General features: G+C 41.8%; 3 protein-coding genes across 6 annotated transcripts in view; 2 read left to right on the forward strand and 1 right to left on the reverse strand.

Moving 5' to 3' along the window:
• The window catches only part of LOC117485605 (storkhead-box protein 2-like), a 92,525-nt gene extending 71,923 nt beyond the window's left edge, over positions 1-20,602 (reverse strand). The window contains exon 1 of the mRNA XM_034134204.1: positions 19,574-20,602. Coding sequence (XP_033990095.1) covers positions 19,574-19,913 — 340 coding nt within the window. The 5' untranslated portion in view covers positions 19,914-20,602. The remainder of the gene's footprint in view (positions 1-19,573) is intronic.
• Positions 20,603-25,840: 5,238 nt separating this feature from the next.
• Positions 25,841-29,660, forward strand: LOC117485617 (serine protease inhibitor Kazal-type 1-like). The gene is made up of 4 exons (XM_034134225.1): positions 25,841-25,980; positions 27,406-27,473; positions 28,708-28,817; positions 29,510-29,660. Exons 1-4 carry the CDS (start codon positions 25,935-25,937, stop codon positions 29,559-29,561), a joined length of 276 nt encoding a protein of 91 aa, XP_033990116.1. The 5' UTR covers positions 25,841-25,934; the 3' UTR covers positions 29,562-29,660.
• Positions 29,661-33,953: 4,293 nt separating this feature from the next.
• On the forward strand, positions 33,954-59,881 carry csnk1a1 (casein kinase 1, alpha 1). Of its 4 annotated transcripts, none has more exons than XM_034134233.1 (11): positions 33,954-34,703; positions 34,912-35,018; positions 40,508-40,634; positions 41,155-41,253; positions 48,858-48,941; positions 51,411-51,550; positions 51,667-51,745; positions 53,893-53,967; positions 54,050-54,156; positions 54,541-54,689; positions 59,183-59,881. In XM_034134233.1, the coding sequence occupies exons 1-11, from the start codon at positions 34,581-34,583 to the stop codon at positions 59,188-59,190; spliced, it is 1,098 nt and encodes a 365-aa protein (XP_033990124.1). In that variant the 5' UTR covers positions 33,954-34,580; the 3' UTR covers positions 59,191-59,881. The 4 variants fall into 4 exon arrangements, with proteins under 4 accessions (XP_033990124.1, XP_033990136.1, XP_033990129.1 ...); XM_034134245.1 differs by having other exon boundaries at positions 54,541-54,653; XM_034134238.1 differs by lacking the exon at positions 59,183-59,881 and having other exon boundaries at positions 54,541-54,694.
• The last annotated feature ends 12,208 nt before the right edge of the window (positions 59,882-72,089 follow it).

Genomic DNA, 72,089 nt, shown 5'->3' on the forward strand with positions numbered 1-72,089 from the left:
CTACAGCTGCCTCCACCTCCATCTGTGCCTGCCACCAGGTCAAGATACACCTCGGCACAAAGGCCTCCACCACAGCCACCAGCATCAACTCAGCCAGCAAGGACAGTGTTTCCCCTACCATTGTCTTGGAGGGGCGCTGCGCCCCGCCAACGGAGCCCCGCGTCCCCCCTGAACTTCAAGATGTTTTTGTAATACATATATATATATAGCACCAAATTGCAACTAATCTATATCTACTGTCACTTTTCACATTGAACATGTGGTCTTTCATTTTAAGTTGTGAGTTTAGTGTGTTTGACCCTAAGAAACACTGATGCATCAATAACAATAATCCACAGCTCCTCTCTGCTCCAGAGGATTTAAAAAAAAATATCCCAATGCCAACATTGTGGCAAAGACAAACCTAGCGCGCGTGTGTGTGTGTGTGTGTGTGTGTGTGTGTGTGTGTGTGTGTATGTGTGTGTGTGTGTAAATGCCTGTGGTGATGGGGAGAAAAAGACTTTGATTTATATCACTCCTGCCTTTCTTCTCTTTAATCAGAGCAGAAAACCCCAACAAACACATGCACACTCTCTCACATGCACCAAGCTCTCACACGCACACGCTCTCACACGCACGCACATTCTCTCACATGCATGCACACCCATTGCTGCAGGATGATGATGGAATTGTTTGACTATAGTAAGTAGACAAACAGAAGCCTCTGTTTTCAATACATTGTAACGCAAGCATTGATGATCTTTTAGATCATTCAGAAAGTATTCAGACCCAGTGTTTCCCCTACCATTGTCTTGGAGGGGCGCTGCGCCCCGCCAACGGAGCCCCGCCAACGGAGCCCCGCCAACGGAGCCTCGCACCCCCCCTGAAATTCAAGGTGTTTAAAAAAAAAAAAAAAAGATTTTCTTTTAATTAAAAGGTGGGGTAGGTAAGTTTGAGAAACCGGCTCAAGATACACTTTTTGTTATATTCCATGGAATGCTCTTAACATCCCGATAGCAATGAATATCTTAAGTGCTTTGACAAAAAATCCATAAAAAAAATGTCATCTGTGGAAGCCGTAATACTGTAAAAAGCACGACCAATCATTTTAGCCGGCTCGGCCTACCTGCCTGTCAGCCTTCCATCTGTGCACAAACTTATCTCGTGCCCTCATTGGTCATGTGCGCGTTCGTGTGTGTTGGAGGAGGGGCTCTGTAAGGAAGTGGCATTTTCAAATTATTGCGCACTCGAGCTGGTTTCTCCAAAATTACCTACCATATATATATATATATATATATATATATATATATATATATATATATAAATAAATAAAAGGTGGGGCCACTTCCTTAAAAATAAATATATATATATATATATAGCACCAAATTGCAACTAATCTATATCTACTGTCACTTTTCACATTGAACATGTGCTCTTTTACTAAATAAACTAAACGCTTTCATTTTAAGTTGTGAGTTCAGTGTTTTTGACCCTAAGAAACACTGATGCATTAATCAATAACAATAATCCACAGCTCCTCTCTCTGCTCCAGAGGATTTAAAAAAATATATATCCCAATGCCAACATTTCAGTATCTTGGAATGGCCTGGGAAAAGCCCAGACCTTAATCTGATTAAGAATCTGTGGTATGACCTAAAGATTGCTGTACACCAGCAACACTCTTACAAGTTGAAGCAGCTGGAGCAGTTTTGGGAAGAAGAATAGGAATAAATATCATTTGTCTTTTAGAGACATTGCCCAAGAGACTAATAATAATAATAATAAGTCAGTTTGTTGTAATGAAAACAATTGTTTTCATTACAACAATATGGCTCGTGTGTTGACTGCATTCATAATTAATAAGAGCAAAAGGGCAAAATGCCACCTAAGTTAATATACAAACAGTTTTTGATAAACAATGTAGCATTTAAAAGGGCCAGCACAGTGATTACTTCACATATAATGCGACATTGGCGTGTCATTCATTTTCATCCCTCTGTTCAAGCGGTACGCTGCTGACAAAGTTACCACTCATTACAGGATGAACTGACTATAGCTGTTTAGGCCCCGGCTCCACGAGGACGAAAACGGGTTGAATCCGCATATTTCTCATGCGTATAGCCCTCTAAGCTCGACGACGCCGTAAGGGAAACGTAGAAACAGACCCCGCAAACGACAACGGGTCCAAAGGTGGATAGATCTGGGAACGGAGCGCTCTGGGGGGGTCCAACGGGGCCGTGGAGTCGCCTATACGGTCATTCGTTTTCATAGCCCCGCCTCTCCCCCACAGGGTTGCTATCGTGCTCCAGTCGCTACTGACCATGCTACAGTTCTTTGTGCAACATCTACAGGAGCTCCTCCTTGAATTCAGATTATTTATCTTTATCTCGATATGGACATAAACGCGAGTGAAGTCTAATCTGACAGGACGGAGACACGCAGCTCCTGCCGCTGTGATGCAGCGGGAGCAAAACACACACTTCAAGTCAGATCATCACCCTTAGCTATTTTAATTACCTCTCAAACTAAACTAGTTATAAATATGTTTATTTTTACTGTCGGGTCACTCATTACAGGATCAGCTGCTGCATGAGACAGACACTGACACTGTCAGAAGAGAGGAAAAAGAGACAGGCTCCGTGTTTATTTGATGATTATATATCATTATATCGTCGTTATTCATTTGTTTTAAAGCTCAATAAATAACAATGAAGACCTTTGACCGGCACTTTTATAATTTTGTCCGGAAGATTTAAACTTTAAAGGGCCCATGTCATGGCCATTTCCACTGATCATAATTACATTGTTGAGGTATACTAAAATAGATTTATACTGTGCAATTTTCCAAACTCACATTGGTTTCGCATACAGCATCTCTGTCAAGCATGTGTATTCAGCAGTATTCACTTTCTCCACTAAACGACTCGTTGGAGCTCTTGCCCCCCCCTCCCTGTGAGCCTAGTGTGCTCCGATTGGTCAGCTCGGCCACTCGTTCTGATTAGTCAACCACCAGAGAGGCTGCGCCCATGTCAGTGCTTTTCCCGGCTGCTCTCAGCGTAACATCAGTCTTATCATGGCGTCGGTACAGCGGTATATTTTATATACATATATATTTTTAACTGTTGTTATAGAAGAGTGTGACGGCCCCAGGGCCTTTGTCTTACGATGGGGTGGAGCTGAAGAAGCTAATCAGCACGATCACGGACACCTCCGGACACTACGGCCCCAGTCTCTCTCCAAAGCGGCTGCAGGAAGACTAACTCTGCGATCCTCTCAACCACCTATCTTTGCATTTACCACAATAAATGTGCCGTGGTTTTGTAAACTCGTGTATGTCTCCTTGTCTTTCCGTTGTGGCCTACGAGCTACTCTCATAACAAAGAGTAAGTTATTTTTACCCGTTATAAACTACTACTGTTTGATGAGAAATCAAATCATGGTTTGCTATATATGAATTCAGGGAAGAAAGGATAGGCCTACTAAGTATTTCCATTAAACTTTATTTTTAGAAATGTACAAAATGAACATAAATATACATATATACACGGTATATCATCCATTCCTCCTCCTCTTGCCTGCGCACAGCCGGTGCGGTGCGGTGCCTTTTAGCACCCTCAGTAGTAGTAGAATCCCTTCCCCGTCATGGATTGTCCGCCAGGATCTGGCTGGACGAAATCAAATGCAAATCACAAAATATTAGAGAAACTTAGTTGTTTTAGATTCGTTAGTAGTAGTTGTGTAATGAACAGCTTGCCTGCTAATATGCTAACCTAGCTTTGTTTACCTTGGTAGCTAACACGATATGAACGTTAGCTTGGAGGAAAGGCAACTATAATGCAGTGTAATAAAACTACTATGAACAAAAGCTAGTGGTTCATATTAGGCTAGCAATAACGTGTTTATAATTGCAATCGTATACGGGTATTCTGCTACCATACAATGTAACTTGCATGAATACATTGTTTTGCGCTAGCATACAGCTAGCCTCGTTAGCTACATGCAGTATATGTACGGTCACAATGTACGGTAAACCGGAGTATACTGTATGAGTATTCCGTGTGTGTGACTGCAGACATTCTCCTGCCATGACAAACATGTAAGGCCATCTGCTGACATTGTAGTTGATATATTTAAACGCTAGCAACGTAGCATCACAAAAATGTTTTTCTGACCAAAACTAGCTCAAGCTCCGTGTGTTAGATCGCTACGCCAGCTATAATGTAATTACGTTTCGCGACTGACCGGCAAATCACCCGCAGTATACTGTCAATAGGTATTTTGTGTGTGAATGCAGACATTCTCCTGCTATGAGATACATGTATGCAAGGCCATCTGCTGATATTAGAGTTGATATATGGAAACTCTAGCAACTTAGTTAGCACAGTTAGCACTGTGTCAATGGCTTAGCAGTCCAACACAGTTTACACATTTAAACAGTCTTGTTTGATAAATACACAAATAACAATGCAAACTTACAGGTTGTATACCCAGATCTTCCCCTGCTCCAAACGGTCCAAACAAGCTGTGCATATCCGGCCTCAAACTGGGCAATGTTTTTGGAAGCTTTCGTCTGTGAAATGCCGGTTCTTCGAACCTCTGGAGGAGGAACACGCCGCTGCTGGTGTGGCCATAGCTCTTCGGGATTGGTCCATTTCGTTCCGGGTACCGCATGACATCAGGCGGTACCCGGAACTAAATGGAAGACTCAAATGGGCAGTGACGTATCTCCAACGAGGCGTTTTGGGGAGGTATTTTCTGTGTTAGAGTTTTACTCGCTACAGGGTGTACTTTGAGGGTTTTGACTCTGCACACCGTTTACATGCATAAAAACCTTCATAACACACAAGGGGACGGGTAATAACCGGAAAAGCATGACATGGGAGCTTTAACACACGCTGACCGGCGAAAAACTCTGCCCGGTTCTGTCGGCCCCCACCGCGGAGAATACACAGAAGTGCAGCCATGACAACCATTCTTCTTCGCTGCTTTTGTGGAGGAAGTTGCTGCTTTTGTGGAGGAAGTTACAGCGCCACGTACAGGTTCGGCATATGTACTGCAGCTTTTCCAGCGTTTGGATGTAAACGGAGCCGTCTCGTGGAGCTTGACACAATCCGGTGTATATTGCGTGGGGACGGAAGGTTTTTTGCGGTTGCATTTGCGTTACTCCGATGCGTTTTGCCGTATTTGTCCTCGTGGAGCCGGGGCCTAAGATAAGAGACATTTAACTGTCCTGCTGTTTTTTCACTTTGTTTAACTTATAAGCATCTATATTGCATGTTAATTACTGTATTTGCTTGTTATTTAAAAAATATGTTTAGGGTGTGCATCTGTACAAGGACAACAGAGGAAAAATAGAGTGAAATTCCTCCAATTTACACAAAAGTTTATTAATGCGCACTGTCCCTGTTAAATAACCTCATCAAATTAAATACAATAAAAAATAGACCATATATTAAAAGTGGAAGTAATCACTGTGATGTCACTCATTGTTTAGTGGACTGAGGCTATTAAAGGTCACCTATCATGCTATTTTTAGGCAATAGCATAGGTCTCAGATATATACAAATACATAAAAAACATCTCTATGAAGTATTTTGCTTTTACATTGACGCTCCGACTTGGACTCGGACTCGAGCAAGTTTTCTCTGGAGTCTGATGTCCTCTGTCCTGGCGTGTGCACCTGCGAGGCGAGTTCACGTACTGGGCGCGCCCCCGCTATACAGGTCTAAAGATGTCCAGAGAGACACACCCTGCATCGTGCTCTTTGCTTTCAAAGATTTCGTTTCCACATTGGGAAAGAGCAGCGCAAAATGCACATTATGTGGAAAGAAGATTGAAGAGAAGACTGGGACAACATCGAATTTCAATCGACACCTTTCACGGCTGCACCCAGAAAAGTAAGTACAAATGCTATTGTTAGCTTGCTAACCCACGTTAACGTTAGCCACTAAAGTGACTCCACGAAGGTTTTAAGATGTCGGGTTAGGTGGAAGTAGGGGAGGATATCACATCCTAGGGACCAAGTGCAGTTTTATTGTCTAGATAGATACTGTTAAAAAGCTATACATGTCCTTGGTGATACTGCAGATGATGAGTAGCCTAGGCTACTGTGAAAATGAAAATGAGAGACTGAAAATGATCTCCGTCACGGAGGCTCCATAACACATTACTCTAAGGATGGAGTTCATACATATAGGTAGGCTGTATTGAACACTATCATCAGAGTAATGTGATCAAATCAATAAATAAAGATTCAGCTGATAACACGAAAGCACATGGCTACTTAACATGCAGAATGTCGTCATTGTGCATGCTAAGTAGCCATGTGCTTTCTGGGGCTTAATTTAGTGGGAATGCTGATACAGCATTCCCACTATATGTTCTTCTACGGACAAAATTATTATTATTCTGCCGGAACTTTGCACCTCTTCTCCTCCTGCATTCAACATCGCAGAAATTCCATTCAAACATCAAAACGTTCAACTCGGTCGGGAATCGATGGCTATTACTTTTATCATTCATAACTTTCATAATTCCAGAGATACATCCCATAATTCATCACATTTTTAACCATTGAAGTCAATGGAGAAAATCTTCAGACTTGAACAATCTTCATGCGACTTCAACTGCTAACTGTTCATTCATACTTTCACTCAGAAACCTCATTCCAACTTTAAAATGTTACACATCTTTCTGACATTATTCGTGTAACACAACTTTTAAATCTGATTCTTACTTTTAGAGATATTAAACATTGTTCAGACCTTGTTAAAGAGGTTTTCTTCAGATTTTAACATTAACTAGAGTGCGTGATGTCACAGCTAGAGTGTAGGAAATCTTGAAATTTGCCTTCATATTTTTTTTTTAAACTGCCATAATTCCCAAACCCTACATTCCTGAGACATAATCTTTCATGACAAACGTAGGAAAACATCTCGTAGCTTGAAAAATGATAAATAATTAAGCAAAATGCCTCTTGAGGGCATGAAGTGACAAAAACTTTCAACATGTCTCCATTAAAACCCATTGTAATTTCAGGCTGATATTTCCTCACGGTAGCAGCCGCACACCTTTAGTTAAACTGCCAAAAAGGCCACATTATTAACCCGAAAGTACACAAATTACACTTCAGATACTCAACTTCCTTGACATGCTTCACGTTTTGAAATGTCACAGATATCTGTTATGGTTCTTCCACAAAACGTTCATCTCTCATTCAGAACAATGCAAACCTTTGATCTCTACAGAGCTCGTTAGCTCAACTATAAACACAGTCAGTTAGTCAGTCTCTCTCTCTCTCTCTCTCTCTCGCTTTTCCAAGCCTTTTTACTTTCTTTTCTTCACTCATCACACATTCAAGCCCCCAGTGCCGCGGCACACTGGTGTGCCGTGAGGCAAGTCCGGGTGTGCCGTGGGATTTTGTGACAACCATACGTTATTATTGCAATATACAACTACACAAAAATAATAATTTTTTTATTTACTATATCAGTACTTTGTATGCACTCATTTCATAATACAGGAGGCAAACTCTATACCTAAAAACAATTCTTTAAAAAAAAAATCCTCACAGAACCCCATATTTCGCTGTTAACGCAGTTGCAGGTGGGAATTATAAGACCGTGACACATCGAAGGCTGAAGGACAACATTAAAACAGAGAAACACGCAAGAGGGAAAATGGAGCGCTTTCTTGTGCGGAGCAAACCACCAACCACCATTGCAGAGACTGCCGACAACCCACCACCGAAAGAAAAGAGGAAAAAAACTGTCAGCAGACAGTATCATGAAAGTTACCTGTCTTATGGCACTGCAGGCGAGCGGCAGATTTTCCCTACAAATAGACGAATCTACTGACATAAGTGGGGCTGCCCAACTTCTGGCAAACGTCAGATATGTTGATGCTGACTCTATCAAAGAGACGTTTTTCTGCTGCAAAGAAATGGAAAGCCATACTACGGGAGAAGATGGTGAATTACATCAAATCAAGGCCCCTGAAATCTCGCCTCTTCTCCCAGCTGTGCGCCGAGATGGGAGTCGACCACCAAAGCCTGATCCTCCACACAGAGGTACGTTGGCTGTCACGGGGGAAAGTCCTATCCCGTCTTTATGAGCTTCGGGAAGAGCTTTTGGAGTTTTCACGTGAACACGCTGTCCCACATAAAGACAAGCTCGCGGATGAGAGGTGGTGCGCCAGGCTGGCTTACCTCGCAGACATATTTGGGCATCTCAACGAGTTAAACGCCAAGCTTCAGGGCAGGAATGAAAACATTTTATCATCCACAGACAAGATTCGGGGGTTTATGGGCAAACTTATCCTGTGGCGCGAGGCTTTGGAACAGGGCTCCATGGACATGTTCCCGCTGGCATCAGCTGCGCCGCAGGCAGCTAGGGAGCGCGCTGTATATGCCAAACACCTTCAGACCTTAAAAGAGAGGTTTGACCGCTATTTTCCACGTGTGGCTGACATCGAGGACTATGACTGGATCCGAGACCCATTCCACCAGGAATTCCCAACAGAAAAGCTCACTATGAAAGAGAGAGAGGAGTGCGCAGAGCTCCGTGTGGACCGCACACTGAAACTCAAATTTAGTGAGCTCCCACTGGATCAGTTTTGGTTGGCTTCTGCATCGGAATACCCAAGCATCTCCCACCACGCGATTGAGCAACTTCTTCTTTTTCCCACTACCTACCTGTGTGAGTTGGCGTTCTCTACTCTGGTTTACATGAAGAACAACAGGCGGTCACGGCTCTCTGTTGAACAGGACTTGCGAGTGGCCCTGTCCTCAGTGCCACCAAGGATTTAAAAAATCTGCGCGCCCCGACAGGCACATGTATCTCACTAATTTGTAAGTCGGCAAAAATATTTACAATAGCACATGTTTCAATGCTGATTGCTGAAATGTTACATTTATAATTTGTAGTTCAGGCCCATGGACAGTGCAGCTTCCTTGCATTGACAGTTCTCTGTGCTGAATTTCTGCTGAGTCTTTGCCTCATTTTTTATTTTGTGACCCGTCTGGTTTAAATGAGTGTGTTGCTGCTTTGATGAAGCCTAATTTGATAAAAGTTTCAAATACATTTCTGAAATATTTCATTAATAAATATTTCATGAGTAATATAGTTGTCTTTGTCACATTTTATTTGGCATTAGTAAATAATTAGCACATTTACAGATATTTTACATGATATGAGTGACAACACGTGTTATAAGGGCTATTTTGCACAATAGGTGTGCCTTGAGATTTTTACTTGTCCTTTGGTGTGCCTTGGGCACAAAAAGTTTGGGAACCACTGCTCTAGTCTTTATTGATATCATTTAAACCAGGGGTCTCCAACACGTCGATCGCGAGCTACCGGTAGCTCGCAAGCCCTCAATAAGTAGCTCGCCAAGCAAATCCAAAATGTAAAAAATACACACACAAAAAAAGGAAATGTAATTAAAAGAATCTACCCTATGCATAAACGAAACCTCAATCATAGCGAACTCTATCTACTTACTACAGCTCTATATCTATCTAACACCCCTCCTCCCTCCACCCCCCACAATGAATATCGACCAATCACGTTCTTGTTGGATTTGCAGGACCAGCGTTGCAGTCGGGAAGAAAAGCAATGTGGAGCAGCACCTCACCGCACACTTCTTAAGGAGTTTGACCGTGATTTTACTTCTGGCAGAATCGACACAACACATCAGCCCCATTGAACACAGCCATAGTCATGCCAGCCTATACAACACATGAGGGGCAGAGTTTTACTCTGTGTGTTGCAACTTGCATATTATATTTATTGCACTTGACGCACACACACGCATGGCGTAATTTCCACTGGGGACAGGGGGGACATGTCCCACTTTTCGAAACCCCGTTTGTGTCCCCCCCACTTTACAAATATGTTTTTTTTTTTTTTTAAACGCAAGCCGTCATCGCCACGGAGGAGCACACAGCCTCTGTGAGCGAGCGAGACAGAGAGAGAGAGAGCACACCTTTATCCATTTAATATAGTTGTAAAAAATTAAGTAAGAAATCATTCCAATGTGTACTATAGGACAGTAAAAAAAAAAAAAAACGTTTAAAAGTGGAGTGATTAGTAAAATATGCATAAATAAAAAGAAAGAATGCTAACTAGGTAACATAAGATAAGAATAAACCAGTTTAAATGATTTGTTATTGGTTGTGATCATATTCTAAAGATGTTTGGATTATTGAAAAGTATACAGCTCCCTTTCATCTGAGTGTTGAGAGCTGTATCCATCAATTCATGTTGTGCTCAAAGTGCTCCAGATTGATGCATTTAAATTCAACATTTAAAAACAAATCTTCCCGGGGGTGCATGCCCCCGGACCCCCCTAGAGGAGGTGAGGACCCCCCTAGAGGATGTGAGGTCCACCCCCAAATAAAGCAGGTTAAAATAATTAAATTGAATACATGTTCTTTTAGTAAACACTGAAAACGGGTCCCACAGACCCAAACAGCACACAAAGGTTAAAGGTCAGCATATCATAATGTTAAAATGTGCTAAATATATACACTGCAAAAAATAAATAAAAAGAGGAGTTAAAGTAGCTCACGACTCGTTTTATTTTTTGAAAGTAGCCCTCATCCTGAAAAAGGTTGGAGACCCCTGATTTAAACGTTCACTTGTTGGTTGTTGGACATTGTGATAGAATATGTATTATATTCGCTTTGTGTTCGACGTTCATAAGTGATGTGATGTTTTGCCGACTGTGTTGAAATAAATTAACAAAATATTCGTTCATTCCAACAGATTTAGAATCATATCCCTTTTTACCATTAGTGTGTTAATAGGTGGCTTGCTTTGTTTGTGCTTGAACATTCTATTTGTGAAGGCTCAGGATTATGGTTTTGTATTTCACTGTTATAGCACACTGTTACTTTTAACATTGTTTTCTTAATGTAACTCAAACCATATTTGGATGGTCCAAAAATGTATTTAAATTATTATCATAAACATGCCACAACTAGTTTGCAATGGTTGAAACTAAGGATTAGTAGTTGGGGCAGCCCTATTTTTAACCATACCATTTATTTAGCAATAAGAAAGATTTTTGGAAATGATTTGGCATCAAGAAGCTAAAGTGTGTATCCTTTCTTCCCCTAGGCACCAACAATACCGTGCATCACTTTCCTCCGATGTGACATCGGCTGCTGGGTCTAGTAGTCAGAGTAATATAACATCATTTCTCAGTGAAGGACAGCGAAGGATCTATGACCCCAGTCATCCTTGTCAGAAATCCATAAGTGATGCTGTTGTGAAAGACCTCATCGTTAAATGTTTGTTTGTTTGTAGCCTTTATTTATCCAGGTTAAAATCCCATTGAGATCAACGATCTCTTTTACAAGGGAGACCTGCGGTACATTGAGTTACACATATAAAAACAAACAGAAAACAAAAAGGACATCACAACATAATTACAGGGGTATACATTAGCATCTATTTACATTTACAGGTATCCAATAATATTTCATCCAGCCGTGCTTTAAAATGATGCAAGGGAATCAAAATGCTGAGTTTCAATATTTTTTGCATAGTGTTCCAAGCTAGAGGAGCAGCGCACATAAAAGCTTTAGCACCTAAAACAGTCCTAGCACTTTGCACATGTAATAAAAACACATCCTGTGATCTCAGGCAATAGCTACTTGCCACTCTCCGTGAGATCAAGGAGCAGATATAAGAAGGTAGTTTACCCAGCATGGCTTTGTAGATGAACATGTACCAATGACTGAGCCTCCGAACAGTAAGTGAAGGCAGACCTGCCTTGGCATACAGGGTACAGTGATGAGTAAGTACTTTACAGTTAGTAACAAATCTCAGAGCACTGTGATAGGCTGCATCTAACCTTTCCAGGTAATGGGCAGGTGCATTCATGTAGATCAAATCACCATAGTCTAGCACAGGTAAAAAGGTCACAGTGACTAGCCTTTTCCTGGCTTCAAAAGAGAAACAGGACTTGTTTCTGAAAAAGAAACCTAATCTAACCCTCAGCTTTTTAAATGCTGTTTGCCTCTCTCCATTGTCGACAACGAGGACTTCAGGCACTTCCTCTATGTCTTAGACCCTCAATACAGGCCAATAGCAAGATCAACCATCTCCTCTGTGACCATTCCAGGAAAACACACAGGAGAGAAGATAGCCAATATGTTTGAAAGCTGTGCAGAAGAATATCTTATTAAGGACAAGATCAACTTTATTATAACTGACAATGCATCCAACATGCGAAAAGCATTCCAGGTCAGCTTTCCACCAGAGGAGGCTAAAGTGCTGTGTGAGGAAGAGACTCATGATCCAGGCACATTGGAGGAGGAGGAGGAGGAGGAGGAGGAGGAGGAGGAGGAAATATGGCAAGACCTGACGACAGAGGATCAACAGGCAGTTACTGCTGCTCTGGATCAGAACTGCAAGATGCAGAGACTTTCATGCTTCACACATACACTGCAGTTGGTGATAAAAGATGGTCTGAAAGAAGCCAGTGGGCTGTCAGGTACACTAGCCAAGCTATCCCGCACAGCCAGCCTCCTCCATAGTAGCACCTCATTTAAAGACCGCTATAGCTGCGTTCACACCGGAGTACTTTTCACCGTACTTTTCGCGTTTAGTTCCGTTAGTACCCCTTATGTCGCGTTCACACCAAAAAGAGCACTTAATCTCGGGAACTTTTACCCCCATTTTTAGTGCCAGCTGAGAGATGGTACTTTCCTGGGGGAAAAAAGTGCCCCAGTTCTGATTGGCTGGGCGAATTGCAAACCACGCCCCGTACAACTCTGAAATGTTTTGTTGAGCCGCCATTTTATTATCCTGTCATTAGCATTATTAGCATTAGCATTCGCCCAGTGCACAAATGCAGAGAGAATAACTTATGGCAACACAAAATAAAACATGGGAGCGGTGGAGTGATGAGGAGGTGTCGGCGTTCTGCCGATTTACTCGGAAGGCTTCAGTAGAAGCTGCTGGGAGTCCCAGCAGCTTCTACTGAAGCCAGTCCCCAACTCCGGGGACTTCCGGCCGGGGACTTCGGGTGGCAGTATACGCCGTGAAGTTGTTTGCGGCCTGCCAGTAAACCCAAAGCAGAAGAAGACGAAGTGACGTCAGCGGCTCATTTGCGTAATCTTCCCTCAGGGAAAAGTACTCCGGTGTGAACGCGATTGGTACTAAATGCCCTGGGGTAATAAGTGCCGGGGCACTGAGTGCCGGCACTAAATACGGCAAAGTACTTGGTGTGAACGCGCCTTTTGAGTCCTGCTTTGGGGATGCCACAATTCCATCAGCAAATGCCACACGATGGAATTCAACTTTAAAGCAGGTAAAGGCGTACGTTAAATTTGACATGCAAAATCTCTCCTATGTGTTGAACTCAGAGGGACACAAAGCCCTCATCTTATCCCAGCAAGATTATGCTCAGCTGAAAGAACTCATCGAAGTTCTTGACCTATTCCTGGAGGCAACCGACCTGACTCAGGGAGAGAAAACTGTCACAGTCAGTGTGGTTGTGCCTCTCTGTCCTTTTCACTGCCATCTGCAGGAAATAAGAGGAAGAGTCAGATACTGTGGGCCCCTGGTGAGAGCTCTGGCGAGCTCCTTGAAAACAAGGTTCACAGAGATCTTCCACACAGTGAAGATGCCAGGATGCGAGCCAGCTGAAGGAAGAGGTCCCACCAAATTTCCTTTCACGACTGCCTACTTCATAGCATCTGTGTTGGACCCATCATTTAGTTTCCAGTGGCTAAAACATGATGTGCAGCTGGACAGTGATGACAAAGATCAGCTAATGACTCAGATCATTGGTGAGACATGTTCACTTGTTATATATGTATGCAGGCTCTAACTTAAAGGGGACCTATCATGCAAAATGCACTTTTGTACGTCTTTTATACATGAATATGTGTCCCCGGTGTTCCAGGGAACTCACCAAGTGTCAGAAAACACAACCCTCTCTATTTTCCTCCATACCCAAATCTCTAAAAAAGGGGCTGCAACGGATCTGATAAAAACTGATCCAGATTTGAACACTGTCCTGACGTCAGGACGGTGGCGCTACGGCTATTGGGCCAACTCCACCAATCAGGAGGAGACAGCCACGGCCATTGCTGTTCGAAAGCGCTGGAGACACTGTAGTACATATGCCAGGCCTGTAGGTGGTGCTGTTCTCACAGAATCAGCCCTTGCAAAAACAGGGCAAATTGAGCGAAATGAGGCATGGCTAAAATGCATGATCTGTTTGGTATTTTGAAAAAAAAAAAGTATAAATATGCCTTATATAGGTATGGTCCTACACTATATTATTATAATATAGCATGATAGGTCCACTTTAAACTAGTTATTATTAATTATAGTTATATGTGTACATGAATGTCTAGAAGGGGTTGATCTGTTTGTAGATATTGGAGTGTGTGTAGCCAAAATAAGAATACTTAAAGGTGAGGTAGGTAATTTTGGAGAAACCAGCTCGAGATCGCTAGAATTTGAAAATATACAACCGGAAAAAATCTGCCACTTCCTTACAGAGCCCCTCCTCCAACACACACGAACGCGCACATGACCAATGAGGGCATGAGATAAGTTTGTGCACAGATGGAAGGCTGACAGGCAGGTAGGCCATCCAGTTATTTCAGCCGGGCCGGCTAAAATGATTGGTCGTGCTTTTTACAGCGCTACGGCTTCCACAGATGACATTTTTTTATGGATTTTTTGTCAAAGCACTTAAGATATTCATTGCTATCGGGATGTTAAGAGCATTCCATGGAATATAACAAAAAGTGTATCTCGAGCCGGTTTCTCAAACTTACCTACCCTACCTTTAATCCTTATGGAAAGAATTACCCATTATAAGGCCATTTTTACACATTAGCCTCTTCAAGTAAAACAAATTAACATCATCATCTATAATATGGTATCACAAACAAAAGAATAAGATCAGTAGCAGATTTATTCACAAAAGTATACTCTCTCATTTCAGAGTGTATCAAGGCAGAGGGTGAGAAGCAAATGATCTCAGTAGCAGACACAGCAGCAGGACCAGAACAAGGTGATGTTCCAGTGTCTCCTCCTGAAGCTCCTCAGAAGAAGCTGAGAATGTTCTTCCACCAACAGTCGGTCTGTCCAGGCTCAGCTGACTGCATACCTCGACTTGATCCACAACCAGGACTCAGACCCATGCTTCAAGTTTTGGCAGCAAAATAAATCCCAGTTCCCTGTCCTCTATCGGGTTGCCACACAGGTATTCTCCATCCCTGCTTCCAGTGCACCCATTGAAAGGGTATTCAGTCATGGAGGCATTTTTATGAGGCCTCACCGTGCAAGGTTGAGTTGTTCCATGTTGTCAAATCTGATGCTTTTAAAATGCAACATGCATGTTTAAGTGTGTGTGCCTGAGTGGGTGCTCACCTGCTCCTGACGTTAGCAGCTAAAAACATATTGTTATGCCAGACTAAAGTTCCCTGTGAGCTTTTATGTTTGTTATGTGGTCAAATACAGGATGGTTGTATTTAAATTTGGGGAAATATTTAGTTTGGATTGATTGGAGTTTTGTGTTTTGAGGTTGTGCTCAGGTAATCTGCCACACAGTACTGTCTGTTTAGGGCCAGATGGCACTGCATTTTGCTGTGTGAATTAGTTTGTGTATTCCAATTAGTGTTATAGTTTTGTTTCTGGTGATTTATAATTGTGTTGATTAATATAATGTCAGGCTGGTCCTGAGGCTGAACAGGGTCCAGAAATCTACTCAGCTGAGCTTAGCTCAGCTCTTAGCATTGCAGGGCTTTCTGGGGATATGAGAGTGGGTCACTGTTTTTAAGATGAGACCAACATTTATTTGCTCTTTTTATCTTATTTTAAGATGTAATACTCTATGGGAATTGGCCTCATTCGGCTCTGCTGGTAATGTTTGTACTTTTTCCGTGCACCTGTAAGATGCTTTTTAAGCATTCTAAATACATAATTTCAACTGGGTGTCTGTCCAATAGGGCCAAATTATGGTAGGAGAGGGGACCCCATCACTTCACTCATACCTCATTCACACCAACGGTGTTTCAGGGCCGGTTCGGAGCTGGAGCTTGAAAAGCACCGGGTTTTCCTGTTCACACCGCAGCAGAGCAGCCTCTTAGCTCCGCAATCCGGTTCGTTTCGAGCACCAAAAAATTGTACGGCTAGAGCAAAAGCACCGCATACGTCACGCTTACGTCGAGGCGGGGGCAGGGGCGGGATCAACTCCTGAACAACAACAAAAAGCCTGCGTTTTATCCAGTTTGTACACAACGATGGAGAAACTTAACAAGCAGCAGTGGTCCACTGAAGAGACCAGCTACCTACTGGGAATCTGGTCTTCCGAAGAGGTACAGAGGAAGCTGGAGGGGAGCACGCGGTCCAAAGCAATTCCCCAACAATTGCAGAAAACCAAAACGAGTAGCGCTTCAACACAATCGGCCATTATTGTTGTTGTCGGTGTGAGCTGTGAGGGGTTTCCGCGCGGTTTGGCTTTATGAAGCAGGCACGCAAATGGTTACGTCATGACGCAAACGATGACGCAATGACGCAGCACCAGTCGGACTCTGGGCGGTGTGAAAAGAGCCGGAGCTAAACCGAAGAACCGGTTCTGAACCTGAAAAGCTCTAGCACGGAGCTTGAACCGGAGTTGCGTTGGTGTGAATTCACACCAACGCAACTCCGGTTCAAGCTCCGCAAGTTGGTTGTTGTTTGTGGAAGCTCCAGTGAATGAGCCCCATTAACTGAGTTTTAAACATCACTTTAAATGGAAGATCCCCATAGGCCCCGCCCACTCGATCGGATCGGCGATCGGTATCGGCCGATACTGATAATTGGCGATCGGAGCATCCCTAATTGCCACTGTATGTACTGGCAGGGCCGATTTTTGGCATAGGCGACATAGGCGGTCGCCTAGGGCGCCAGATCTGGGGAGGCACTGCTCTGGGAGGGGAAAAAACATTTTTGACCGTTGGCGCTCATCCTAATTTTTGGCCTTGATGTAACAACATTCATAATTAAGTAAATGTAACACCCTTTTCACCCCGGTTACACTTTTCATTTGCCCTGTATGATGGGTGCTGTAAGTGATGAAAGTGGGAGATGTTGGCTTATCAGGCGCCCGCAGCTCACAGCCAAAGTGCGAGCGTGGGAGCGAGAGAGCGAGCGAGGGAGAGAGAGAGAGGGCGAGGGAGAGAGAGAGAGGGCGCACCGGTACCGACGCTGTTGTTATTAGAATCTGGTGCTAGCTGCGCTAACGGATATAAGAAGTAGATGTTTCTACAACCAGGGTGGAGGAGAGCTCTCCTGTCAGACTGAGAGGCTCAGGGAGGTAAAGGACTCTCTGAGGGTTTAGATAGTTCATTTTCATTCATTTTAGTCTAAGTCATCTCAGTGGGTCTCAAACAAATATGTGTTTACAAATTATGTAAACACATATTTCCAAGGCACTCCTTTATAATTATTAGGATGAATAAAAACAGGTTTGAAATCATTCCAATGTATACTATAGGACAGTAAACCAAAAATATCGTTTAAAGTTGGAGAGATACAAAAATATGCATAAATAAATAAATGTTAACTGGTAAAATAAGATATGAATGAACAACAAAAATAAAATAAGTTACATTTATTTGTTATTGGCTATGGTAGGTTATTGGTTATGTTCACATACTTATTTGATTATTAAAATAAATGTAAACCGATCTTTTTTATATGGGTGTTTTAGAGTTCTACCCCCTAGATCAGGTCTCTAGTAATTGTGTGCTCAAAGTGCACCAGATTGAGCATACCCCCGGACCCCCCCTAGAGGATGTGACGTCCACCGCCCAATTAAAACATGTTCATACAATACTGAATACATTTGAAGCCATTTTGACGTATATTACCTATGTCAATAAGTTTCTGTTTTTGTAGTGTATTTGTCTTTTGTAGAGATTTTTCATTTATTCTTTATATATAAAATCTCGCCTAACATCTCGCCTAGGGCAGCAAATTGGCTAGAACCGGCCCTGGTACTAGGACTCAAGAGCCTTTCTTGTGCTGGCAGACACATAGAAACAAATTGGCGGGGTGCACTTCGCACGCACTAAAAAATTCCACGCGCTCCGCGCTCACATTATGCTGGGCCCACGTGCCTTAGCACCGCTGCTATGACTCCATCCTAGGGGAAACAATGTAGATGGTTTGGTGAAACAAACCATCTGAGTCAGAAGTTTCATGTAAGTTTAGTTCTTTCACTCGTAGCTCGGGCTGCGGGGGTGCTAGAGACGGGAGCATGTTGATACGACCTTCCTAGCCGGAGATATGGCCGCATTTTACAATAAACTTCTGTTGGGTCGCATAAAAACAAATATCGCAAATCGAATCGCAATCGCAATATCTGTCAGAAAAATCGCCATTAGATTATTTCCCCAAATCGTGCAGCCCTATGCCCAGCCAAAAAAAAGTAACCACTTTGATTTCACTAGGCCAGTAGGTAAGGGCATTCCACTGGATAATAATACCCCTGCATTATAGCAACAACAACAATAATAATAATAATAATAATAATAATAATAATAATAATAATAATAATAATAATAATAGCAGCAATAATAATTGGGAGGGGGGGGCGCGGCTGTTCTTATGTTCTCTGAGGGGAGGCTCACCTTCCCACACTTTGAAAACCCCTTCCCTATAACACTATAAACGGACAAGAAGTTCCTGCTTTCTGGTAATTCAAAGTTTAAGGACAAAACATAATCTGCTTTTTTGGAGTTTCCCTTTCCTGTAGTGTGTTGTATAGGTTTTTATGCATGTAAATAGTCTGCAAAATTCCCTCCAGTTTCTCTCCCACACACTCCCCCCCCCTGCCTGAAACACCTCCACTGGACTCCTTTGTTTACTTCAGTAACAGAGTGACATCACTATGAAACACTCGCACTTCTATTGACTAGCTCTTCTCCAACACATTGTACGTGATAGTTTAAGGGGCGGGACATCTCTAAAGGGGTTGACCAATCACAACAGAGCCGGCCAGTTAACCAATTAGAGCAGACTGAGCTCTGGTTTCAGACAGAGGGTGAAAAGAGGTGCTGCAGCACAGGCAGTATGAGAACAATAAAGAGCTTTCTGAACATTAAAGCATGGAGACATGTCCCAGTATAGACACTAATTTACACCTGCAAATTAGCAGAACAGGGCCCCTTTAAGCTTAAATCTGAAGTAAACATCTTTGTTGGGGGTGTGTCAACTTTGAGTGCCCCCGTCTTCTGAATGATGGGTCTCGTATGGGGTGAGTTAAGTTGTGAGGGTGACTCATAACATATATCCTTGTTCAGAAATAAACAGGTATAAAACATTTACATATAAATTGTTGGAAAGGAGTTTACAAAAATCAATGTGGCTTATTCTTATACTGGAATTTGTGGCTAATCCGTTTTATAATGGAGTCTAAATGCAACAAACAACAGACGTGCTGTGGTGTTGGCGGTGTGCACAACCAATGGGTCGTGCTGAGTGGAGGTGGTCGTGTAGCGTAGCTTCAATGGAAACACAAACACACGAAAATGATTCGGCCTAAACCTAAGCAGGCAGGGTGGGTGTAGAGGCCTTACCCAGGTATTTGATGGTAAATCCTCGTGGCGGATTGAGGGACCTCCGCATCCATCCCTCCCTCAGCACCTCTAGGTGGTCCTCCTTCCCCTGGATCAGCAGCACATGCTCATCTATCCATCCCAGAAAGAAGGTCTCGGACACAGCCTCAGTAATCCTCTGGTTCCATACATGATGCTGGGTATTTTCTGCTTTAAAGTCGGCAAAAATCTCATAGCCGGTGTGGTGTCTCGGCAGCGCATCGCTCTCTGACACCCCGGCCGCCCCCCCCGCATCCCCAGCCCCAACCCTGGACAGTACTATAGCCAGTGAATGGGGGGCTATCTGCAGAAAAGACTCCATTTTCGCGTCGGCCTTCTAGCTGACTATCGAATGCCCTGTTATCATTGTATGCATGCATGTGACACCGTGAGGCTTCATGCGGAACATAGACTCCATGTTAGCTCGCAGGGTGTAGCTACAGGCTGCGGGCTGCAGCAGCCGCATAGCCTACCACTGTGTCCATGAAGCTAGCCTGCTAGCTCCCGTTAGCTCCCTATACTTACATGAAACCCATTCCTACACCTTTAGGTCCGTCCTTTCCTCTAAACATAATACATAGCCCCGTAACGGAAACCGGTTTTTACCAAAGACTCATGTCGAGCGCTGTCACCTAAAAACCAAAGATGACATTCGTGATTTTCGGTGTAACGGTGACTTACACCTCGTTGTGTTATGTACCTGCAAATTAGGCTAACTAGCTTGATGCTAACGTGTTAATGAATTCACCCAGGCAACAGATGCGGAGAGACCCCCCTTTCCTCGTCGCCAGGCAGCAACCGGGTCTCGTCGGACACCTGTATCTTTTTATCCAGCCTCCACGGTACCCGATGGTTCAGTATCTCCCCGGCCGCCCGGTCCTCCTTTCCTGTCCCCTGCCTGACACACGGCGGTACGGTGCGAGAAACCCAGCTGGATGCAGGAGCGTCTCATCCAGGTACAGTGATGGCAGGCATCTGTATGGAGCTGCGTCAAGGCAGCTATCACAACAGCCGACACACATCTTCCGGCCACATTTCAAATTAAGACCTCTAGCCCAACAGGTGTTTACAGTCAGCAGCTCGCCTATCTGCTGCCAACAAGCTGAGTTAATAAGATAATAGCTGTCGAAAATCATACAGTATCCCTGCAGCGAAGTATTTCCAAAGTATTTAACTGTAAGAAAATCATTTTATATTTATATTTATATATCTAGCTCATTAATCAGTTGTCTGATAACTACCTGAAATAAATACATTAATGTATCTTATATTTTGAGGATTTTCAATTTGTCTAATTGACATTATAAAAATAATATATGTTATAGCAATTCCAACTTTTATTCAGTATTATGATTTTTTTTATTTAGGAATAGAACACTAAAAACAAAACATTAGATAGCAAAAAATATGTTTGTCTTGTCTATTATGTTCTTCTTACATCAACCAAAAAAAAACACCGTCCCCACACTTAAATTAATAGATAATTAATTCTCAAAATTTGATCTGAAACCAGGTCCCTCTGCCGAACAGGGACTCAATAAATGACCCTCCTTTAGGTTGTTATCATATTTCGTTATATTTCACTTGTGTACAATTTCATTGCCCCATATTCCCACACATCCCTTGAAATACCACATGTCATAGTGCAATAAAAACTGAAAATGATAAGCTTTGTTAAAGTACATTTTATGTCAGGACTGTTTTATTGCATTATGTGGTACAGGTGTGCGATGCATCAGCCGTTGTGAGGAGGCTGAGTACAGGATGGAGGAGGGGAACTTTGTCACAATGTGAGCAGAACCACCTCGACCTGACAAACTGCTTGTATTCGGCCCTTAAATATTTACTTTTTTGTATTTATTTTTGTATCTATTTATTCTTGATTTACTATATTTAATATTTATTTTACCCTTCCCTTTTTGAAGATGTTTAGTTTGCTCTGGATATCGCCATTGCTTTTTTTGCTCTTTATTATATAAATGATTTGCATCTGGGTTGCAGGTGTTAGGGGGCAGGCAGACTTCAAATGTGGACCTTCTTGGTCTCGTTCCAGCCTCTGTATTTAACATACTTGTTAATCCAAGATTTCTAACTCCTGTTTCCAGTTTCAGTTACAGTTTCTACATCATTTCTGTTTCTTACTTAATTATTTATTTAACTATTCCATATAAGCGCTTTGAGCACCATGGAAAAGCGCTATATACATTTAATGTATTATTATTATTATTATTATTATTATAAATATATATCATTTATAACGCAATGATACACACACATTACCCCCCTTACCGGATCTTATGTCCTCTTGTGTGTTGTGACATGAAGCAGCTCTAACCCTGCCACAGTGTAAAGGGTGAACTGTTTGTATTCCCCAAACCTACAACAACAACACAAACAAATATAGATATATAAAATGAAATAAATACATTGTTAATACATTTAAAAAAGGGAAAATAAAGCGGGACACTCATTGAGCCAGTCGTATTATTTAGTGGGAATGCTGATACAGCATTCCAACTATATGTTCTTCTACGGACAAAATTACTATTATTCCGCCGGAACTTTGCACCTCTTCTCCTCCTGCATTCAACATCGCAGAAACTCCGTTCAAACATCAAAACGTTCAGCTCGGTCGGGAATCGATGGCTATTACTTTTATCATTCATAACTTTCATAATTCCAGAGATGCATCCCATAATTCATCACATTTTTAACCATTGAAGTCAATGTAGAAAATCTTCAGACTTGAACAATCTTCATGCGACTTCAACTGCTAACTGTTCATTCATACTTTCACTCAGAAACCTCATTCCAACTTTAAAATGTTACACATCTTTCTGACATTATTCGTGTAACACAACTTTTAAATCTGATTCTTACTTTTAGAGATATTAAACATTGTTCAGACCTTGGTAAAGAGGCTTTCTTCAGATTTTAACATTAACTAGAGTGCGTGATGTCACAGCTAGAGGGTAGGAAATCTTGAAATTTGCCTTCATATTCTTTTTTAAAACTGCCATAATTCCCAAACCCTACATTCCTGAGACATACTTTTTCATGACAAACGTAGGAAAACATCTCGTAGCTTGAAAAATGACAAATAATTAAGCAAAATAATTAAACAAAATGCCTCTTGAGGGCATGAAGTGACAAAAACTTTCAACATGTCTCCATTAAAACCCATTGTAATTTCAGGCTGATATTTCCTCACAGCAGCAGCCGCACACCTTTAGTTAAACTGCCAAAAAGGCCACATTATTAACCCAAAAGTACAAGTAAAAATTACACTTCAGATACTCAACTTCCTTGACATGCTTCACGTTTTGAAATTTCACAGATATCTGTTATGGTTCTTCCACAAAACGTTCACATGTAAGAGGTTTATCTGTCATTCAGAACAATGCAAACCTTTGATCTCTACAGAGCTCATTAGCTCAACTATAAACACCTGTGTAATGGAACACGATGATGTCATCACTCCAACTGACAGCAGTCAGTTCTAACTGTTCATTTCATACTCTCACACACACACACACACACTCTCTCTCTCTCTCTCTCTCTCTCACAAACACACAGACACACACTCTCTCTCTCTCTCTCACACAGTGTCTCTCTCTCTCTCTCTCTCTCTCTCTCTCTCTCTCTCTCTCTCACACACACACACACACACACACACACACACACACACACACACACACACACACACACACACTCTCTCTCTCTCTCTCTCTCTCTCTCTCTCTCTCTCTCTCTCTCTCTCTCTCTCTCTCTCTCTCTCTCTCTCTCTCTCTCTCTCTCTCTCTCACACACACACACTCTCTCTGGCTGCGTCTCAGGTCGACTATTTTCATTTCCTCGGTCGTCGGTCCTCGGTATCACCGGAAGTTGATTTGTCACACACACACACACACACACACACACACACACACACTCTCTCTCTCTCTCTCTCTCTCTCTCTCTCTCACAAACACACAGACACACACTCTCTCTCTCTCTCACACACAGTGTCTCTCTCTCTCTCTCTCTCTCTCTCACACACTCACACACACACACACACACACACACACACACACACACACACACACTCTCTCTCTCTCTCTCTCTCTCTCTCTCTCTCTCTCTCTCTCTCTCTCTCTCTCTCATTTTCATGATCGCTTTTTTCGTTTATACATTTTAAGAATGGCGTTTATCTTTTTTGAGAATGAGTTCTTATTTTATTTTTATTTTTATTTATTTGGGTCTACAACAGATGATACACATGTATATGTCAGTAAATGTGTACTAACAGAGGCGGGGGTGTGTGTGAAAACAACGGGGACAGAGCTGCTGTCAGACATCAGCTGTGCGGTGTCATCACAAACGGACGTCGCTTCACGTGACGCTCCGGAGGAAAGGACGTCCCATTGCTCTTAAAACTCATTTCCCTGCTTCTCGTGGTTTCCTTGCGTCTCTCCATGCTTCCCTGGTGGGAGGGACTAGTCGCAGGGAAACGACGCAAGTGAGGGACGCAAGGATTCCATTTAATCGACCTGAGATGCAGCCTCTCTCGCAAACACACAGACACACACTCTCTCTCTCTCTCTCTCTCTCTCTCTCTCTCTCTCTCTCTCTCTCCCTTTAACTCCTATGAAAATGTTCAAAAAGTGCTCAAACTTCACATGTGTGCTAACAGTCCAGACATCTACGAGACAGTTTTGAGATTTCTTCAAATGCCGTTGCCATGGCAACACAATGCTCGCCATGAAACACGGTTTTCTCATAACTTCAGTGAAAATGCTTCAAACGGCCCTAAGCGTATTATGGGGTGTCATCAAATGTCGTTGCCATGGCGACAGACAACTCGCCATGAAACACGATGTCGCTGTAAGTCCAATCGACACGGTCCAATCGTCCCCCAATCTTCACTTGTATATCACCGGTCCATGCCTCAACAGCTCTACGCCAAATCTGAGATCTCACCATATGCCGTTTCCATGGAAACGCATCCCTCGCCATAAAAGACGATGTCGCTATAACTCCTATGAAAATGTTCAAAAAGTGCTCAAACTTCACATGTGTGCTAACAGTCCAGCCATGAAGACATCTACGGTACAGTTTTGAGATTTCTTCAAATGTCGTTGCCATGGCAACACAAGGCTCGCCATGAAACACGGTTTTCTCATAACTTCAGTGAAAATGCTCCTAACGGCCCAAAACTTCACAGGTTTGGTAACGATGCAGCCATCAACGCATCTAAGCGTATTATGGGATGTCATCAAATGCTGTTGGCATGGCAACAGATCATTCGCCATCAAGTTAGTTCAAAAGTTTGCAGTTCAAATATTCTGCTGCTTTTCCAAGCCTTTTACTTTCTTTTCTTCTCTCATCACACATTCAAGCCCCCAGTGTTCATGTATCATTTCAATCTAAATTATTCACTTTCTTCTTACACATTACATTTCGGCATAGAAGTTTAGCGTCAGCTTTTCAGCATAAAGCATTCCCACTAGCAATTTCTTCAGGAATTGCATTCTCTAGTTTACTTTCTTATCTGCTTGGATATAGATGTGTTATTCATTATACTGACATTTAATCTCCAGGTACTGTTTTTATTTTTACCATTCAAGTAGACAGAAAGTTAAGTTTCTATTCCTGCCCCGCTACAGTAGCTTAAGCCGCTTCATTTAGCTGTCCTCTAATTGGTTGAAAGTTGAAAGGTCAGAGGCAATCGGGATCAGAGTTGAAATAATTAAAATCTGAGCGCAGCGCCTAGCGACAGCTTTAATACTGTAATTACAAGATTGTGTGTGTGTGTGTGTGTGTGTGTGTGTGTGTGTGGGGGGGGGGGGGTGGTATGTTATATTGTGAAATAAAACATAATGAGACTTAGTAGATTTGAGCTGTTGTGTTGATTTTGATGCACGTTTATAGGGCATGCTCAAACCAAAGTCGGACCATGCGGACCGGTTTTGTACAGAACTTCCATCATTATAAAACTACAATAACAAAGTCAAACTGTTCATTTCCAAAGACATCCATGCTCTACAGTATTTTCATACCCAGCTCCTAATGCAAAACAGTTTCACATGTTGACTGTGTTGGCTTACTCACACTAAATTGTTGAATATAGTTATCTTCAGACAGCAGCCTGCTGTCTACATCACAGTCTCATGTCTGGATATTTGTTCTTCCTGGCTGCTCTGATCCGGTTGTGTTATCTTGAGGCTTAGATGAGTCTTGTTTTTACAAAGCAACCAATCAGAGGGCGGCTACAGCCAGCTCAACAGGTTGTGCATGAAAGGAAAAACATAATGTGAGAATCACACACCTGCCTCCCACAGAGACACGTACACACACCGGAAACATGAAGACCCTGCTGCTCTGCTCTGCTCTGCTGCTCTCCTTCTCTGGTGAGTTCATTTCAGCAGAATATCATGATCTTAACAACTAGATAATAACATGTCGTTTAGCAGACTCAGATTCTGCTTCCTTTGAATCAGTAAACACCTGAAAGATTGTTAGTTTCCATCCTAGTTTTGATGTAAAGCCTTTTTTCCCAGAAATTTGACACAGAAATACAGCAGAACACTGCATTAGTGTCTAGAAAGAGGACAAAATAAGAAACAAAGTATTACAAATGTGAATTAATATCATCCTGAGGTGTATTGTTTTGTTAGTGGATTGTTTAGAAATGGTTACGTACAAAAAATTCTAATTGGTTGATCAAATATTATAAAGAGCTAACTATTTTTAATAGGTAAAAATCCCAATAAAGGAAAGTCTCAGGGAATAAATAATGATACTATATGTGTTCATGATCTAAAAGTGGTCAGTTAAATCATAATGACATCACTGACATCATGTATGTGAGCAGAAGGTTTCTGTTTCTTTATGTGTTTCTTTCTTTCATTGAAAAAATAAATTAGATTACAAATAATACATTGTGTTTTGGATATTTAGGATGACATAACACTTAGCTGGGTGGAACACGTTTTGTAAGCCTTGTTTTTTGACTAACTCTGTGGTTCAGATGTCCTCTTCTCATGGCTGTTCAAATCAGGTTACCAACATTGGTTTGTCCCTACGGAAAAAACAACAAACAAATGAGTTGAGGACATTGCTGAAACAGCAGCTCTAATTTCAACAGCAAGCCAAGAGCAGCCAAACAAGAGGAAGTACAGAGGAACTTAAGACTTGGCTGGGTTACATTCTTGCATACAAAAAGCTGGTGACGATATTACATTCTCTGTGAGGGTTGAAAAGAAGCCCATTACATCCTGAGGACTGTTTGTCCAGCTTCCTGTTCATCGAGCTCTCTGTGAGTCAGACTGGGTCTAAAGGTCACAGTCAGAAGGTTTATGTTAAGTTGAGGTCATGGTTAGTGTCAGAGTTGGATAGCAATACACCTCTGGGGACAAGGGGCTATATTTCTAGGTTGTTGTTGTAATAGATAGACTTGCTTTTTGTAATTTTACAGGCCAATAACAAACCCGAGATCTGAGAATGGAGTTGAAGTAAAAAGAAAAGCTAGTTTTAAAGTAATAACAAGCTAAATAGACATCAGACGTTGGCTGTTGGCTTCCAAGATTGTTGGACAGATGACATGCATTCAACCAAAGCCTTCTGAAATATATGACTAACAATATAAGTAACCGGAACACTTCCATTCCCCACTTAAGAGATGAGGGTTAGTGTGACGTGTAACATCAATGAGGACTATTACAAGAATAGAGGTACTGATGTGTGTGTGTGTGTGTGTGTGTGTGTGTGTGTGTGTGTGTGTGTGTGTGTGTGTGTGTGTGTGTGTGTGTGTGTGTGTGTGTGTGTGTACATAGTCCTGTCCGTGGAGAGTGAGGCGGTGACAGACGGCGATGGGGCGTTGATGACTGGAGCTCCAGAAGAGGTGAGAGTCCTCAGGAGGATCTGATTCTGGATTTTAATTTGAACTCCTGGTTTACACATTTATGATAAAGAATCTCTTTAGCAAAACAGAACTTGATCTCATTAGAATTTTAGAATAAATAAACCAATTAACTAAGTCGGCTTCAATGTTTTTTTATGGATAGCTCCAAAAGGTGACGGATCATTTTCAACCCTATTACCAGGGTTTGTACAAGAAGAAAAAAACATCTCTTCTTATTATTAGAGAGATTAACTTCAATAAGCTAGTTGATCTCTAAAGTTTAAAGGTGGGGTAGGTAAGTTTGAGAAACCGGCTCGAGATACACTTGTTGTTATATTCCATGGAATGCTCTTAACATCCCGATAGCAATGAATATCTTAAGTGCTTTGACAAAAAATCCTTAAAAAAATGTCATCTGTGGAAGCCGTAATACTGTAAAAAGCACGACCAATGATTGGATGGCCTACCTGCCTGTCAGCCTTCCATCTGTGCCCTCATTGGTCATGTGCGCATTCGTGTGTGTTAGAGGAGAGGCTCTGTAAGGAAGTGGCAGATTTTTTCCGGTTGTGTATTTTCACATTCTAGCGCACTCGAGCTGGTTTCTCCAAAATTACCTACCGCACCTTTAAGGCTTAAATGTAGGACTATTTCATAGATGTGCTTTTGGACTCCACAGAGAATCTGCCACTAACAAAAAACTAAGACAAAGGTCAAGGCACCATCAAACACCTGTCAATGACAAAATGCTAATATTTTGTTTTGTTTTCACAGTTTGAATACATTCATAATTGTTGGGGAAATATTTTCCAAGGCCCATAACTTTGACCCAGTTTATCAGTTCATACTGTCCTGACTGAGCACACGCACCTGTAACCTTGGCTGCTGTGCTCTCAGTGTTCTGTCTCCCTGTTCCTGCCTGTTGGCGTCAGCTGATAGAGGTGTTGTGATTCTATCTTGTTATGCACAATGTTGATTATTCTCTCTGAACTAGCTAAATACATGGGTCTGGGGTAGAGTTCTTCAGAATTGACGTGGCAACTCTACCGTGAAGTCAGAACGTCTGACTCTTTGACTTGTTTTGTGAATTCTCCGGCCGAAGCTCCTAAATAAACCCATCAGTGTTTGCCATCAAAGCTCCAGCTCTCTCCGTGTCTCCTTTTGTGTCGGTGACTCCTCCTGCATTGCTACACAGAAGTTTCCCCCACAATAATGATGAATACATTTGTCTTTACAGGCTGGCTGTGAGAAGTTTGAAGGGGAAACCTGCACCAGGGAGTATGATCCAGTATGTGGCAGCGATGGAAAGGTCTACAGCACCGAATGTGTCCTCTGCCAGGAAAACAGGCATGTAACATGTACTAATACACACTAAAACACATATGGAGATATCATTGTAGCATTATTATTTTCCAATGGGTGGGGTGAGTTTATAAACGATATCTTATAGGATCATGTGTGTGAGAGTTGACTCTGACAGCCTGCAACCTCTAAAGTGTCGTTTAAAGACTGAACAAGGGGAAAAAAATAAGCTTATGATTTTATATGACCCCCCTGTGAGGAGAAAATTAGGACCATATGAGTAGGCTACTAAGGACAACGTGTAAAGTGTATTTTATGCCAGTATCCAGTAGCTTGGGGTTTAGCCTGCAATTTAATTAATCGTGGTTATATGAGTCTTCACAAGTGGGAACAAGATTATTTGTCAACCAATTAAATGTCCTTTTACTCATTTAGTGTCAACGGTAGTTGATTTGTAAGAAACTAACACCAATCACTGCTCTCTGCCTCCACCTGGTGGTCAAAAACAACTCTGTCCCAGCTTTTATTTTGAAAGTAGAAGGAAGGGTGGTAACAGTATAACCACACACAGATTATGTAATGCATGACAACAGTGTGAACTTACTTTAAGATTGTTTCAGTCAAATCTGTGAAACTGAATACAGTTCATTCGATTTTTGTATAGCGTTCTGCTACACATGCAGACAGACATAAATTAATCCACAATGCTGTAACACACTTTTTTTTTTCTCCAACAGAAGAGAGAAGACGAATGTGAAAGTGGCAAAGAAAGGGACATGTTCTCCTTAACCGTATATGGAGCCCAGTCTCACACACACACACACACACACTGTGTAATGGGCATATTCTGTAACTGGCTTTCTCAATAAAGTTGTACACTGCAACATATCTCCTGTGTGCGTGAACAGAATTCATCCTGGGAAATGTAACACACAGTGAATGAACACCCTGACCACCACATGTGATCTCTCTTCCATCCTATACTCCAACACCAGATAACATACTGTGCTGTCCTTGTGATGGTGATCTGTGCAGACAGACTTACTGTACACGTTTTTTTAGGGAGGAGTTCTGCACAAAATGTGCAAAACTTTTCCAGAATTTCAAGTTTAACAGAAAGGAAGACACATTCAAGGTTAATCTATTGTCACAACACATGGTTACACAACGCAATGAAGTTGGAGACACTTTATGCTGCATAAAAAATACAAAAAATGTTAGATATTAAGAGGGGTATTTTGTGTTCAAATGTTCAAAACATTTGGAGGGTTGTGCAGAACTGTTTATTTATTTAAATGAAATAAATAAAAACAAGATATTCTTTGTACAGTGTGCATTAATGCATAGTGTCTCTGGAGTGGCTGAGGTAAAGTGTCAGTGGGGGGGCCGGGTCTTGTTGAGGAGGCCAGTAGCGGAGGGGAAGAAACTGTTCAGGTGGAGAGAGGTTTTGGTCCTGATGGAGCAGTTTGTGTCCAGGGTGGGAGGGGCTGGCCACTATCTTCCCTGCCCGCCTCAGGGTCCTGGATGTGCTACATGATCTAATTCGTCTCAAATATTTGTCACACCGCCTTGTTAAAAAGTTAACACAGATCCGATGGAAAGACCCAACACTATATTGGAATAAATACAGGACCCCTGATCTATATACACATAGAACATCTTTCACGTAGCATGTTAGAACATATTAGAACTGCTGTCATGTAAAAAAAAATATATTCTGTTGCATATTTTTGATTGCTCTATACCAGGGCTGTCCAAACTTTTTCCACCGAGGGCCACATACAGAAAGATATACGAAGGGCTGGGCCACTCACTGGAGGTATTGCCTCATAAGTTCAGTTATAAGTTAGCTAAATCAATCAAATGTAGGTCAATTATGCTTGATACTAGAAAAAACAGCCTACATCACAGCTCTCCATTTATTTTGTTACAAAAAGTGTTCAGCTTATCCCTTAAAAAAGAAGCCTCAGTTTGCTTATAATAAGGGGAAACAGGCAGGGTATATTTCAAGCTTGTTATGCAAATAAATTATTGGGCTTTTTTCTTATCAACTTAGATTTGTTAGAAAATGTTTCCAACTTTAATTGACTGAATTTATTTGAAAAGTGGACTTATTAACTCATGAATACTACTGTGTAATATATTTTTAAATATTGATTTAAGAAGTACAATATAAGACAAGCACAAGTTTCATTTGTGGGACATATTCCATTATACTTTTTTTAATTTGCTGAGGGCCGATTCCAAATGGCCCACGGGCCACATTTGGCCCCCAGGCCGTAGTTTGGACACCCCTGGACTGGCGGACTGGGACTAAAAATCAGCCCGGGCATCTCGACCGGCCCACTCCGGTACCACTATTACATTACCAAACAACATGTTGACTTTTGGTTTCACGTGGCACACCAACTCAAAAAGGGTAAAACAATGTTGTTGTGCTTTATACACATTTTTGGGATTCTCATATATTTTGTAATAGTATTACTGGAAGGAGCTTCCAGCAAGAATTTCATTGCCAAAGAATGCTCCACTGTGTGATTGTTGTCAATTGATCAAAGATTTGACTTTTAAATTCCTGATGTCTGCCTGATAGGTATCATAAACTAAAGACCCTCTGGTGATGCGATCCCAGGAGCTGCACCTGTTTGTTCTGTTTGTCACCAAGTCTTTTACATCATTGGAGACATTTAGATATGTACACCTGAACCAACTGCTAACTAAGCAAGTATGAAGAATATTACTTTATTTAATGTCCCCTCAATATCACAGTTTACAAAGGAAAAACAACAATAGGTTTTATTGTGCGGTTACAAATAATAAGGACCCCACTATATATCATTTATGATTTATTACATTACATTACATGTCATTTGTTAGACGCTTTTATCCAAAGCGACTTACATACATTCAGTACTGGGGACAATCCCCACAGGAGCAATTTGGGGTGAAGTGTCTTGCCCAGGGACTGACTGTAGTGGGACTCAAGTGCAGTGGGACTCAAACTTGCTATCCCCCGATTCGAAGTCCAGCACACTATCCACTCAGCCACAGCCTCCCTGGCTTTTATGATGAGATGACAGACTTCGTAACATTTACATTATTTGTTTTTGGTAATTGGCCCCTTTACTTGAACACTGACATAAAGTTATATACATACCTTGTAGTTTTTGTATTTACTATTCAATTTCTGGCTATAATCCATGTGTGTTTAAGTGTATATGTTACAAAGATGGGCATTTTTGCTGTATTGTATGGCTTCCTTTTTTCACCAAGGTGTTTGCAGGGCCAGTTCGGAGCAGGTGCCTGATTTTTAACCTGTTTTTCATGTTTCCAGTGGTATCGGCCCTGAGCACCGAAAACCTGATTTCAATGTAAAAGGGGTATCTGTGAACATAGTCAAGTAATGTGGTGACATTCCGATCATCACTTCCAGAGATAAATGTGATAATACGGACGCGCCAACCTTTAAAGCCTTAAAGGTGGGGTATGTCATTTATTTCAGAAACACTTTTTGTTATATTCCATGGAATGCTCTTAACATCCCGATAGCAATGAATTGAATATCTTAAATGCTTTGACAATAAATACATTTTAAAAAATCATCTGTGGAAGCCGTAGCGCTGTAAAAAGCACGACCAATCATTTTAGCCGGCCCGGCTAAAATAACTGGATGGCCTACCTGCCTGTCAGCCTTCCATCTATGCACAAACTTATCTCGTGCCCTCATTGGTCATGTGCGCGTTCGTGTGTGTTGGAGGAGGGGCTCTAAGGAAGTGGCAGATTTTTTCCGGTTGTGTATTTTCAAATTCTAGCTGGTTTCTCCAAAATTACCTACCCCACCTTTAATTGTTTCACTATTTGCATTAGTGGGAAATAACCAACCATCAACAAAAAAATGATTTTGCATTAAAATATTTAACACATATTAGATTAATGAAAAAACATGGTTGTGCTTTATTCTACCTCAGTTAGGGGTATCTCACAAACAAAATACTTGTTGGGGGATCTGTTGTGTTCGCACAATGGAGCTTTATAAGACTTCATCATATCCTTGAAGCAGGAATATGTGGCTGCTTCTTATCTGACGTTTTTGGAGAAAGAAAGTGTATGCCACTGCAACATCATACCACTAACCATGAGTTATCTCTTGCTGGATATATTGAAATAATCGGTTATCCATTATGGATAACCCCACCCCCCCCTCTCCACCTGCAGCTGGACAGACAGGAGCTCCTTCTCCAACAGACTGCTGCAGCTCCACTGTCACAAGGACAGATACAGGAAGTCATTCCTGCCAACTGCCATAACTCTTTACAACATCTCACCTCTGGCTGGCAGAGAACTATCTGTTCCATAGTTTTTCTTTTGATAACTGGACTTATAACTTATAACTGGACTTTTCTTCACACTGTAACTTTTAAATGATGTGGGCTGTAATTTGGCCCTTCATTGTGTTTATTTCACAGTCGTTCAAAAATTCTGCTCTTATAAACCCCTGAACTGTGTGGTTTGTAGCCATCCACCCTGCATATGCTAAAACCATAGCTAAAACTGGACTTTCTGGATTGTATTTGATGTTCTCACCTGTACCTGGAGCAACATGCCTACACCCATGTGGTCCCCACCCTTATGCTGCATTCATGTAACTTCAGCAGAATAGGAGAAATCGGAACAGCGATTTGGAAACGTTTACACCATAGAGGTTCACACCCCATGGTTCACACAACTAATCATACAGTAACTCCAGATGCTCGTCAGATTATTTAAATCACCATAAATTAGTTTTTGTTGTGTAAAATATCCATAGCTGTTTAATAACAAGTTAAACAAGATACAAAACAATGTATCATAGGCCACGCTAGTTCACTTTTCTCTTTCTATTGTATATCATAAAAATTGAATGTATAAGTGTCAATATAGGCTAGGTTTCTATTTTGACTGGCAGTGGTGGCTTTAAATCCATTGGTACTGGTTTGCGGAAACTAAAGTCACGTTTGTTGTTCAACTTTACAGATGTTGACTGGCTACATTGCAGGTATCATAGATGATATGTCCTTTTCCATTCACAATTATGAATCACTGTTCTGCGTTCATATAAAGTGTGTCATTATATGTCTTGATGGTATTATTTCCGATAGAACCTGAAGGGCTCATGAGATATCTAACCTTAGCTAATCGCCTCCAACGGAAAGCAGCTGAGAGAAAGGGTAGAGAAGACAAGATGGCGGAGTGAGTGGGTTGCGCTTTCTACAGACTGTTGCGACCCTTGATGTTTGCTGAAAACGCCCTTAAGTAACGGAAAAGATTGAAAAGGCAACAGCACCATCAGAGGTTTAATTAAAGGGGCTGTTTTTTGCTTCTCATCACGGAGGAGGTCCGGACATTTTTCCGCGACGGTCCTTGCGACAGCGTTAGCTTGATGCTAACGTGAGCTCACGTTAGAGCTCGCTAGCTGCTACTTCGAGGTAGCTGGGTGGCTGTTGAAGGCCGTAAGCTTTATCGGGTTTAGTTTTGGATGTATATACTTCGATACTGACACGGCATTCCGTGTTTTTGGAGGAGGTTTTATTTGGAAGAAGATCCATTGTAGACGGTAGCCTATGAAAAAAGCCAACAGAAGAAATCGGCTGGCTTTTTCCGTTTATTGTCGTCACGTCTTTTTGGAATACAGCTAACATTAGTTTCTACTTGGTTTCGTCAACGCCAACTGGACACGCAGGACTCTGTATGTACTGCTGACAATCGTGCTAGACTGCTACACAGATTTCCCCAAAGTGATCAGGTGGAGATTATCATCTGCTGGATATTATGGCGAGCAGCAGTGGCTCCAAAGCCGAGTTCATAGTCGGTGGGAAATACAAGCTTGTCAGAAAAATTGGATCAGGATCTTTCGGTGACATATATCTGGCCATCAACATCACAAATGGAGAGGTAATCTACTGCATCAACGTCTTCTTTACACTATATTAATTTAGTAAATGTGATAAACCATATTTATGTGGCTGAGTCAGAGTTGAAGCAGGTCTATACTATTAAACTGCTAACGTTCCTCACAATGCATTATACACCATGTGTCCTGCTGAAACTAACAGTGACAGAAGCTGTAGTATACATCTTTTTTTGTGCTTGTCATTTTCAGGAGGTAGCTGTAAAACTGGAGTCACAGAAAGCCAGACATCCACAGCTGTTGTACGAAAGCAAGCTGTACAAAATTCTACAAGGGGGGGTCGGGATCCCACACATCAGGTAACCGGTCCGGCTTTCACATCGTGGTTTCGCTGCTGGAAAAGTGACACATTGTTGTAAATGACACTGTTTAGCTGTATAAGTGTGGTAAAGCACACACGTTAAAGAGGCAGCAGCACTGCTGGCATTAGGCCTGCTAATCTGCCTCACATCACTCAGTCTATTCTAGGAACCATATATGTCTCGCGAACGCTTAACAACCCCGTCGGTTTTCCCCGTACATTTGACTTTGTATCAGTCTGTTCCATATGTGTGCTTTTTTGTGGTGAATATCAACTGATGGTAGTAAGGAAAACCAACTATGTGTTTGGAAATGGCCGCTCCTCTTTTGTTGTGTTAGCTCCCAACATGTCTTCCCTTCCCCTGTTAGAAAATGGCGGCCGAGCACAGACTCGAAAACAACAACGCAGCCCCGCGGTGGAGGTGTTCTCACTGCTAACTCCAGCCTCTACGTGTACTTGTCTTTCCATGGAATTTGTTTAGTTGTGCGGCAGTAACTGTTGAGAACGGGGTGTAGCCCAACGGATCGAGTGGTAAGGTTTTAGAGAGGAGCTGCGGCCCACAGTTCCTCACATTAACACGGCGCTAGAACACAAGCCCTACTTCAGGATACATTGTGGGTTTTGTTGTTGTAAATATCATAATCGTCGATGGATCAAAGTAGAGTGTTGTATATGAATGAGAATGACAGTATAGGTGGCCAATACTTGTACAAAAATAGAATTGAAATAAACATTTAAATATGGTTCTGTGCACACTAACATAGATAGTAAGTTTTCCCCCTCATAGTATAGAACCAATACAGGCCAAATTATGTTTTTGCTCTACCATGGCAGCAGGATTGTTTGGTTTATTAATGGTTCTTGTGAGTGAGATCCCCCAAGTGACTGTTTGATTATCTCTTAATTATGTTGACACTTAGGTTTTTTCGGCTTTAATAAATCATTTTCATGGTTCCTTTTATTCTGTGATTAATCCCATCGTGCATTTTATTTGACCTTTTCGGTATTGTAAGTAAAAGGAAATCTATTTGTACCTTTTTTGTTTCATATCTTTTAATACAATTTAAGAAAAAGTCAAGTAGTGCATACCTTCTAGGCTTGAAATTACTATCGACTTGTTCTTATTTTTGGCTAACAAGTAAGAGGTGCAAAAGTACAGTGTGGGGTGAAACGGGAGCAGGCACACTTGCTTAGCGTGTCGTCTGTGCAGCCGGTGATTTTGGCTGTGTGGATACCCCCACTGATGTATTGTTTTTTGCATCACAGGGACCATGGCAGACCCTCGGACACGGAAATAATGACCTTTTAGGCTTTCATTCTCCCCTGTGTACTTACTGCAAACCCCAATTTATAAATGGAATGGTCTGTTCAACGAGTATTGCGGCATTGTAAACAGCCATTTAAGATCTGTGTTAGGCTACAGTCTCCTGAAATGGTGCAAGTATGAGTATCTGAGGCTACAGAAGAGGAAGTCCATATCTAAGTGACTCCTGAAGCTCTAGAATGAAGAGCATGGAGGATGGCATATTTAAAGTAGTACTGCACATCATGGCCTGATTATCTACTTGTAGAAATTCCTGAGTCACTCAGTGTGAATTGTCCGTCTTCTACTAGTCAAGCTGGTCTGATTGTAGTTTTGGGAAACAAGAGAATCTACTTGTTGTGCAGCAACACCTTTTTTATTTTGTTCATATTATTTGGCTGATGTAAAAACGTTGCCATGGCTTTTTTTTTAACATTAATCGGCCCCTTGAGGTGCAGCTGTGGCTCAGGAGGTAGAGCAGGTTGGCCACCAATCAAATGATAGGAGTTTGAATCCCTTGCTCTTTAAGTCCGCATTTCAACATGTCCTTGGGCAACATACTACACCTGAAAGAGCACGGTTTAAATCATGAGCTATTTGAATTGTTTGAGATTGGCAGTCACGGAAAATCGGGAGCTGGGAATGGCCCAGTTTAATTTGGCCGGTGGCAACGTAATATTGCAAAATCAAAGCACCATTTTACTTAAGCTAACGTGTTTTGTTTTTTTCAAAATTAAGTTTTCGACTTAGTTAATGTACTGTTTTTGGAAAGTCACATTTTCATTCAGTAAAACGGCTTGTAGTTCAAAGTATCTGTCTGTGTGCCAGACAGAAAATACCAACATTTGACTGGTGTTGATTTTCCTATCCCTGTTCTATATCTGGCTAACTGCACTACCACGTACTGCCTTATACAGTATACAGTACAGCTGGCACATGGCTGGAAAGAGACAATGACTGTGAGGCTTCACTTAGTTGAAACCTGAGCTGGAACACACACACCTTCTTAACAAATTAGAACTGCTTTGTAAGGTAACCCCTGTCATAGATCTAAGCACACATGTGTTACATGCCAATCGTGCATTGTTGTTGAATCTCATGGCCATTGTAGAGTTACCAAATGCTGGTAACTTAAAATACTCTATGCAGGCCATTAAGTGAGTTGTAGTGACCGGTTGTAAAACTAGCACCAGCATCATAAATTAAGTATAAATCACTAACTACTGCAGGTCTTTTATTGTAATGTAAGCAGGGACTGCTCATTGAAATGGTGTGCTGGTAATGCTGGCTTAATGTTGCAGCAAAGACTTGTTAGAGCCTGTCCAACCTGCTGTTCCTGCTGCCCCTCCTCCATTCTTACTACATCCTTGCTTACATTTATACAGTCGTCACCTATCATAGTTTCAGTATTTTTGTCTGTCACTTTCTTTAAAAAACAATTGAGGCAACTCATATTTTCTCTCAAAATGCTGTGGTGATTACCCCACAATTATGAATAATACAACAAGAGAGTCTTATTGAAAAAATAATGAATATTTTCTGTCTCTACTTTGTATGTTTTTGATTATTTGCATACAACTATATTTTAGAACAAACTATAGATTTAAGTTGGGTTATTGTATTGGAATATGTATCTGATTTGAAGTAGAAATGCCCTGTTCAGGTTTTTGTGGCTGATACTGATTGATTATTGTCAAGAAGCACAATAGTAAATGCTATCCCGTACATGGCTGAAAACAATGTTTTTTTGTTGCAAAGCAGCTGGAATAAACGGCTCCAGACCATTTTCCCCCATTGTCCTGAAAAACATATTTAAACTGTCCCACGGTCAATTTAAATGTTATTTATTGAAGATTTAAAATGCCTTTTGCTGCTACATGTTTCCGTTGTCTTGTTTACCAGAGTTTTAGAGTGCAGCTTTTTACTGGAATATTGTTATTGGAATCGTTTTTCACAAGGTAGCATTATAAGTAGGGATGCTCCGATCGTTATCGGCCGCCGATCGTTATCGGCCAATATTCACTCTCTGCCGATCGATCGGTGCTCTCTATAAAGGCCGATCAGGAGAGCCGATCACATGACGTAAAATACACTACACTTTTCTCTGTGTGCGGCAAAACAAGCTCTGACAGGCTTTGTATTTCAGCTTTTTCACTGCTGAGCTGTATGTTTATTTTCCACAGTGGGCTAAAGTTGTGAGTCAAAGCCACCCGTAAGATGTCGCAAGCATTTTTTATTAAATGTGATATCCAATGACGGTGAAACTACATTTGCAACAAATAATTGATGACTACTTAAATTCTAGAAATTCTACAATATATTCTTGCTATTTAGAAAGTTTAGTTATTAGTTCTAAAGAGTTAATTATTGTTACTTGTATGATGTTCTGTAGTACTCGCTGGTGTACATAGCTGAGAATTGAGTTTATATGGTATAGTGATATTTGCTTAATGTGTTGTAAATGCAGTTTGTCTGGGAACTGCTCTGTAATACGTGTTGAGGCTTATGATATCCTTTTGATTGGCCAACCTCGGTTGAATGGATAGAATCATTGTTTAGTTGATTTTCCTTTTTCGTATTATTCAGATAAATGAAACTGTACACACGCAGTACTGCAGTTTTGTTTGAAATTCACAGCTATAGTGTTACTGCTAAATTCATACTTGTATGCAAGACACAAAGTGAGCCACATGGCTTGCAATACACTGACGGAAACCCAGGCAGAGTATACCAGTAATTGCAGCTAAAGTAATTGATGAACACAAGACAATCCATGCTGCCAATTGTCCTGCATACTCTCCCCTAGGGCTGTGCAATTAATCGTATTTTAATCTCGATTACGATTTTGTCTTGCAACGATTACGGAAACAACGTAATCGAAATGAAACGATTATTTTTCTGCATAGAATTATACTTAAAGTTCAGGGTAATCAACTGTTAACATACTGTCTATCCCTGGAAAAAGCTACATCGTGAACCACAAACTACTGTGAAAATCATCAGGAGTGCTAGTAACTTACTTACTGTCAGCAGTCATTTGAGCTGTTTTTGAGTTGCATTTAAACGTATTCCATGTCCATTCACTAAAAAATATTAGGTGTTCTTCTAATTTAATAATGTAAATGTAGTTTATTAGACACTAAAATCTAACCAATATCCATCCCTAAGCTGCAGCTGGTGGTAAATTATGAATTGTTTGTTAATCAGGTTGTCGTTGCTTCAGGGCAGCCTCGGACTTTAACTACAGCAGCACCGCTAAACTAATGTCAGCTAACGGTTAGTGGTCGGTTAACAGGGGTAGGCTAGTGGTCAAAATACAACATGGGGCCCCCTATTACAGTACCCACACGATGACCTACAATTGATTTAATTGAGAATCTATTGTAATTGCTATATCAACATTTGCAGTATACATATTGCAAAGATTGCTTGAACTGCAATACATGGTAGCCTATTGCATGTGCCATGCATTCATGCTCTGCATGTATATATTTGGCCAATCAGATGAAGGCGAGCCGCTCTAGATGTCCCGCCCCCCAGTGTAGAAGTCACGCTATTGGTTGTTGTGTAAAGCCCATGGGTTTGAGCTGGGAGTCTGATGGCTGAAAGGGGGAGAGACGAGTGAGGAAAGTAAAGGGGAGGAAGAACTTGTTGCCTTCATTATATCTGTTAGAAACGACAGCTGCTGCTACAGTATAACCGTCAGAACTCTACACATATCAGAACCTCAGATATTGTTTCATATTCTGCTTCTTGAAGGAGACGTCTGGTCACCATGGCGCATCATAGCCTCTTAAAAAAAAAAAAGCTGAACTACTTTTTGCTCAAGGTACAACCTTAGTGTCCTGCTGCCATCAGAACATAAGGCTCATGTACGTTGACAACAGTGGACTTGAGCCTATAAAAAAAAAAAACGCGTGTATGTGTGAACTGCAAATATTCTTTTCCCCCCAAAAATAAGTCTTGGAGCTTCGTTCCGGTGCTTTCTTGCAGCACAACACATGGAAACGCAAGAACCTTAAATTTAACCTTCAAAATATAAGATCTTAAGAAATATGCTACATCTTAAGAAAGCTGAGAATTATCAGATCTGGTCAACCTGTGAAGTTAGTTCAGACATGTTATTGATTCAGATCAACCCCACACCCTCTGCCCCCCTCACAACATCACCATTGTTTCTCCAGGTGGTATGGCCAAGAGAAGGACTACAATGTCCTAGTGATGGACCTGCTTGGGCCCAGTCTGGAGGACCTCTTCAACTTCTGCTCTCGCCGTTTCACCATGAAGACGGTCCTTATGCTGGCAGACCAGGTAGCTCCACGCACCCACATCTATCTCTGTGTAATCTTCTACAGCAGCAATGTGGCTGAATCATGGTTTGAACGAGTAATGGAGAGGTTAGCCTCTCTGTTAGAATGTGTAGAATAGCTTTGTGTGTAAAGAGTAAGCATGATCTCTGCTTTGGGTTCCTGTGGGACCTCTAGTCCCTCCCATAGTCGAAAGGCTGGTTAACACGGCAGACTTTTTAACATTTAATAACATAGATAAATGGGGCATTGTTCATGATGCATTGAAGACTACCTCATTGGTTTGGTTTACTGTAATACTTAAATGATTGTTCTTAGTTAAACCAGTGTTTTCCTGCTATAACACACAAATTCCCTCTGACTTTAATTAGCCAATATTTATCTGAGGTCTGTTTTACTTTACTGAAGATACATGTTTTTGTTAACAAGTGGAATTGATTGGACCCTTTCATTAAAATGTTAATTTGTTTAAAGGAGGATGGTAAATGTGAAATATTTAACTATGGCATTGTTTTCCTCTTCAGATGATCAGCAGAATTGAGTATGTACACACAAAGAACTTCATCCACAGAGATATCAAACCAGACAACTTTCTCATGGGCATTGGCCGTCACTGTAACAAGGTAAGATCTGGCAGGTCATTTGTTTATTTATTGATATATATATGTATACTCTAAGCAACATTCCCTGTTCTTGGCTCAGCTACATTTGTAAAATAAAGAGAATAGACGAATGCAACTATTTATACATCTTTATAGCCATCAAATCTCAGGATATGAACAGCAGGAGTTCTGTAATCTCAACAACCTTAGCCGATCTCCATTCAGAAAACACGCATTTTAAAAGTTTTTTCGCCTGCCGTCTGTCTGCAGACTTGTCAAAGCATTAATGCATGGTTTTTACTAATCGGTATCAGTATGTTGTTACTTCGGCATCATTTTGAAACGTGTATTACAATTAAATCACGGTCAAATATGTTCATTTTGTTGTAGCCCCCTTGCCAGCGATTCCCAAATTTAAAACATCAAAAGAAAATCAAAAGAATCCCACCACATACATTTAAAACAATCGAGCTGTCTGTATAGACGTGGAGATAAATTGTTCCACCTCTGTGAACTGTGCATGGAGCTTAGTGAGGGACTTTGTTAGAACTCTTTTTTTCTTTTCTTTTTTGCCAAAAGGCGACAATTTTGATCTCCAGTACAAAATAATTTATAAGTGTCAGGGGTAGACATTAAGGGTAACATTTCACTGGCCCTCCGGGCCGGTGGAATTGTATTATCACTGGCCCCACCATTGTAACCACTGGCCCAAGAGCATTCGTCCAAAAGAATCGACTAATAATGAAGAAAATGAACACATTTGTTGCAATAGTAATTTATGCACAAACTACATTATTACTTGTACTACAACATTTGAATCATCAGTTCTTCCTCATTTTCCTCAATTGTTCATATTTGGTTTATTAAAATAATTATATTGTGGTCATTGTTAAATGTCTGCTATTATTATTATTATTATTATTATTAGTATAATGCGCTTTCTGCCTTCCTGTCATTATCAGGAGTTAGACCTGTAATGGCTATGTAATAGATTAGATTAGAACCTTCATTATCCTAAACTGCTGGGACATTTCCCTATAGCGAATACCTTTTATATTTTCTACTCTTCACTTACTTGTCAGCATAGGTCGGCATTGATGTACAGAGCCGACAAAAGACCTTGTTTATATTGGCATCATATATAGTGGTGCAGTGACGCGTCCTAAAACCAGGAAGTAAGCTGATGGTTCCCAGCATGGGATTCCTCCATAGGATTTTGGAAAATAGCTGGAAATAAGGTCTGTGGAAAACGAACCTGTTAGATAAATGCACGTTTTGTTCAGCCGGATAATCTCCACATGTCTACCCTACTTTTATAATTTTCGAATCATAAATCTAGATTTATGATTAGAAAATTATAAAAGGGTTTTAGGACGTGTCACTGCACCACTCTATAGAAGCCAACTCCATCGATCAAGCCAGTGTGGCTGAAACTTTCTCTCCCTCTTCTTCTTTAACTCCTCCGGTGACTTTCTTTTATTTGAAGATTGTTTTTTGCTTGGCCGGTTACCGGTGGTATTAAAAACATTTTGGCGAATGGTTAGGTGGCGCGAAAGTCTGTAGTGAACGAGCGCGCTCACGGGAGCCTGCCCGCGCTGCGATCCGCAGCAAACAGCTGTTTGCTTTTCACCCAACAACGACAACCGCCTCGCATAACGCTATGTTGTAGCGTTAATAAACGAAACAATTTAACAAAATTGCTAGTCAAAATACCTCTACCACAGGACCTTTTTTTTTTTTTTTTTAAAGCAATATTTTTAGTGGCCCGAGCGGGCAAGTGGAAAGTACGTTATGCTGGCCCGGGGTGTCTAAATAGTGCTTCCGGGCCAGCGGGCCATTTTATAATGTCGAGCCCTGAGTTGGCTCTCTCTCGGCTGAAAGTTTCTTGCCTGCCTTTGTCTTAAAGTCTTCTCTCAGACTGAGTGTCTCTTCAGTGGGCTTTTCCTCTGTGGAAGCTGTTTCCTCAGACGTAACACTGGCATTTTCATTTTACACTTCTCTTTCTGCAGTCTTCTCCAACCTTCCAGAAAAAGTCCCAAAATTGTGATTTCTTGACATGATATTTAAAAACAAAACAAAATCATTGGTCAAAGGATATTTGATTATTATGATTGAAATTTTAAAACAAACATTTTTTTGTTTTTTACGGCACTACAACACTTAAAATTAAATTATGCCAAATAAGGCAGCTCATTAATTTGGTCTCAGATATAAGGTCATTTAAATCAGATTTCCGCACAGCAGTCAAGGTTCGACAGTCGCACCACATGATATTTTGAATAACAAAAATGATTAATAGTTTTGAAAAGTTAGTTTATACATAAAAATGAATGGTATTGTTTGAAACTTTCAAAGATGGCTTTAGCTTATGTCTTTGTTTATATAAAAAATGTCAGGCTAGCTTTAACAAACATATCAACTTGAGGTAAAACCTTTAAGCTACACACAGCTGTTTATTTATTTTTGTCAATGTATTATTAACCAAATCTTTGTTAACCTATTTTGTTAATATCATTATTAAACTTCTAGTATTTGTACCTTAAAGGTGGGGTAGGTAAGTTTGAGAAACCGGCTCGAGATACACTTTTTGTTATATTCCATGGAATGCTCTTAACATCCTGATAGCAATGAATATCTTCAGTGACAAAAAATCCATAAAAAAATATCATCTGTGGAAGCTGTAGTACTGTAAAAAGCACAACCAATCATTTTAGCCGGCCCGGCTAAAATAACTGGATGGCCTACCTGCCTGTCAGCCTTCCATCTGTGCACAAACTTATCTCGTGCCCTCATTGGTCATGTGTGTGTTGGAGGAGGGGCTCTGTAAGGAAGTGGCAGATTCTTTCCGCTGTGTATTTTCAAATTCTAGCGCACTCGAGCTGGTTTCTCCAAAATTACCTACCCCACCTTTAAAGGCACAAATTATAACTAGTGTTTGTTTAGTAGAGTAATACTGGGTTATGGAAAACCATTTAGTAACATGCTTTATTTTAGGCAAAAGTGGAATCAAAGTGTTCAAGCCAGGCTTAAGTTGAACTAACAATGCAATTCAAACAATTACATTGAAATGTCTTCTGATGCTTTTTGTCTTTTATTTTAGGCTTTGTTCCTTTGTTTGCTGCTGTCCATCTGGCTGCTATTCTAACTATTGGACTTCTTGTCTCTTTCTGCTTCCATATTTCACACTTTTTGTTCTCACAAATGTCTTATTGCTATCAGTCTTACATTTGAATGTATTCTCTATCATCGGTTAATGTTTGTAAAGTTAGGAGCTCTACAGACGCAATCAACAGTAGTAGATAGTCTGCTTAGGATTTTTAAAATGTTAAGCAACTAGTTAGTAGAACAACAATGTTTTATGATATTTTAACCACTAATAATGGCATTATTGCTTACAAACATTTGCACGAGCTTTGTAATTAACCTTAGCAACCTACTTGTCTTTAATAAAAACTAAACTAAAACATATTTTTATTTTTTCAAACAACTTAACTCGCATCTGTCAGGTTATTTACAATGTCTGAATAAATGTATAAATAAAATGAATTGGGGTATTGAAAGGTAAAATATCACACTTTCATGAACTTTTCAGCGCGTTTAAACACAGCAGTTCAACCTCATTTTGAATCTTCCTTACACTCTGAACGCTGAAACCCTTTTCTTCGAGGCAGTTTCAGGGATGGTTCAGAGCTTGTTTGCAAACCTGTTTTACGTGTTTCCACTGCAGTGACGTTGAATTCTGGCCTTAAAAAAAGTATTTAACTCGGGCAAGAGAGCCTAGAGGCTTACGTCAGAAGATGGGGTAGGATTTATGTAAGCAACCGTTCATGGGGAGTATGACAAGAGCCGAATGTCGAAGTTGTAGCGACAAGATAAAAAAAGTGGCTAATGGTTTGCCACTAGGATTTAACGGCATTACCAATCCCTGGAGTGGTCTGTCGCTAATGTTTCGTCGTGTAACGCAGATGCTCCTTGATGGTGGTAAAAATAGCTTAGTGGTGAAGTCATGACGTTGCAACTATTGGGCTTTAGTCGATGGAAAGTAAATGGGTTCTTGAGAGGTTAGCAAGATACACCAACTGCAAACCAACTAGCCCCAGCACAGAGGTGAAACGGAGCTCATTTGAGTTGTAAAGGTGCATGATTGGTGCTTTGCCGGTAGAACTTTGATAGATTGGAACCAAGTAGGAGAATTCGTTTTTAGATTGCAGGGGCCTTCGCTGCAGCCTCCCCCTCACTCTGGAACTCCCTCCCCAGCCACGTCAGATCTGCCAACACTCTCACATCATTCAAACAATCCCTCAAAACTCACCTCTTCACTCTTGCCTTCAACTCCTAATCCACTAACCCCTCGCCCTTATTCCACCTAGCTTAGCACTTTTAACTTTTGTTGTTATTTAGTTTCTTCTTTACTTGCGTGTGAAGCGCTTTGAGCACCAGGAAAAGCGCTATATAAATGTAATCTATTATTAGATGGAACTTTATGTTTTCAAGCTAACAACTACCGAAACAATGTCATTAAAGGGACATAGTTCTATTTTAACATTCAGCAGTCAATTGTAGATGTGTAAAGCTAAATGAAGGTTTGCCCTTTTTGCATGGCAAATGTATTAACTCAAACATTCATGAATGGTCATGGCGGACAGTTTATTTTAATTTCTTTATCCAAAAGCAGGCGTCAGAGGATTGACAGCAGTCTCCTAGTGTAAATGATCATTTAATTGCACCCATTTTAATGTGAAATTTTTTTTTGTTGGCAGTATTTGATCGATAGTGCTCCAACTAAGAAAATAGATGTTATTTGGGTAGAATGACTCTTTAAGCCGTTCCACACTAAATGCCTCCATAAATCCCTATTATTGTAAGATGTTTATAACTAGGGATGAACCGATCCATCGGCATGGTGGTAAGCCCTATTTACCACCATCGACAATAAGGTGAGATGCACTGATGGCAGTTTCCGGTGTTTGTGTTGCTCGGTGACTGGAAGATGTTGCGTTACTGTTTTTAATATTGACAAACCTTCATTTTGAAGGACTAGCACACTGACTGAGGGCAGTCTGACGTAACTTTAAAGTCATTCAGATGGCGAAATTATAAAACCAAAATAAAATACATAAAAGTTGCATTTCATTTTCTTTCTGTCATTTTGTGATGTCATTTGTTCTTCTGGTGTGAGGTATGTATTCATAGTTGCCTGAAATGAGATGATTCTGTTCGTATTATATGGAGCCCTTGCAGACAGGCAACGTCTGGTAGAGTTAAAGAATGGCATGTATGTTGTAGCAACTTTCACATGATGTGAACTCTGCTGCACACCTCCTCTGATTTGTCCTGCTTTACCTTGCTACAAATGTTCATTTCTTGTGAGGGAGGGTTTAGACCAAAGTGAAAAACTTCAAATATACATTAACTGAAGAATTATGATTTATTCTGTTCACATTTGACAGATGGTTAACATTACAGTTGGGTAGAAGAAAGTACATTCCCTCTTATTTTATTTTGTTGTACTGTACAGTAGAGGGAAGTTCATCTTAAAGCAAATCAGAGCTTACTGTGTGTTCAAGGGACGGTTCACATTAGACCTGAGGCCATGCAAAGCATTCGATCAGGATGTTGTTGCTGGTCGTTTTTCTTTGACAGCTTTGTGTTTCTGTTCAAAGGATGTAACAAGATCTAATACTTCTGTACCAGGTTGATGCCTGAAATCAGAAGAAACCTGATGAAACCCAGTTTTCTACAGTAGTGAACATTGGGACATCGGGACTCCACCAAAAAAACCTAATGAGCATCTAATAATATATAGACAATTTAAGCATTTGTAGGCCATGATGTTTTGGGAGTATTAGCTCTGTCTATGTATATTGTGGAAATTAAACAAGGTGTCTTTTTTTTGAGGGAGCAGTACAGTCAGCTAATGGTTTGGTTTGATTAGCAATAAAGATCTGATGCTTCTTTTTTTGTGTCCAATGTGGCCGTTAACATTTCAGAATTCCGGCAGGAATGTTCTCTCTTCTTGCAGGTGGGCGGGACACAGATCTGTATGAAGTACCTGAACCAAAACACACACAGGGATTGTGCTGGCAATCTTCCCTAGCTTGCGCAGTTTGTTTTTTATGTTGACTGTTTCAAAGGCAGTGTGGAATTGTAACCCTCCGTACCCACACAGTACTGTTGGCACTGTATCTCATCCATCAACCGGTTAGACTATTGATTATTCTACAAATGATACAGGAGCATGATTTCCCGCTTGTGCATTGAAATGTACTTGATTTAGAGTCTTTGAAAAGAGATTTTGCAGATCTAAGAATCTTTACGAAACAAGTCTGTAGCTTTAGCTGATGAAAAACTAGTCATAAAAGAATTAATGTCAACATGTGCTAGTGCTGATAATGATGTGCTTAGGACCAAGTGATGCTGTTCATTACCATGTCATGTTTTTAATCTCAAGTGTTTAATAGTTTAATGTTATATATTGATTGAGCACTTTTTGTACGATAACATTTACTCGTATACTTTGATTGTATCATTAACATATCTGGTTCAGGTTAGTCTATGGCTGACTATGACTTGAGTCACGTGCTTGCAGTGTCAAACTGGTTCATGTTGTCTCTTAAAACTGATCGACCGTGCCCCAGACCAGTGCTAGGACCAAAACGTTTTGGTTTTGTTTGGTAAAGAAAAGTACTAATGTGGAGTACAAGCTTGTCTTTGTAGAGCGGGGGCTGCTGCTGTTTGGATACAGTTGTTTCACGATACCTAAATTAATGTTGGTAGTAAATTGTGCTCCAGCACAGAGTATGAGAGAAGATGCTTGTTTTCTTAAATGCTTTGCTGCGAAAAATATCACAATATGACAGCTAACCATATGCCTGGAACTTTTGTCCAACATAGTGACGGATAGGAAAGAGTTGGAGATGTTCGATCTAAAAAAGTTGATCAGAAGAAGTTCTTTAGATGCATCTTAATGTGATATAGGTAACTATTTAATGTCACAATTAATAGCTGGCTCACCATACACTTTTTTCCCAATACTAACTCAACTCTAGTACAGACCTAACCCCAATATCTGTTTATCTGCGTATGATTGAAGAGACAACAACTCCCCATGTTAGTGTTGTCCTGTGAACGTCTTGGTTCAGATGATATCCACTCTCCAGGGTGAATTGGTGGAAGATGGACTACCATGGGCCCTTTACAATCTTCTGCCCAAACCCCCTCGTTCCCCAGGTCTTTTTCTAAGCCATGGTGTTGCCTGTCTGCACTGGCGTTTATAGTCACTGTCAGACATAATATTGAAGTTATCTCCATGTTTCCAGAGACACTAATGGCTTGTTGTACAGGGTTGATCTTACTGCGGTTGTCCTGACAGAAGAAATCCACAGTCATGTGGTTTCTTCTAGACTGATGGCCTGACTGATCACATCTGTACCACAAAGATTTAAACTGGATATTTTGCCTATGTAGTTCCAGCCTATCCTAGCTGTACAGGACACTGTTAGTTGTATCAATGGGAGAAAACCATGTGGGTGCAACCAGAAGTGCCTGTTGTACTCATGCTTACTGTGACTGAAGGTGGATAGAGGCTGTGATTTTGACCCCTGCCCCTCTACTGTCTGCCCTAGTGTTTAGACTCGTCAGTGGGGAAGAGGAAAAGAAGCTTGGCTGTTAGCTCTTCTCAGGACCCACCTTTCTCAGGATTAAACCAGGTGTGACCTTTACCACAACACCAGCTGCCTCACTACAGCAGTTGTTTGCTTTGCAATCATACCTAAATACACAGGTTTAGAGTGAGTCAGACCACCAGCACCCATATTACACTCATAATACCCAATGTATGTACTCCCACCCAGTATTCACTTCATTACAGTGGGAGAAGGAAACAACATTTCCTAGCTTGGCCTAGGGAGTAGCTACTGTTTTTATTTGTAATAATATATGGTCCCAGTCCCTTGAATCATTGCTCAAATGGCTTCCTGTTGTCTCTGTAATGTGTTGTTCCTGATGGTAATGAAAGGATCTTCAAGTCGAGTGCAATGATTCGCTATATATAGTCATTCAAGCCTAATCTCAGATTTGAGGCAGGATTGAGCTTGATTGAACCTGATCCTTGTATCATTAGATTGCAGACCGTTTGACTTAACCCTGTTTCTCCCAGAACTGATGTTTAATTGGCAAGCAGAGGGTTCAATGCATAAGCAGGATGCTTCCACTCCAAAAGGATGGACAGAAAAGCTCTGCAAATAACAATGTTATAAGACACCTATACCACAAAGTAAAATGTATCACTTCAATTGTTATATTTAAATTCAAATAAATAGTCCTTTTTATATAAAATGTGTCCACATTTTGCATATCGGCCTTAAAATATAAATTATTTTTAAGAAGGTGGAAGTTCCATGCGAGTCACTAAGATACAAGACTACTGCAAAGTCGGATTTAAACTGTCACTTTTGCTCGTTAAGGAAAAACCTTCACAGAAAAACTCCTACTTTGTTTATTCCACTGCCAGCCTGGTTTTGCTAGCATAATCAATAATGATTAATGTGATAATTGTAATATTTGATCGTATGTTGATGTGTTTGAGATGATCAGGGGAGGAGGGGGACCTAGGCCGGTTTGTCTTGAGACATTGTGTAAGTTGCTATTTCAGATTGTCTGGTATGGTCACTTTTGATTGCAGCATGTAGTAGTGAGCATGGACAAGGAATGTCTGTTGTTTAAAGGGTTAGTATAATGTCTTAGTTTCCAAGCTTGTGTGTTTTTAAAGCACCTTTTCAATACGGTTTCCCAATGGTATTGCATATAGTTGGACAAAAATAGATTTGTCATCTTCCGTGTCACTCATGGTTGTTTTCCCTTGTACCTGATTGGGTTGTAAATCTTTGCTTTTACTGCCTCCCTACTCAGTGTAGGATATCTCATCAATATGTATTCTGTCCTTGGATTTAATGTCTATAGAAGCCCCGGTGTCAGGATTGTATGAGAATACCTTAATGTTCGAGATGATCTGCTCTGCAAACATTTGAAAACAAAATGGCGAATACTATTCAAATGAGTAAAAGACTTGTTTGTAAGATGAATAAAACCTTCCTCATGTCTGACCTCCGTATGGGCTACATTCAGGTTGAAGTGTTTAGAGATCTTATGGGTCTATAGCGACCAAAAACTGCATTCTGAACAAACACAAACCTGGAGGGTGGTGTGTGACATTGGTCATGGAATGAGTTTGAACTGGTGAGGTGTGTTTCTTTTACTTTAATTACACCAGCACCATCGTGTTGTAGGTTTTAAAAGTGACAGCTCTGGCAAAGAGTGACTAAAGATATGGATTATAGGGCTCATTTTAAATCTTGTTGGATGTATGAAGATGGATAAGCCTACACAGGACAGCACAAAGAGCCCACAGTCTGCCCGTTTCTGCCCTGTTGAACTCTTGTATGGCTGAAACCGATCATCTTGCTACTTGTTTCACATGGTCATTTGTTTTTGCCTGTAAACCCCTTAATAGCCTTGTTGTCTGGATGTTCATATTGGCAGTAAACATTCATGCATGGTGAGGTTGGACTGGTTATGTTTATTTTTGGTCTGCATATTCATGAAGTGTTACACTTGTATATAGTCACCGATAATAACTTGAATGTGTCCCGTTCTTTATTGTATGAGCCATTACATTACGAATTACAGATGTTTCATTTTGATTGACAACACGTGATTTAACACAAGAAAAAGATGCTCTAATAACATAACGACATCTGTGGTAACTTCATTATGAATACTTTTTGTAAGAAATATCAAGAGGTTCAATTAAAAAAGTTATATAAAAAAAAAAAATGTATCCAGGAGTTAAAAAGGCTTCTGTTGGCTAGTTTCTCTAGGCATCAGGCCTTTCTTACCACACTGAAGCTATGTCAGGTGTTTTTGTTTTTAGGGACGTTTTTGTTGATATGACACGTATTCCCCCTTTGCATGGAACTCGGATCTCCTCAATCAATGCAGTTGATCATAGTTTTCAACATTCATATTTTAAAGCAGGACTCAGCTAATTGTCTGTGTTTTTAATATAAGGACCCTATTTAATATAGTGCATCTCCATGTTTGATGAACTATTGCATTATCATTTGTCAGTGTGAAGTCCGTGATGGATAACCAGCATGTGTTCTCTCCCTCTCTCTCAGTTGTTCCTTATTGACTTTGGCTTGGCGAAGAAGTACCGAGACAACCGAACACGGCAGCACATCCCCTACAGAGAAGACAAGAACCTGACTGGCACAGCCCGCTACGCCTCCATCAACGCACATCTGGGCATTGAACAGAGGTCTGTGCACATATTTGAATATTTGACTCAATCTATTTTTCTGAAAAGATACATGTAAATGTATGCAGCTATGCCCTGATTGTGTTCTCAGCAACTAACATTATTTCTGTATGCAGCCGCCGTGATGACATGGAGTCGCTGGGCTACGTGCTGATGTACTTCAACAGAACCAGTCTGCCGTGGCAGGGATTAAAGGTATGGAAACATCACTGACTGGCAGTAATACTCGCCTCTATTCTCCCAATGTTTTGATTGTCTTTTTGTGTGGTGCCTTTTCAAGTTTAGCTTTATTTGGTTGGACATGAACTCTTTGTGGCACACTGTTTAGACCAGGGGTCTCCAACCTTTCTTCATCTGAGAGCTACTTTGAAAAAATGAAAGTGGCCAAGAGCTACTTGCATCACATCGCTTACATTTATTCACATAGCCCTCATCAGTTGAATTAAGCTATACTTTTGTACACGTGTGAAATTGCAATACCTAAAGCTTATCAAAAATCTTAACTTCACATCAAGGTCCAAGAAAACGAAGATTTCTCACATATTATTATGGCCCACATAATAAGTACATCACTGAACATTCACATGAGTGTCCTTAATCACCACCTTACAAGCATTTCACTCTTTTGTTAGTGAGATGAATGGCACTGCATGCAGTCCACCATACAGGAGTCTGCTGGAGTGTACCCACTTAGGTTCACTCTAATAGAGTCATTTAAATGTCCATCAGTCAGTCTTGTTCTGTATTTAGATTTCATTCATGTCAGAAAAAGCTGCTTCACAAAGGTATGTAGAACAGAACCAAATAAAGCAGACATTTTCAGTGCTGCTTGGTGAATGTTCTATAGTTTTCGGTGTCTACAAGGCTCCAGAAATGTTGTGAGTTTTGCTGAGACTTAAGCTGAACATTATTTTGGAGATCTCCACAGGATTGACACTGAACAGTTGTTCAGCCATCTTTTTCTTCTTCTTCTTCGTCTTGACATTAAATTATAAACCATAATAAATCACGTGTATAGGTCTAGCCTCCCTATATCTGTGTGAAAATGGTTCCATCCTCAAAAACAAAAAACTAATACTTCTGCAGTCTAGCTGCAGCTTCTAGCAACGGTCTTCTGTTAAAAAAAAGACACTGAATGTCTTGAATGTGGCATCACACACAGGACTTAAGTCTGAACACAGCAGACAACAGGAGTATTTACAACAGCATTATAAAAACAAAAATAGTGCATGTGGGTGCACACTTACATTCTCTGTCTTACTGTTACATAAATCCCATGAATGTATGAGATTAAGTTAGCTTCATATCTCAATCAGTGATTAAGTGAATAATAAAGTTTCTATCGGGTCACTATCAGCCTGTCACTCATTATTTTCAGGGAGGGGGCGGGGTTTGGAGGAACGGAGAGGAGACGGTGATCGCGGAAGCTTTCCTCCTGCCTTCACAAACTTTACACAAGTATTTATCAACTGAAAATAGCAAGAGGACATTCATACTCTGCAATCCAAGACTTGATTAAATCCACCAAAAATCTGACATGACGATAACGAGTGTTTTTCAAAAAACACAAATCCCTCCCTGTGTGTCTCTGAGCCGCAGCGACAGGGCCTGATTCAGAGCGGGTCATTCTGCTGTTAGTTCTGGACTGGTGCTGGTGGAGAAAGCAGACTGCTCCGTGTGTGTTGTCGCTGTGCTGCTGTCACGTCTGTTCCTTGATCTCTGCGTCACCGACCATTTGATATTCGTGTGACAGAAAAAATTCTAAAACAAAAAAATGTTATTGTCCAGCCGCGGCTGAAAAATCAATAAGCAACCTTACTACGCTATAATCGATAATCGAGCGGCGAGCTACTGAAAAGCTGCCCGCGAGCTACCGGTAGCTCGCGATCGACGTGTTGGAGAGCCCTGGTTTAGACTGTCTTTTGTGAATATGGGTACTGGTCCACTTGATGTGCCATCAGAAGAGAAGTGCAGAGGGCAGTTATACTTCAGTTATACTTCTGATGAAATACAATGTGGATACTGAAAATATGCTATTTGGACAACACAGCATTCCCATTATAGAATGTTTATGCCAATGAGCACAATTGTTACTACAGTTTTTTTTTTAAATTGTTTTTGTAGAGCACTTGCCTATTTAGAAATGTGCTGTGTAAATAAACCTGCCTTGCTGAGGAACAGCAACCAATGACCTGTGGGGCAAACCTGATTGTTGCTCTGCTGCAATAGTAGCTCATAGTGCATTTATAGTGCAAAAGACTGAGTGTCACACAGAGTATACAAGGACGCTGTAGTGGTAGAATGTCTCTAGGAGCGTTGTTAATGTTGTGTCTATTTGTCAGGCTGCCACAAAGAAGCAAAAGTATGAGAAAATCTCTGAGAAGAAGATGTCCACCCCTGTTGAGGTCCTCTGTAAGGTAAGAACATGTCGATCATGGAGCGTGATAAAAGTTCCTCCTCCACATTCACACAACTCAATGTATGACTCGATGTTTTCAGGGTTTCCCAGCAGAGTTTGCCATGTATCTGAACTACTGCCGCGGCTTACGCTTTGAGGAGGCTCCAGACTACATGTACCTGCGCCAACTGTTCCGCATCCTTTTCAGGTAAACACACATTCTACACATACACAAGGAAAAGGCCATTTTTGCTGTGGCAAATCCAGGGTTGATGCAGGTCAGTCTTCGGGACCACTTGGGACAAAATGAACTGTAAACAAATGTGGCAAATATTCACCAAAGGCAGCTTCAGTCCATCATTTGTGCTGGATAAAATGATGCCGTCACAGCTAATAAATGCATAAGTCTTGGTCTATGATTTATGTAGTATACATGAACAAATGAAGCTTCATTGAGTGCAGAACAGTTTCTATTCTTTCACCATATTCTATGTTGGTTTTCTACCTGCTATTCTTAAGGACTTCCTCCCCTTCAAGCAGCTGACTGTTGTTAATATTGTGCTGGCATTGTGTTTCTATTTTATTTCTGAAGGACTCTGAACCACCAGTATGACTACACATTTGACTGGACCATGCTGAAACAGAAAGCAGCCCAGCAGGGGGCCTCCTCCGGGGGCCAGGGCCAGCAGGCACAAACCCCCACAGGCAAGCAAACTGACAAACCCAAGCCTAACATGAAAGGTTAGTAGCAAACAGCCAAGCGACGTTTATTACAGACACCAATTGCTCATATATATATATATATATATATTCAGTTTAGTAAAAAGGGAGTACTTTAGATACTGTTTTATATCCTAACCCACACCCCAGTGCCCTTTTTATTTATTTTTTAAAAGAGTAAAACACCAAATTTGAACTCAAAAGCAAAAGTAGCTAATTATTCCTTTTGGAATAATGAAGCCAAACAGTATTACAAGTTTTAGGAGGCACCTTTTTTAAAGAACAGAACATCCCAAATAAAACAATTTAATACAATTGGTCTGTCTTGCAGAAGCAAGCACGTCCTTGGGGAATTTGACTACTAACTTTGTTGCCATGCTATTCTGTTCCTTTTGTTGGGGTTGGAAAACAGGCTCTTTGTTACCACACTGTTTTAATGCTGACCAACTTCCCAACACTCCTCTGACCCTGTCTTTATTAACATTTCCTCTCTAAACTGGAGGTTGTTAAAGACCTATTCTTTCCGCTTCCTTCCTCTCTCAACCCTTGTGTATTTGACTGCAACATTATTCAGGGTTCTTATAAAGAACCCTGAATAATGGAATACAAATCTTAAAAAGTCTTACATTTGATAATCAGAATTTAAGGCCTTAAAAAGTCTTAAATATGATTTAAAAAAAAAAAAATAAGAAAGGTCTTGAATATGATTTAGAAGGTCTTAAAAATGATGGGATTTGAAAGGTACTTCTGTGTTGCGATCGCGTCTAAAATGTGTTTTGGGGGAAATGTCCGGGCTGCAAAGTAACCTGTACGGTAAGAGCCTTTCAGTTCCCCCCAACAATCTGTATTGAAATAAATCAACATGGAACCAGTAATCACTAACTTTGTTTCCCCCTGCCCCTTATTGGAGAACACCCAGCTAGTAACCTAGCAACCAAGCTTCAGCTAGCGGCAGTCAGAAACCCAGGTATCTTCGAATCTACTTACAAATAAATATGGGGAAGTGTAAGTTCAACCGTATTTGGTTGGAAAACATGGAATTTAGTGCTTGGTTGAAACCAGTGGAGGGGAACGTGTTTGAGGCCCGCTGCACCTTTTGAAAAGAAATGTAGTGTTTTCTTTTGCCAATGTAGCGTTAGCTAGTGCAGCGTTAGCTAGTGCAGCGTTAGCTAGTGCAGCGTTAGCTAGTGCAGCGTTAGCTAGTGCAGCAGCTCCCGTAACAACACCGGGGGACCTCCGTGCGACGTGTGGGTCTATGTCAACGCTAAAGGCGGAGGTGCTGTGGACGCTAAATACTGTAGTTAAACACCAATCATACAACAGCAACGATGAAATATTGTAGCCAAGGCAGCAGAGCTCTGAATATAGCTCTTGTTACACACACACACACACACGCAGAGACACACACACACTTTTTGCCTAACACGCTAACACAGTTCTGTGTACTGTTATGCTGTTATGTTCAGTCATCGTTTTTATGTTGAACATGAATACATTTACTTTGAAAGAAGAAATACGTCCCATAATTACTTGCATAGCAATTTTCCTTCATACTTTCTTGCCGTGAAATAGGTCTTAAATTCTATTCAAAGTGGTCTTAAAATGTATTTTGTGTTGGTGAAACCTGTAGGAACCCTGATTATTGATCACACCTGGTGTCATGCAGGTGTGATCAAGGAGTATCGGCCCCTCAGGGCTGGACTGAAGGTGTACTGTCACTATCTCCACTCTCACTCTCATTTGTGGCAAACATCAATCCGCCCCGGGGTGTTCTTGGGGAAACAATGATAAATACATTAAGTTACTTATAATAATAATAACTCGCCATAAGGAAAGTTGTAGTGAGTTTTTAGAGACTCATTTCAACAAGCCTGTCCACCAACAGGAATATCTCTTGAAGGCATTGTGATGTGATGAGGTGCAACATGGAATATTACACCGGGGAAGGCAGTCTGCAAAACATAAAATAAGTTTGGAAAAACATTGGCTCTCTTTTGATCATTTAGAAAAGTTATCCTTTTTTAAAAAAAAAAAAAATTAAAAAATGTTCAGCATGCATTTAATTAAGTGCTGAAACGTTTTGTCATTCTAATTGTTAAAACTTGACATCTAATATTATTTTTTTTTTAATGCAAATGTACAGTATGTCAGTTCCAAGTATTGGTGGTCGGCTTCTGTGATTGCTAATAATTGGTATTGAAAGAATTGTCTCACCCCTTCATTTCTGTGGATACTTGGTACACCATTAACCAGGGACTGAGCAGCTCTGTGGACCTCAGCAGCTCTGTGGACCTCAGCCCTCACGCACTGCAGCTCACAAAGCACACACAACCAGGGAAGGATCCCCTTCTCCCCCGGTACTGATGCTGCAGCAGAGGGGCTGCAGATAGAATGTTGATGCACAGCAGAGTGATAGAACAGAGCTGGAGGGGGGGCTCTGATAGTGGAGAGGTTAGGCCCTGAGCAGCACACATTTCCAGTCTCTCAAAAACATCCTGTGGGGAGAGGAAATAGAGTTTAATGCAAGGGTGTTTCGAGGTGATCCAAGTAGAAGTGTTAATGAAATAAAGTTAAATGAATAAGACTTTTACTTCCAAAGTAGCCTCCCCACTTCACAGCGTCATCGATGGGAGCTCACCTCGTCAGTACTAGATTATCTTGGGTTGTTACATTGACTTTGTTTTGTTTCTCCTTTTTCAGTTTCTGTTCAGTAACATGTCATTTTTTGTAAAATGTTTTACAAAATGTAATGTTTTGTTTTCAGTGATTATATTATCTATTCTTTTATGAAATCATATTGCATTTCCAATAAGCGGGCAGTGACAGCACTGGCACAGAACAACCATTTGTAACACTGAAGTCCTTCACAGATCTGACATAAAAGCAGATGTTCAAATTGGAGACACCTATACGCTCCCAGATACCACCACTCTAAACCACAACTGATTAACATGGCTGCGTACTTTGAGCTTTTTCTGTCTTAGTTGCAGGTACGAGGGCTTCTTTTTTGAAAGTATTTGACTTTTTCTTTTACGTTCAGAAAGTAAGGAGTTGGCTTCAACAGAATGCTAGCTTAAAAACATTTGAAAGGAATATATGACGGTGGTCCGGAAACCAAACCAACATAATGGAAAGTAGATGACTGATCTTTCAGACGGCCCGTTGAACCTGTTCTGCTCTCCTCTCCCTGCTGTCAGTCAGTTGTCCTGATGAAGCGTCACACGGCGCTGACAGGAAACGGCTCATCAGAAGCTGTTCCAACACGTCCCCCTCCACTTAAAAAGTGCATTTTTGCTAGCATGACCATGATATGTCAAGATTAGTCAACAGCCTGTGTTAAATGATCCCCACGTCAAACTGTTGGTACTTACTGGCATACTTAAGAGGCCATATTCTTATTTGTTTTCACGACAGTGCCGTCAGTTCACAATTTCCACGATAATGAACAGGCATTTGTCACATGTATTGAATTAGTGGAGTTGTTAAACATTCAGTTGAGTAAGTGTTTGAGGGAATGCAATGTTTCAAATGCTGAGCAGAGGGAACACCCTATCATACCTGAGTGAATCACACACACCCTGGGTGTGTCTTAAAGTGGCAGAACCTTAACCTGCTGCTCTGGCTTATTCATTGAATTTAGGCACACAATAAATGTTAAGCATTTTTAAATGTAAACAAAAAGAATATTGCTTTACTTCCATGTTGTGCTATATTCCTTCTAATGTATATTAAAAAAAAAATGCTCTTCACTTTCAGGGCACTGCAGGAGTTGATCAGAGCACAGTGTTTGATGTCCTGACCCAAGGGAGTGTGTCAAACATGCAGTGCACACACAGCTCTGTGTACTGATACATACGCCACTGGGATCAGAGCAGATAGCACATGTAGTCTCAGCTTGTGCGTTGTTCCATCTTTCTATTAGTTTGATCACAATTCAAAAATGGTCAGGTCTGTTTCATTTATACCATTAAACTACCTGATTCCAACATGCCTAATTTAGTAGTGAAATGGACGTGGTTTAACAGCCCGTCCTGGTCGCACCCCGATGTTCCTCTTGCTGAAGGACTGTGAGAGGGAGAGCTGATGGGTCCCTGTGACATGGCTCCTCTGTCATCAGTGTGCAAAGACTGCCACATTCTGCATTATTTGTGCAAATGCTCACACAGTTCACCTGTTTTTGTCCGTTTTGGCTCAGGTTGTAGTCCTGTATCATAGCAAGTGAGTCTCACAGCCAAAGTCCCTCTCAGTGAAGACACCGGAGTGTTCTGCCTTATTTTCATTGCAGACAATGCCATGCTGTACAACATGTATTATTATACTCTATCTGCCTTTATGCTTCAGTGCATTTCTGGGGCCTTTGACTCTCCCTTGGTCAGGACTTGGCAGAGGAGTAGAGTTCTGAACTGTATGAGCTGGACTCTTCTCCTCTGTGTAGCCTCTCCACTCAGCTGTAATGTAGCATCCTGTACTCTGCAGTGTGTGTGTGTTCTAACTGTGTGTCTCTGTGTCTGTAGGTTTCTGAGGCCCACAGCAGGGTGCAGCAGTGTTGGTGACCAGGACCAACAAGTCTCTCTTCCTGGACAAGCGACAAACAGAGTCTGTGTCCCCTTCCATAATAACTATCTATGTAATGGAAATGTATAGATTAACACACGCCTTTGTCAGCTGTGTCATCTATATATTCATATGTATATATAATAAAACTCTGCACTCCGAAAGAAAAGGAAGAATGAAAAAGCAGGTTTTTTTTGGATGTGGAGGCTGTAGCCCCCTGCCCCCGCCCCAGACCCCCCCACCCCATCCATCCCTGTCTGCCCTCCTTTCAGTGTTGACTTTTTGTAAGGTTTCTTTGGAAACTGAAGTTAAGAAGATAGTCAGCTGGCCCTCTTTTTTTCTCTCCCAGTGGAACCCTCTCAGCATCTTCTCCCCTCTTCACTCCTCAATTTTTTCACTCCCTCCTTTCCAGGCAAATGTAAACATGAAAATTGTTTTGTTTAAAAAATCAAAATGTTGGATTTTCTTTCTTGTTTTCTTTTTGTTTTCCTATGGTGATTAGGAGTTTGCCTGTCAACAATATAAGCAGCGGATGGCAACAGTCAATGGTAGAATGATACTCTGGCTCTCTCCCTCTCTTTAGAGCTCTGAATTATTATTAAATCTGTTGTAAAATGGTCTTCTCCAAAAATACCAATAAAAACATTACATAACTCAGACTTCCAAGCACATGTCATTATCAAGTGTAACGGGTCACAACTGCAGGTGACACGTTATAAATAGAGGATGTGGAAGAATGGACAGCGAAGCATCTCCTATGTTCTCTGGCATTTATTCTGAGGAGAACCTCACATAATGTCCTTTAACATCCACGTCGCATATCACTGCTCACGTCACTGTTAGTGTATATATATACATATTACAGAATTGGAGAATAATTAAGAAATTGCCAAGATAACATTATTTTTGAGTAATCAAATATAATACAAACATACCCGAGGACAACAAACGCATAATCAGGGGTGCACATAACTTTTTTGCCCTGGTTCTCAAAGGAGCACCTGGAGATGTTGCTTGGTGCGCATCCTTAAAATGAAATAAACCGTACCTTTTGAGGGGTTCTTGACTTTATGAAGAGGGGGGGGGAGGTGCGCTAGTGAGCACGCTCATGAACTGTTCGCCGGAGCCTCGCAGCGGGGTTACTGTGCACATAAAGCAGACCCTTCACGCGATAGCGAGGGGTAGAGCGAGGGATCGCAGATGCCGTCGTGCTCGCGGACGGATACAAAAAATTAAACCTAAATGGCTCGCGAATTATACTTTGTAAAATCTATGTGTGGGAAACCCTGCTATCTTACCAGTTCTTATGCAACTCGCAAATCTCTCTCTCTCCCTCTCTCTCAATGTTGGTGCGTAAATGCGCTTTTTTTCAAATGATCCGGTGCTCTTTTTTTGGCGGGGGGTGCGCACCTGCGCACCAGTTATGTGTACATAACTGCACATAATGTCCTTTAACAACCATGTTGCACGTCACAGCATCATCACTGTGAGGGGAGGCACACCGGAATGAGTCCCCGGCCGGAAGTCCCCGGAGTTGGGCACAGGCTTCAGTAGAAGGCCTCCCAGCAGCTTCTACTGAAGCCTTCAGTAAATCACCAGAACACCGACACCTCATCACTCCACCGCTCCAATGTTTTTTTTTGTGTTGCCATAAGTAATTCTCTCTCCGTTGGTGCGCGGGGCTAAAGCTAATGCTAATAATGCTAATGCCATAAATACAATGGCGGCTTCACTAAACTAGTTTTACGGGGCTTGGTTTGCAATTCGCCCAGCCAATCAGAAATTGGAACCTTTTCTCCCCAGGATAGTACCACCTCTCTAGCAGGCACTAAAAAGGGGGTAAAAGTTCTCATGAACTAAGTTCTCTTTTTGGTGTGAACGCAAAATCCCAGGAACTATCGGAACTAAACGGGAAAAGTACTCCGGTGTGAAAGCGCCTAAAGACGTGCAACCGGAAAGTGTTCCCACGGGAAACATAACTCAAAAATATTAAACGAAACAATCTCATAGAAATAAAATTCATAACTTATGAACAATTAAACATTCACAAACTTATAATGTATTCACATTTTTAACTCCTTTACACAAAAACCATCTCCAAAGAAAATGTCAGCAGGATGGTTTGCGGATTGATTTTCTTTATCAAGTGACATTGTTAGAACAATCTGGTGGAAATCAAGTCCAATGTTAAAAAGCATGTATACTGTCAGGGTGGAGGAATGGTGTTCCTCTTCAGCGACACTTTTTATAGAAGTTCTGAGTTTAGGTTCAACTGGTCCCTGGTGAGGCTCAGGGGGGTTAAGGTTAGCTCCACAGGTTACACACACACATCATTCCTTGTTGGACAAATAATGTGAAGGGTTTGAACATGTGAAGCAGTTTAAAGTTGATCAGAGATGTCGGTGATTAAAATAGATTTTCATTTAGTGATATATATTGGTTATATATACATATATAGTAAATATGTAAAACTGACATGCATATAAACTGGCTTGAAAAGTATTTAGTTTGCCGGATTGCAAGTGATGCATTATTGTGTTTTGTTTATTATTTTGTTACGCTGATCTGTTTTTTTTCCTCCCAAATAGGGATCAATAAACTAAATCTTATCTTATCTCAAAATTATTTTAAATTGACATTAGTATTAAAACCATTTTTTCTTTAGAAGAACCAATAACTGAAGTATGCTGTTAGCATAAGCATTGAACCTGTGCTTTGGAAGCTCCAAGTTGAGAACACTGTAGGCCTTACAACTGACCTCGCCTGTGGGGGAGGGGGACACTGGCTTTTGTTTTAAAAACGTGATAGAAACCTCAGACAGAGGGAGATCCCTCTCCATGGACCGAGGATAAAAAGAAGATGGATGTCAACAACATTACATTACATGTTACTTGTTAGACGCTTTTATCCAAAGCGACTTACATACTCAATACTGTGGGCAATCCCCACAGGAGCACTTTGGGGGGGAATGTCTTGCCCAGGGACACAACGACATGCAGTGGGGTTTGAACCTGTGCTCCCCTGATCCGAACACCAACGCACTAGTCCACTGCGCCACACGCCTCCCTACAACCTCCAACAATATTCCAGGTGCAGCTAAATAATAAAATAGCATAATAATAATAAAGGATAGTAAGGTGATCGTCAGTCAGGACCACAGGCACGACTCAGGACCACAGGCACGACTCAGGACCACAGCGACAGGCACGACTCAGGATCCAGACATAAACGTCCGTGCTGACAACCTGCCAGGTAACAGACACAGAAAAGGCTTCTCAATTCTCTAAATTCCCCTCCTCGACTCCCCTCCTCGACTCCTATCCTCGTGTCTTAGTCCCGCCCACAGGAGATGCGAGCGGAGGACTCGAGGAGGGGAACCGAGGAGAGAGGAGGGGAAGCAGCAGGCGGTTAGAGAAATGAGAACTCCTCTCCTCTGAGCTGTCATTTTAAAGAGACGTCCATTAATGATGACAGGAGGCACAGCAGCACTCTGTCTGATGGACAGATGTGTTCATGACGACTTATATATTTACTTTTAATTCATTCACAGTGTGGTATAATGAGATAATAACAGGCTACAGATGCGGACACACACACACATATATTTATATAAATATATACAATTTCAGAATCAAACAAGTATGAGAGCACTCTCATAATAACGTAACACAATCAGAGACTGGATATATCCCCCCCCCCCTCTCTGGTCGCTGAAATGGGGAATTGAAATTACGGGCCAAAAGTTGTATTTACAAGTATTAAAAGTAAGCATCGAACACCAAACCAACTGAGACCCGTCTGTCCGCCGCATCTACACACTGTACAACACGCACCTACACACTGTACCACACACACACCTACACACTGTACCACACACACACCTACACACTGTACCACACGCACACCTACACACTGTACCACACACACACCTACACACTGTACCCACACACACACCTACACACTGTACAACACGCACACCTACACACTGTACCACACACACACCTACACACTGTACAACACGCACACCTACACACTGTACCACACACACACCTACACACTGTACCACACACACACCTACACACTGTACCACACACACACCTACACACTGTACAACACACACACCTACACACTGTACCACACACACACCTACACACTGTACAACACGCACACCTACACACTGTACCACACCACACACCTACACACTGTACCACACACACACCTACACACTGTACCACACACACACCTACACACTGTACAACACGCACACCTACACACTGTACCACACACACACCTACACACTGTACCACACACACACCTACACACTGTACCACACACACACCTACACACTGTACAACACGCACACCTACACACTGTACCACACACGCACCTACACACTGTACCACACACGCACCTACACACTGTACCACACACGCACCTACACACTGTACCACACACGCACCCTAACCCTAACCCTGGCTTGGTAGGAGATGGAGCGGTTTGAATCACCAGAGATCATTGTGACATTCAGAGAGAGTGAGTCAAACATACGTCACTGTACACACACTGCAGGGTCTGACTTGAACCTGTGACCTGTAGCTGTACACTGGTGACAGTGCGGGGGGGGGGGGGGGGGGGGGGGGCACCAAGGGTTCACAAGTCAAATTGAAAGAACCCCCCACCCTGCTTTCCAAGACCTCCCCATGTATACTAAATAATACGTGTCAAACTGTGTTCATTGTGTGTCTGTGTGCGTGCATGCGTGCCTGGTGTGTTTGAGTGTGTGTGAGTCACAGAATGTTCAGGAGGACCACACCCAGCTAGTTGAATTACTGTTGGCTTGATCAACCCAGGTAGGATAGATGAGTGTGTGTGTGTGTGTGTGTGTGTGTGTGTGTGTGTGTGTGTGTGTGTGTGTGTGTGTGTGTGTGTGTGTGTGTGTGTGTGTGTGTGTGTGTGTGTGTGCGTGCGTGCGTGCGTGCGTGCGTGCGTGCGTGCGTGCGTGCGTGCGTGCGTGCGTGTGCGCGTGTGTGTGTTGCTTGGCCACTCCTCTGTCAAAGCTTTCCCTCCTGTTCCAACAGACTGAGACTACAGAGGTCTGAACACGTCATGTTCAACTGGTTGACCTTTATACAGTCTCTGATTCTCACTGATAAGTTCCACCAGAGACTCTGCTCTGCTGAAATGATTTCTAAATCCACATTATGCCAAATAGCAAATGTTCTGGTGTGAAACCATGAAACAGCTGGAAAGCTACTGCCTGTTCCATTAGAGATATCATGGAGACAGAGACGTGTAGACTCAGGCTGGACTTTGCAGTTCAACATGTTTGAACAATTGAATGGGGGGGGGGGGGGGGAGGGATAGACAGCCAATCACATTAGTTTTGATTATTGCCACAGAGGTGCTGTGGAACCCAAACACCTCAGTGAAACTGAACAAGCTTTGTCCTGTCACTACGCTCCGAAGACACTCGTCATACCAGTTTGTCCAAAGATCAAAGTATTGGTACTATGTGCAGCCTGTTTAACACATTTCCTTTAGCCTGCTGCTGTGAACAGAGACTTAAACACCTGAATATGACCTTTGACTTGTTCTAATGTGTACAGCTCACACAGTTCATCTCTCTGTGTGCCTCCAACAAAGTGAGCGGAATACTTCCTCATTTGAAGTGTGTTCTGTTCTATTGACAGGCTACAGTCAGGCTACAGACTGTTGTCGTAGGAACCACCATACAGAGTGTGTGGCATGGGGAAAGGATTGAGGAAGCCAATTATCTCTGTCCTTTTTAGGAGACACACACACCTGCAAACTCACATGTTGTTCAAAAGGTGACATGTTGGTAAACCGGACTGTAAAACAAGCCAAACCACATTGCTGAAGAGTTTAGCTCATTATAGAGTCAGTAGAGTAAGGAGGAATTATATTGAGTTTAAATGAGTTCATTTGAAAGTGCCTGCTTCCTGCTGCTGCAAAGAGGGGGCAATGTTTGTTTTTACATTTCCTATTTAAAGTTTACTGACATGTCCAAATTGCACATCTTGGGTCCCCAGGAATACATCCATCAAGTGTGGACTTACGAACTGTTCCCAACGTGTTCTCTCGTGCAGAAGAAACCGGTGTTCTTGTTTATTACATTTGTAACAATTGTTCAAAACACTTATAACGAGTTATACTTTTAAAAAGTAGTCACGACAAAATGTGCCGTTTTAAAAAGTGGTGGGGACATGTCAAGTGTAAAGGACACCTATGGGTATACGCCTCCTCTCCTATTGGTCCACAGTAGGACATGTGGAATGCTGCTGGTCCGGAGGAAGGCTCTGCTGCACAGATAACACTGGGCAGGGTGCTAATGCAGTTAAAGTGCCTATATTTACTGCTCGGCTAGTTAACTCTCTGTGTAACATCATATCACATGTAAAGGTAACTTCACATGAAAGAAACAGTGGAGTAGAAGGTAGAATATTTCCTCCTGAAACATTGTGGAGATCTTCTGTGTACATCCCTGATATGTGCACACGCGTCTATCATCTGAGACACAGGTGGCTTCTTCTGTTTCAAACTAAATAACAACATATTCCTGTCCATTTCTGAGGCTCATGTATCTGAGATAGTGTATTGCTTATTGCTTACATCACAAATATTATTTGAATAGTTCTCCCTCCGTTGCTGCTATTTTCCTCCCTTTCTTGTGTCCTTCCCTCTTTTCTTCCTTCCTTCCTTCCTCCTTCTGTCTTTCTTGTGTGCAGGATAATGGACACTGAGGCAGATCACCTGAGGAAGGAGGCCTAGCGTAGCGCGCCACTCCCTCAGAGGCCTCAGGTATTCCTGCATTCCTCTCAATGATAATTGAAGGTGAAAAACAGCCACAGTTTCACCTGAAAGCTAATCTCCTTCAGACTTCTCTTCTGGATTCAGAGTCTCTGATTGGCTGTCAGACGTCCTCATGACGGAGTGTTCCCCACTGAGTTCATCTCCTGAATAAATACCTTCAAGCACCAATAATCAGAGGGTGCAAGTAACTAAGCACATTTACATAGTACTGTGCTTAGGTACAATTTTGAGGTACTTTATTTGAGTATTTCCATTTTATACTACTTTGTACTTCTACTCCACTACAGTTCAGATTGTAGCAGTGTAGCTGCTCCAGCTCCTGGGCGGGGCTCTCAGTGATTCTCTGCAGCTCAGCCTGTCTCATCTTGTCTCTCTCCGCATTGCGTCCCATTCCATCTGCTCACGTCTCCTTTAGCCTTCAGCCTGACTGGGATCGGTTTTACTTGATCATGTTCTCTTGACCTTTTGCCTCACAGGAAGTTGGGAGTATTAGATGAATACACTGTTTAGTTGTTTTTATCTAAGAAAACAGCAACACACTCGTAGTTATCTCAGGTTCTGGAAACAATATTTTAGCTGACTGCCTTCTTGGAGATCATCAAACAGAATCTGGCTGACATGTTGGAGTCTCTGACAGGTGTTAGAATACAAACATCCCATCATGTGTACCCTGTCCACACAGAGGCTTTCCTTCATTAAGGACACATGTCCAAAAAACAGCAGCATGAAGTCCAGTTCAGTCAGGGTTGAAGTCTGAGGAAGAGGAAGGCCTGAGTGCAGCTCCAACTGTGCCACCTGGTGGTCACACATCATACCTCAGTAGCTTCATTTGGTGGGAGCTTTTCCAGGGCCTAGTTGTTTCTATTTTCATAGTTCTTTGTGGTACATTTTATTATTGCCAAACTCAAGGTTGATTTATTTATTTACTTACCCTCTGGAAAGGCCCCGACCCATAGGTTGGACACCAGAGGACTACACTTGCTAACTGTGTTACAGCAGCAGTGTCACATACAACCACATATAAGTGCATCATACTGCACAAGGAGTACTTTTACTTTTGATTCTTTATATACATTTTGCTGATAGTACTTCTATCACTGTACCTAAGTAGTGAATGCAGACCCGGCTTCAGACTGTCTATAAAATGTAATTTGAAAAGTGGAGTGAGAGTCTACAGCTTCTGTAACATAGCCATTATGCTAATGTGAATGGTGGCGGTCTATCAGTGTATGTATTTACAGTAAGGTTTTACAATATCCAACGTATTATTAAACACTGAAATCTGTGATTTTGTTTGATAGCTTTTGCTGTTGAGCTTATGTTTATATGCTGCAGGCGAGGCCTATGTTCAATATAGATACTTAAATAATAGCATATATATATATAGATATATGTAAATCATAGATACATTATCATTGAACAGCGTCAATTAACTAAGTACTGCATTTAATTACAATTTTGAGATACCTCTACTCCCTGTTCACACACGACTGCGTGGCCACACACAGCTCCAACACCATCGTGAAGTTTGCTGACCGTCACGACCGTCATCGGCCAGATCACCAACGGCGACGAGACGGCGTACAGAGAAGAGGTCGAAAACCTGACATCTTGGTGCCAGGATAACAACCTCCATCTCAACGTCAGTAAAACCAAGGAGCTGATTGTGGATTACAGGAAGCAGCAGGGAGAGGGACACGCCCCCATCGCCATCAATGGGACTACGGTGGAGAGAGTCAGCAGCTTCAGGTTCCTTGGGGTCCACATCACTGAGGACCTGACATGGTCTCTTCACTGAGGATCTGACATGGACTCATCACTGAGGACCTGACATGGACTCATCACTGAGGACCTGACTCTTCACTGAGGACCTGACATGGACTCATCATTGAGGACCTGACATGGTCTCTTCACTGAGGACCTGACTCATCACTGAGGACCTGACATGGACTCATCACTGAGGACCTGACTCTTCACTGAGGACCTGACATGGACTCATCACTGAGGACCTGACATGGTCTCTTCACTGAGGACCTGACTCATCACTGAGGACCTGACATGGTCTCTTCACTGAGGACCTGACTCTTCACTGAGGACCTGACATGGACTCATCACTGAGGACCTGACATGGTCTCTTCACTGAGGACCTGACATGGACTCATCACTGAGGACCTGACATGGACTCATCACTGAGGACCTGACATGGACTCATCACTGAGGACCTGACATGGACTCATCACTGAGGACATGACATGGACTCATCACTGAGGACATGACATGGTCTCTTCACTGAGGACCTGACATGGACTCATCACTGAGGACCTGACTCTTCACTGAGGACCTGACATGGACTCATCACTGAGGACCTGACATGGACTCTTCACTGAGGACCTGACATGGACTCATCACTGAGAGGATCCTGACCTTCTACAGGTGCACCATAGAGAGGATCCTGACCTTCTACAGGTGCACCATAGAGAGGATCCTGACCTTCTACAGGTGCACCATAGAGAGCATCCTGACCTTCTACAGGTGCACCATAGAGAGGATCCTGACCTTCAGGTGCACCATAGAGAGCATCCTGACCTTCTACAGGTGCACCATAGAGAGGATCCTGACCTTCTACAGGTGCACCATAGAGAGCATCCTGACCTTCTACAGGTGCACCATAGAGAGGATCCTGACCTTCTACAGGTGCACCATAGAGAGGATCCTGACCTTCAGGTGCACCATAGAGAGGATCCTGACCTTCAGGTGCACCATAGAGAGGATCCTGACCTTCTACAGGTGCACCATAGAGAGCATCCTGACCTTCAGGTGCACCATAGAGAGCATCCTGACCTTCTACAGGTGCACCATAGAGAGCATCCTGACCTTCTACAGGTGCACCATAGAGAGCATCCTGACCTTCTACAGGTGCACCATAGAGAGCATCCTGACCTTCTACAGGTGCACCATAGAGAGCATCCTGACCTTCTACAGGTGCACCATAGAGAGCATCCTGACCTTCTACAGGTGCACCATAGAGAGCATCCTGACCTCCTACAGGTGCACCATAGAGAGTATCCTGACCTTCTACAGGTGCACCATAGAGAGGATCCTGACCTTCTACAGGTGCACCATAGAGAGGATCCTGACCTTCTACAGGTGCACCATAGAGAGGATCCTGACCTTCTACAGGTGCACCATAGAGAGGATCCTGACCTTCTACAGGTGCACCATAGAGAGCATCCTGACCTTCTACAGGTGCACCATAGAGAGCATCCTGACCTTCTACAGGTGCACCATAGAGAGCATCCTGACCTTCTACAGGTGCACCATAGAGAGCATCCTGACCTTCTATAGGTGCACCATAGAGAGCATCCTGACCTTCTACAGGTGCACCATAGAGAGCATCCTGACCTTCTACAGGTGCACCATAGAGAGCATCCTGACCTTCTACAGGTGCACCATAGAGAGCATCCTGACCTTCTACAGGTGCACCATAGAGAGGATCCTGACCTTCTACAGGTGCACCATAGAGAGCATCCTGACCTTCTACAGGTGCACCATAGAGAGGATCCTGACCTTCTACAGGTGCACCATATAGAGGATCCTGACCTTCTACAGGTGCACCATATAGAGGATCCTGACCTTCTACAGGTGCACCATATAGAGGATCCTGACCTTCTACAGGTGCACCATAGAGAGGATCCTGACCTTCTACAGGTGCACCATAGAGAGCATTCTGACCTTCTATAGGTGCACCATAGAGAGGATCCTGACTGGCTGCATCACGGCCTGGTACGGCAGCTGCACCGCCCTCAATCGTAAGGCTTTACAGAGGGTGGTGAAAACTGCACAGAACATCACCAGGACGGAGCTGCCATCCATGGAGGACCTCTACTCCCAGCGGATCAGGAAGAAAGCCCTCAGGATTATAAAAGACCCCATCACCCCAGCCACAAACTGTTCTGTCTGCTGCCGTCTGGCAGGCGGTACCGCAGCATCAGGACTAAAACCACCAGATTCAGAGGCAGTTTCATCCCACAGACCAGAAGACTGTTAAATACCTGTTGAAACATCCATAACATTCATCTGGCTGCTACTTAGAAATTATTTATCTAATATATCATATTCCAATCACTTGTATATAGACTCTTATTGCACTATTTCACAATTTTATATTTTTCTTTTGTATTTACTTGCACTATTTTTCTGTGTATCTGTGTTATTGTGTTGCACTGTTGGAGGAGCCTGTGACCTAATACTTTCATCGTCATAACTACACTGTAGCTATGTTCGTATGACAAATAATAAGACTAGCCTAGCCTTGCCTTACTGCTACTTTGTACTTCTACTCCACTGCAATTCAGAGGTATATATTGCATTTTTAAACCAATAGCTTTAGTTACTTTACAGATGTGGATGAATGATGTGAAATATGATCAAGTGTTAAATCAGACTTTAGTTCCACCTGGAGTAAATTCACAAGCTACCCTGCAGTATACAAAGTCATTCAAACTAGCTGCACCTTTACCAGCTTTGAGAACACTTTCATGATCATGATGGGGGGGGGGTGCTAGTGACTTATCCCCCATCGTCCGACCGACCCACTTCGGTACCGGACGTCCCGATGGCCAGTCCGCCACTGGTGCCCGCTCAGCCTGGGCCCCTCCCTCTCCCCTCACCTACAACACTTGTATACACCCTTACCAGCTAATCACCGCCCCAAGTGATATCACATAATGAATCTTAACTAAATAATATAACATGCCAACAAATAAACATAGGGAGCTCACAGTATCTATAAATGGATTACATGTACAGCTCTGAGACCACTCCCCATGTTTCTTAAATCACTTTCTCTACATGTACCGCAGCCATTCCATTCCAGTGTCAGCAGATTATAGAATCAAATAAAAAGAAGTACATTTTACTCAAACACATAACTATAAATAGTCAAAGCAGAGAAACTGATCATTTTGCAGGGCTCTGTATGAATATCTTAAAGCAGTGTGCTTAACTTGTTGTGTTATTTTAGCACGAACCCCCTCCCTCTTTAGGGTTCATGGTGTGTGTGTGTGTGTGTGTGTGTGTGTGTGTGTGTGTGTGTGTTGTGTGTGTGTGTGTGTGTGTGTGTGTGTGTGTGTGTGTGTGTGTGTGTTGTGTGTGTGTGTGTTGTGTGTGTTGTGTGTGTGTGTGTGTGTGTGTGTGTGTGTGTGTGTGTGTGTGAGAGAGCGAGTGTGGTGGTCAACCCTTAGCGAGTGAGGAAGAAGAAGATATGGCAGCGTTAATATTTCTTCCATCACAATCCATTCCTTTCAAACAACCTTGTTACATTTTTCAATAATTAAGACTTGTTTTTTGCAAGTCAGTGATCAGAGTGCATACAAAGCTTAGAAATAGAGCTCCAGGATGAAGATTTGAAGATGACTGTCATTGAGTCGTTCAGCAGGGTGTGTTTGGTTTCTTACTCGATCCAACTTTGGGACTACTTATTCCTGTCTTGAATAGCCTGAAATGCCCTTAACTGCAGAATATGTGTACAGTAATTGACAATAAATACAGATTTCTTGGATTGTAATGTTTATTGAATCCCCAGCAGTTATGACAATGTTCACAATGTGGCTTTGATCTCCATTCCACCAATAGTTGCTTTCATTTGGAAACACAAAAAACAGTCAAACTACTTCAATATAACCCATAACATGATCCCTCCCCCTACACGTGACATCCTTTATATGGAAGTGATGAAAAGCCCCGCCCCCAAGAACAGTATTTCCAGGAATCCCACTTTCTGATAGGTCAAGGGATTCCTGGGAAAACTGGACCCCGGGAGAGGGGAGAAAGACAGAGAGCCCCCCTCCTCACATCAGCTCAGGATCTGCCCCCCCCCCTCACATCAGCTCAGGATCTGCCCCCCTCCTCACATCAGCTCAGGATCTGCCCCCCCCCTCACATCAGCTCAGGATCTGCCCCCCTCCTCACATCAGCTCAGGATCTGCCCCCCTCCTCACATCAGCTCAGGATCTTCCCCCCCCCTCACATCAGCTC

Source organism: Trematomus bernacchii, unplaced genomic scaffold, assembly GCF_902827165.1.
Source record: "Trematomus bernacchii unplaced genomic scaffold, fTreBer1.1, whole genome shotgun sequence".
Taxonomy (NCBI): Eukaryota; Metazoa; Chordata; class Actinopteri; order Perciformes; family Nototheniidae; genus Trematomus; species Trematomus bernacchii.

What these genes read in the sequence shown, in the direction of transcription:
- csnk1a1 (XM_034134233.1), top strand. Translation starts at nt 34,581, where the DNA reads ATGGCGAGCAGCAGTGGCTCCAAAGCCGAGTTCATAGTCGGTGGGAAA. An exon ending in TCCTTATGCTGGCAGACCAG is followed by an intron (nt 40,635 to 41,154) that starts GTAGCTCCACGC and finishes TTTCCTCTTCAG; the next exon opens with ATGATCAGCAGAATTGAGTA. An exon ending in CTGTTCCGCATCCTTTTCAG is followed by an intron (nt 54,157 to 54,540) that starts GTAAACACACAT and finishes TTATTTCTGAAG; the next exon opens with GACTCTGAACCACCAGTATG.
- LOC117485617 (XM_034134225.1), top strand. Translation starts at nt 25,935, where the DNA reads ATGAAGACCCTGCTGCTCTGCTCTGCTCTGCTGCTCTCCTTCTCTG. An exon ending in TCTGCTGCTCTCCTTCTCTG is followed by an intron (nt 25,981 to 27,405) that starts GTGAGTTCATTT and finishes GTGTGTACATAG; the next exon opens with TCCTGTCCGTGGAGAGTGAG. An exon ending in GTCCTCTGCCAGGAAAACAG is followed by an intron (nt 28,818 to 29,509) that starts GCATGTAACATG and finishes TTTCTCCAACAG; the next exon opens with AAGAGAGAAGACGAATGTGA.